This window comes from Schistocerca serialis, chromosome 11, assembly GCF_023864345.2.
Source record: "Schistocerca serialis cubense isolate TAMUIC-IGC-003099 chromosome 11, iqSchSeri2.2, whole genome shotgun sequence".
NCBI lineage: Eukaryota > Metazoa > Arthropoda > Insecta > Orthoptera > Acrididae > Schistocerca > Schistocerca serialis.
The window spans coordinates 61,007,525-61,079,613 of record NC_064648.1 but is presented as its reverse complement, the minus strand read 5'-3'; the positions used below and the strand labels follow the sequence as shown (position 1 = coordinate 61,079,613).

Here is a 72,089-nt window from a genome sequence, read left to right as displayed (position 1 = left end):
ACCATGCCGTTAACCACATCAGGGCAGTGCCAGGAATCTTTGAAAGAGTTTGACAAAACACCGTTCGGTGTTACCAAGCTTGTGTTCCGTCGGAGAGTCACCGAGCAACTGCTTTAAGTGAACAATGTCCTAGCTACAAAAAAAGGACCTTTCTAGGGCCGACACAATTTATAAAAGACAGTGTATGTGTATGTGGGGATTCGCCCCCAGGCCCCGAGAGTGGAACGCCGGCGCGCCACCACCGAGCGTGCGGGCCGCCTCGGATACATAGCGATCTCTGGCAGACAAAGAATTCGCGGTTCTGCGTTGTCCAGAGCATCCGGCAACAGGGCAATCTCGCGGCCAATCGGAGAACGTGGCGCCAAGTTTCCGTACCTTCAAAATTGTGCGTTGTTGACCTACACAACATTAGTAGTTTTGGTTCCTACTGGCATCAGCTACCCAGGATAAAAATTTTGTGACACAGTTTTTCTCCACCCTGTATAATCTAGGGAAAACGAGACCATCGACGAGCAGTTAGTAGCATTCATAGGCCGCTGATTCAGATCTCTGTTTGTTTTAGTGGCTAACATGATCAGAGAGGTATTGCTTACACTGCTTATATGCAGTTGGTCACAAACTATTTCTGAATGCAAGGACTCTTTGTATGTGAAAGTTTCCTTGTAATATCAGAATTTCTTCACTCTGATAACTTTCATGCCTTGTCCCAAGTTGGATCGTACATGTCCACGCTATATCAGGTGTTCGGCGAAGGTAGAATTACTATTTTTTTCCTTCCAGCTTTTTATACAGGGTGTTACAAAAAGGTACGGCCAAATTTTCAGGAAACATTCCTCACACACAAAGAAAGAAAATATATGGACACGTGTCCGGAAACGCTTACTTTCCATGTTAGAGCTCATTTTATTACTTCTATTCAAATCACATTAATCATGGAATGGAAACACACAGCAACAGAACGTACCAGCGTGACTTTGTTACAGGAAATGTTCAAAATGTACTCCGTTAGCGAGGATACATGCATCCACCCTCTGTCGCATGGAATCCCTGATGCGCTGATGCAGCCCTGGAGAATGGCGTATTGTATCACAGCCGTCCACAATACGAGCACGAAGAGTCTCTACATTTGGTGCTGGGGTTGCGTAGACAAGAGCTTTCAAATGGCCCCATAAATGAAAGTCCAGAGGGTTGGGGTTAGTAGAGCGTGGAGGCCATAGAACTGGTCCGCCTCTACCAATCCGTCGGTCACCGAATCTGTCGTTGAGAAGCGTACGAACACTTCGACTGAAATGTGCAGGAGCTCCATCGTGCATGAACCACATGTTGTGTCGTACTTGTAAAGGCACATGTTCTAGCAGCACAGGTAGAGCATCACGTATGAAATCATGGCGGTGAATCGAGGAAGTAAAGTACATACTGACGAAACTAAAATGAGCTGTAACATGGAAATTAAGCGTTTCCGGACACATGTCCACATAACATCTTTTCTTTATTTGTGTGTGAGAAATGTTTCCTGAAAGTTTGGCCGTACCTTTTTGTAACACCCTGTATATTCTATATGTCTTGTTTTGAAGTTCTTTCCTGTATTCCTGAGATACACTGATTCACATTCGTGACAAAGTAACTGGGTGAGCCACTAACTATTGCCACCAAGAATAACTCCGAAAGTATGATAGTAGCTGAAACGCTTGTGGGACAGATGTTGCATGCGACAACGGGGGCCATAATATGACGTTGGTTTTTTGTTCCTAGGAGGGGTCGCGTCAGAGATATGAAAGTCAACTTTTTTTTTAGTGGAATGTTATAGTTTGGCTATCGAGACAATGATTTCATCTAATGGGATGCCACAGCTATTTTCTGATAGCGGCTATCGAGACGAATCCAATGATGTGTAACAGTAAGGTCTTTGAAGGTCAACGAAGGTCAAAAAGGTAGCATGAACGTCCATTTATAGAAAGTTTTCGAAATGATGACCATTGGTATCAATGCAGTGCTGCAATCTTCTAATCATGGACTGAGTGGTATTCCTCATCACATCGGCACTTATCGAAGCACATGCTCTGGTAAATCTCTCTCGCATATCGTGCAAATAGTAAATATTCGCCGAATATGGCGTATCCATCTAACGTGCCATTGACATGTAAACAGTGTTCGACGGTTTCGAAATACAATACTAATAGGAACAGTAAGACTACTATCGTCGAATCAAGCGAATGTGAATGATGTATTCCTTCGAAAAACAAGTCGATATGCTTCTCGTTTACGTAGAATGCCAACGAAATTCAGTGAGAACCAGAGACTTTTATCCTCAGCATACTCACCTTACACGTCGTACATTTAAATATCGGTATGGTAAATTGAGAAAAATTGGATCTTTAACGCATAGGAAACATATCTGGCAAAGATTTTAAACATGGCTGCAGCAGCAACTGTTAAAATTCTTCACAATAATGGATGACAGCCAAAAACAATTGCAGGATAAAATTTTTTATTAAAATTCTTGACCAAGGTTTCGGTACATATAAATATACCTTCATCACAAGTAAAACTTCTAAAATTACATCATGCAATGGAGAATAATAAAACAATTATGCCAAAGGCGTCGTCAGTAATTAAAACATCATCTCTATGCTGTACAAATGGAGATGATGTTTTAATTACTGACGACGCCTTTGGCATAATTGTTTTATTATTCTCCATTGCATGATGTAATTTTAGAAGTTTTACTTGTGATGAAGGTATATTTATATGTACCGAAACCTTGGTCAAGAATTTTAATAAAAAATTTTATCCTGCAACTGTTTTTGGCTGTCATCCATTATTGTGAAAAATATCTGGCAAAGGTTACTAACGAGGAAACGGAAATTGGTACTCTTGCCACTGTGGTTTGACATCCTTTGAGTTACTTCGCGCCAAATCGCAAGGGAATCTGGCATGAGCCAGAGTAGTGTTGTTCGTGTTCTGCATCGCCATCAATATCATCCTTACCATAACAGTCTCCACCAAGAATTAACTGGTACAGATTGTATGCGGCGCATTTAATTTTGCCGACGGGCTCAACTTGAGATTCAGAGGGAATGACACATTTATTAATTTGATTTTATTTACTGACGAGGCTAAATTCAATAACAATGGAAATGTTAATTTGCATAACATGCATTATTGGGCAACTGAAAATACATGCTGGCTGCGACAAGTTGTACAGCAAAAACCGTAGTAGGTGAATGTACGGTGCGGGATTCTCAAGGACAGAATTATAGGCCCCTATTACATCGAAGGAAATCTGAATGGTTGGAAGTACACCACATTCCTGCAAGAAATATTAGGTCTGTTATTGGAAGAAATATCTCTAGGAACAAGGAACACAATGTCGTATCAACACGATAGGTGTCCGGCACATTTTTCGCTGATGGCTAAAATTGAGTTGCAGAGACAATTTCCAAATCGTTGGATTGGACGCGGAGGAGATATGTCGTGGCCGGCTCGTTCACCAGACTTGACGCCTCTGAATTTTTTCTTGTGAGGATTCGTAAAAGGCATTGTTTATAAAGACGCTCCAACTACACCTGAAGATATACGAGAGAGAATTGTCAGAGCACGTGCTTCGATGAGTGCCGATGTGATAAGAAGTACCACTTTTAATATATTATGTATGGGATCTAAAATTTAAAAACCTCTCTCACACCGGCCTGATTTAGCTTCACTTATCAGGATAGTAAAAACATGCGTATATTAAGGGAATTTTCATTCACAAAGCAGGCTTATCACATTCACACAGTTCAATACTGTTCTATCCTGATTAAATTAAGCTCAACTTAAATTCCATAAGGCAGTGAAGCAATTTCGAAGTCTCGGTGCGACGAAAATTGTCAGTCGATCTCCTGGAAACATTTGTAATAATTATTAACTTTCGGTGACCACATGGGGAAGACCGGAGATCTGCTGGTAAGACCGTGTTAGCCTATTTATTTGAAGTAACTGCATAATTTGAGCATACAAAACGGCAGGTTCGTCCAGTGTAAATCAGACGTTCCCCACTGATCCCGTGCAACACAGCGTAGTAAGCAGACACTGTCAATAATAATAATCCGTTAAATAATACGCGAACACACTTACTTTAGTTTAGTTAATGTATTAAATTTCTTCTCATACAGAATCTCATCAAGATGGCGACTAGCTCAACAATACATACATATACATCCTTCTTTCACGACTAATCGGCAAGAAGTCCTCTATTCTTTTTCCTAAGAGAAAACATAGATAGCAGAGAAGCTATTCCATGGAGTAAATGGACGCTCCAAGGAATAATTGGGCTTGAAACTACTTTGCCTTGATAATCGGTAAGATAAGAAGAGATATTTCGAGATAAGTACTGAGTTATATGATTTATAAAATTTCTGTAAATATCGCGGAGAGACCGCTGCAAGAGACATTACACACTCAATCCATGATAAGAAGATTGCAGCACTGCATTGATACCTATGGTCGTCACTTCGACCACCTTCTGTAGATGGACGTTCATGCCACCTTTGTTACCTTCTTTGACCTTCAAAGACCTTACTTTTACACATCACTGGATTCGTCTCGATAAATACCAAACCATAGCATCCCATTTAAAAAAAAAAAAAAACAAAGTTTACGTTCGTATCTTTGTCGTGACCGCAACTAGCAACAAGAAACAAACGTCAGATTATGGCGCCCATTGTCCCATGCAACTTTTGTCCCACAAACTTTTCAGCTCCTATCATACTTTCGTAGTTATTATAGGTGACTCACCCAGTATATCTGCATCTTGGTATTTATCTGGTTTGTCTGTTGTTTGTTAACGTGATAGGCGCGTGTTTCCTATTCTGTAGGCAATGCGTAATCCCTGCTTTTTTTATGTATTCGCTATCCTGTGTGTTGCTTTGCGTTTGTACGTCAAAGTGTAAGACTCTTTTCTTCCGTTAGTCATGTTATGGGCGTTAATGTTTTGTTTTACTGTGTGCGGTATCTGTGAGGTTCTGTGGTGTTTGTATACTCTGCTTGTTTTCATTTTTCCTTGTGTTTTTGATTTTTTGGTTGAGTGTTTTAACCATTGTTTGTGGCTGTGAGCTGTACTGTTTGTAATTCTTTTTCATGGTTTTCTTTGGTGAGTGGAATATTATTTAGTCTGTGTAACATGTATCGTAGGGCCGTTAATTTTCGATTTTTCAGGTGGTTGGACGAAGCATGTATAATTGTATCTGTAGCTGTTGGCTTTCTGAAGATGTGAAGTGTGTGCTTATTGTTGCCTCTTGAAAGGTGGCTACACTGAGCCACAGCGCCAGAGATCGCTAGAGAGCATTGTTCCGCCGCCTCCACTTGTAACGACAACTGTACATATAATAATTTTTTTCTTTATGAATTTCAATATATTAGTGTGAACAATGTTTGAATTAATTTCTTTCTCTTTTCGTGTCATGTTAAAGAAACTGTGAACAACTTTTGAAATGAATATTATTATTTATGTTAGATTTCAAATAATGTGATAATCAAAAGAAAGTGTACTTAATGTTAAAACTATTGTAAGATGTGGAAATTGTAATTTAAACACTTGGTCCATACGTAGGTAATGCATTAGGATATGTGTAGTAGAAAACCTGTGGTGAATACCCTACCTGTAGGGGAGCGGGAAAAGGCGAGCGCGGGAAAACGCACACTGGGCGCGGTTAGGCACAACGGGCTGAGTAGTCAGTCGGAGGCGAGCAGTCAGTCGGAGGCGAGTACCGGTCAGAGGAACACGTACTGTACCGAGGAGGCTACCCAGGAAAAGTGGATTCCATTGAGCCTCGGATGAAACGATTCCGAGGACTACTTGGCATGGCTATATTCTGAGGCACAAAATTGGAAAGATTACGACGCTAAGAAGATGGAAAGTGCCGACGTAGTGTGAGCCTTGGGCGCGCTTGTATGTGTGCCGTGCTGCCCGCTATCTCGCTGCCCGCCAACCGCCGCACCGACTTGCACAGGTCAAACATTTATTTCATCTTTAGAAGTGTATCTGTGTGGACCAGTGTCGAAAATGTTTCTAACTGTTCAATAATAACGTGACTTTTACCAGAATTGCCTTAGCAATTACTCTTCCTTATCACTAACCTAGACAGGATCCTTACCTCGTATTGTGCAACCCGAGTATCCTGAACTGAAAGTTTAAAAATTAGTGGTAATACGGATTATCAGTAGATCAATCTATGCTATAAAGAAATTTAAAAGTTCAGGGTGTTATTGCAAATGTTGGTAAAGAACAAAAGTATGACTAAATCGGAAGAGAGTTTTTTGCATTGAGTTAGTGATGTTATTTAATTAATTTGAGACAGAACTAATGACAGTTAAATTATTCAGAAGTAAGACAAAAGAGTAGTTATCCATAGATTGATAATTTTGAGTGTTGATTTGCCTTTTGGTACTTAACAGTTTCAGTATAACGACCATAACAGTTTTAGGCCCCCCCCCCTTTCTCTTGTACATTCTTTCAAACCTTGAAATGTGCTGATCAGATTCGACCAGTAAAGTTAAGTTCTATATTAATCCTAAGTGTATTAGTGTTGTTTCCCAATTTTAATAGTGACATTGTATGTGTGCTTTCAAAACTGCTCATTCTAGGACAATCTATGCCCGATTTCAGTCTGATCAATATACAAAATGCAGTTCGTAGTAATCGTTGCTGTGTGGTGTTGTGTGAGTTTATCGCGTCCAAATTAGTACAATAAGAGATAGATTTGGTTCAGTGGATTTTTCTGGTTCCAAACTTTGCCATATAACGCATCATTACTACGTGTTACTATGCTTGTACATGCACCCACTTGTACAAGGAAAAACTCATTCATTGCCTAAGTAGGCTGGCGACCGAAGTATTAATCGTTGTTAGCATCAACTGTGTGTACTTCTTGTCCATGTGAACGAGCAGTTATACTTTACATTTGCTAGATGCATCACTGTAGTTATTGACTAAGTACAAGTCCGATCTTGCTTATATTAGGTACACGCGGTCAACTTATGTACGAAAATCCTTGTTTATAAGGTGAAGCCCGTGAACTTATTACAGTACAGGCTTTATACAGCTAACATACGTCCGAGAGAGGGCGGTAACGTTACAAGTGGCTTCCCGGTGACAGGACTCGAATTGCAATAAAATTTAGCAAAGTAAATTGCAGTGTGCATCAAGTATAATAGTGCGGTGTAATTGGCATTTAGTATGGACAGAAATATAGACAGGGTAGATGTGCCGAGCGAAATGGAGAATGCGGCTGGCAGTAGCAGGAGTTTACGCGGCCAGATAACAGATGGCGTTAGCGAAAGACAATTGGCGTACATACAATACCATGAACACGTTAACGAACAGATTGAAATGTTGAGTTCATCTCGAACACAGCAAGGGATAAAACAGGAAGAAGAGGGTGACTTTATAGATGATAGTGGATACGTGAATGAATCCACTGACATGTTTGATTCTCCACAGATAAAGAAAAAATCGAAAGAAACTTCTGAAGTAAAATCGGACCACACCGATCACGTAGAACAAAACAGTGTGAAAATTTTAAGCATGAACGATTTATTTGAACAATTAACTAAACAAATTGTAGGACAGAACGAGCAGCTTCAAACACACGTCGGTAGTCAGGTTGATCAGCTTAAAACACACGTTGCCGATCAGCTCAAAACACAAAATGATCAGCTTAAAACACACGTTGCCGATCAGCTCAAAACACAGAATGAGCAGCTTAAAACACAAAGTGATCAGATTAAAGCACAGGTCGAAGGACAGGGAATTAAAATTAGTAAACAAATAGAACAGGTAGAACAAAAAATGGGTAATTTAAGTGCTGTGGTAAATAATATGAAATTTGAAATTGACACTATTAACAAAAATGATGTGTCGGCAGCTGGGCCAACACCTTGTAGATCGAAGTGGCTTAATGCACGCTAAACTAACGCAGACGGGCGTGAAGTACTGGAACAGGATAAGTAATTAATGCTATGAAGAAAAGTACGTAGCTGGAATAATACCTAACTTTAATATTTTCTTGTACATGTAATACAAATGAATCTCTCTCCAGATATGGATTGACTGCGCCTTGCTAGGTCGTAGCTATGGACTAAGCTGAAGGCTATTCTATCTGTCTCTTGGCAATTGAGAGGAAGGCTTCGTACGTCTAGTCGCTAGCAATGTCGTCCGTACAACTGGGGCGAGTTCTCCTCAGTCTCTCGAGACCTGCCTTGTGGTGGCGCTAGGTTTGCGATCACACAGTGGCGACACGCGGGTCCGACATGTACTACAGGACCGCGGCCGATTTAATCTACCACCTAGCAAGTGTGGTGTCTGGCTGTGACACCACAAAAAATATGGGTATTATGCAGGAGGAAATTGGTAACATTAACAGTAGATTCGATGTTGAAATTCTCAACATCCAAGAGAAAGTAGAGCCACTGGTTGAAACAAAAGTAGACGAAAAAGTTTTCGGTCTTAAAACTGAGATCGTAAACGAATGTCAACACGGAATATCACGATTGGAAAAGGTAGTTTTAGAAACTGAAAGGGATTTAAGTAAAAAAGTAACCGGATGTGTTCAAAACTGTGAACAAAATACTACGAAAATTCAAGGCAGAATTTTCGATCTGGAGAGCCAAATTAAAGATAGACCTGGTGTTGTCTATAATGGCACACCAATTACGAAGCTGTTAGAAGGTGAGGAACGCTTCGATCCCGCCAAGAAACATAACGGATGGCATCCGTTAGATTTTATCAAAAATTGCGAGAGAGTATTTCCTGAGCACTTGTCTGATCAGGAAAAGATAAACATTGTAATTAGCGCCTTAGCAGGTGATGCTAAGCGCTGGGGAATAAATTTAAATACCGAACGAATGACGTTCGAAGAATTTAGGCAGAAATTTACGGAAGAATATTGGTCTGAACAAAAGCAGGACCATTTATGGCGGGAGTTAATCATGGCCAATCAGCATGATAACTGGGGCAGAAATTCTTTGAAAGATTTCTGTGAATATTGGTACCGAAAATTGACACATTTGAGAGGGCGAAGATCAGATTCGGAAATTATCTGGGAGCTATATAAAAAGCTTCCAGAAGATTCAAAGAGGTATGTAGGAAGCAATCATCGCAGCTTCCAAGCATTTCTCGAAAGAGTCGAAGACGAAGATCATTGGCGAGAAAGTCGTGCCAATTATCAAAATTTTGGTAACCGTAATAACCGAAACCAGGACGAACGAAATGACGGCGATGGATTTCGCGTCAATGTAATACAGAGAGGTAGAGGTAGAGGTAGAGGCCGACGAAGTTGTCCAGGTCGAGGTAGAGGGTATACCGCGCAAAATAATAACGACGCAGGAAACTAATTTCCGCGAACGTTGCGGACCAAACGGAAGCGGACAGTACATACCGGCCCCGATTTAAGAAAAGATACCGGACCGACAGTAATGTAATGAGACAGGTTAGAGACAGGCGTGGAACGAAGCAACGTGCCGTTGCGAAGCAAGCGTCAGGTGCGAGCAATGAGTCATCTCCGTCGCACAGAGCGCTACATGTTAACAGGCGAGTGGAGTATCAGAGGGCAACGGCCCAGCCTAGCAGAACAGCTGTTCTGAGAGAAGCCGCTAGCAATACGGCAGCAGTAGGGACGAACATAGCCGTAAGAGCTAATGAAAATTTTACGAGTGATAATTCCGTGGCAAAGGAAACGATAAAGAAAACTGTGAATACACAGAGAGGTGCGGTTAGCAGTGTTTGCAATGAGATAAAAGGCGAGGATGAATTGGCAGAAGTAACTGATTGGCGTGTGCAGATCGACGATCTGTACAAGGGCCTAAAGCAATGTGAGTGGGAGGATTTTAAGAAGGAGTATGAAGCGAAGAAATTAGTTAGTGGAAAAAGAAATAGTAGGGACGTCGATAAGGTGACGTGGCCCGAATTTGAAGAGGAGAGAATAAATAGCGCCGCGCAACATACGCGTGCCGCCGATAGGAGGGATTTGGAGGATGAAATCCTCAGTATTGACGAAGGAATAACTTCTGCTAACAATCCGCCAATAGTACAAACTGCTACCGAGAGGCACCGTGGAGAAGGGGCAGATGATTACCTGAAAATAATTAAAGTCCACGAGGATTACACTGAATATGAAGTCACAGTGGATGTGAATAAAGCTGATGATGAGGCCGTTTTGCCAAAAGGGGAGATTGAGTTGAATTCCAAGCCTGACGAAAATGCAGAAGGAGAACTTAGTGCCTGTCTTAGAAAAGCCTTTATGTTAGAACCTGAAAGCGATCCAGAATGGTCGGATTCCGACGATAATTCAGATGATGAAAGGTACGCAAATACAGACAAAAATGAATATACTAACTTTCCCTATTGTTCAAAAGTAGCGTACTTAGGTGAAGCTGGTGCTGAGGAAGAGAGTAGTGATGACTCTAGTGAAGATGAATTTTCAGGTGTCAACGAAAGTGAATATACTTTTACTGACAGAGGGTACGAAAAAATTAGTAAAATTTTACCAATGCAAGATACAGAAAGTGAAACTGGGCCAAAACCGAATGAATTATTCAGTAATGTAACACAGGGGCATAATTTGCAGGAACCTCCAGAGGATACTATACTGGGGCAAGCCTTAATGAATGTTTTGAAGGAGTGTGAATTACAGGAACAAAAAGAACCACCTGATAAAATAATAGAAGAACAGGAAATGTTGTGCCTTGCTAAAGACTTTGAAATTCCAAAACCCAAAAAGCCACCTGATGAAACAAAACGTTGGCAAGATCTGAATGGCTTAGTGAAAGATGTAGAAAATAGGAGGCCTAAAAAGCCACCTGACTTAAGTGACTGTTTTATGAACCCTAAAAGACTGCCTTGTTAATAAAGAGACTGGGGGCAGGATGCTGTATTTGTATATATTATTAGTATTATGCATGATTTTATTATTACTATATCTCAGTGTTACCTGAAAGTGAATTATTGTTTTGTTGATTTAGAGTCTGGGGCAGATTTATCTTGATCTTTGAAGGTGTCATGAACATAGTACAGCATGAAACTACAGGATTTCCACCGGAAGAAATTTTGTTAGGCAGAAATAGTAAAAGTTTAATTGAAGAAAAACTTGAGTTTCCACCTTGTACAAGTTTGGGATTGGATCAAAAGAAAGAATTGGTGATAAAAAGGGCAAAGCAAAAAGCTGAATCTCGATCTAAAAGACACAATAAAAATTTAAAAGTTTCAAAATTTAAAATTGGAGATTATGTTCTTTTAAAAACTCACGAAAAGTCTAGTGAACTAAACCATGAAATTTCCAAATTTAAATATATTTATAATGGACCATATATAATACAGAATATTCCACACGATAATGCTTATTACCTGATCTACCCAAAATCCAAAAAGCCTTTAGGTGTAAGAAATATTGTGGGCCTGAAACTGCATGTTCCTAGAAAGGAGTGAATTTAGAACGATCAGAAAACAATTTACAGTAATAGTGCTGTATCTTATGCTGAAATAGAGTTATTCCAAATGTAACTAATCTTTGTAAATGTATGTGTACCCTTGAAAGTGTGCTAATGTAGTTATGTGAGTTTCAGATTACCAATTGTACTGTAACTGTAAAAATGTATGGAGAAAGGGACTGAAATGAAAGGATAAATGCTATCAGCCAGATAAAAGATGGGACTGTCAAAAGTGAAAATGGGCAGTGTATAAACCATGATATGAAGGACTGCCAAATACCAATGAGGGCAGATAAATAGTCGATGGAAAATTGTAAATGTGATCCAGGAGATGTGACAATAGGAAGTAAAAAGGACTGCCCAAATCCGCAAAATAGGCAGCAAATATGTGTAGTTAATTTTCTGAGTATATGTATGTGTGTTTTATTTAGTAAGTAAGGAAATGGACTGCTATTCAAAGCAAGCAGCGATAAATTATCTTATAGTGTGTACAAAATATGCAATTGTTTTTGTAGTTAAATGTTGGTATTCCAGAATTTTAAATTATTTCTTTGAGAAAATTAGACAAATCGATTAAATTGCTATTTTGGTAATATTAGTGTTGTTTCCCAATTTTAATAGTGACATTGTATGTGTGCTTTCAAAACTGCTCATTCTAGGACAATCTATGCCCGATTTCAGTCTGATCAATATACAAAATGCAGTTCGTAGTAATCGTTGCTGTGTAGTGTTGTGTGAGTTTATCGCGTACAAATTAGTACAATAAGAGATAGATTTGGTTCAGTGGATTTTTCTGGTTCCAAACTTTGCCATATAACGCATCATTACTGCGTGTTACTATGCTTGTACATGCACCCACTTGTACAAGGAAAAACTCATTCATTGCCTAAGTAGGCTGGCGACCGAAGTATTAATCGTTGTTAGCATCAACTGTGTGTACTTCTTGTCCATGTGAACGAGCAGTTATACTTTACATTTGCTAGATGCATCACTGTAGTTATTGACTAAGTACAAGTCCGATCTTGCTTATATTAGGTACACGCGGTCAACTTATGTACGAAAATCCTTGTTTATAAGGTGAAGCCCGTGAACTTATTACAGTACAGGCTTTATACAGCTAACGTACGTCCGAGAGCGGGCGGTAACGTTACACACTGGCAGTGATTATTGAGATGTCGTAGTGGGCAGTGCTTGTCGAGGACTCGTAGTAGTCAGTTCGTGTTGAGATGTGCTAGTAGGGAGTGCTTGCTGAGATGTGATACTGAAAAGTTCTTGTTGAGATGTGGTAATAGCGAGTCGGTGTGGAGATATATTGTAATGATTAGAGTGATTTTGGTCAATATATGAAGGTAACGAAACGTGATTTATTTTTCATTATTTCCATGTTTTAAATAATGCGTCATTACAGGTTCAGTCAACAACGCATCTGGCTTGTGTTCTTGGATTAGAGTGCAATTCTGGTTTTCTTGAGTAATTATGGTATTTCTATTTCCTTTAATTAATTCAGTATAAATGATATTTAAAATTTCTTGTGTTGTTGAAGAAGAAGCGTGCCAGATGCGTACGTTGAGTCATACTTCCACACACAGAACAGTTACACTTGTGCTTTGGTTTCGTAGGTTTTATAGTTGCTGGGGACTTCATTAATTAATTGTGTTAATGAAAATTTCCATTTCATTCTTTGTTGTTGTTCTATGCAGTCAGATAGCGTAATAATACTAGTCAGGGCCAACCGTTTACGAGACTTCGTAATCGGACAGACAGCTACTAAAGCAAAAATTAAAATTATTTTCATTCAATTTTAATTAAGCCCCCATGCACGTGGCGACCGCTGCTTCGGATCGTCCCTTGGAATTCTTCTGATTGTAAAAATAGTAGACAGTAGTATTGTTGTAGTAATTTGTAGTTTAGTAATTGTTGTCTATATTGCATGTGTAGATTTGGTAATTGTCATTCTTCAATTGTTCGTTAATCGTGTTTGAGGGAAGCATTTCATGTGAATGATATTGTTGGTGATAAAGTCTTATTGTGTGTAATTTTCATAAAGTGACGAGTTTTGTATGTTGTGTAAATGATTACGCGATCGATGAAGAAGGCAAAAATGATGGATAGTCAGAATGACGAAATTGTTGACATGGCGAATTCGCCAACACAGGAGAACGATATGATGAATAATGAAGTGGAAAACAATGTAATAAGTCGAGAAAATAGTCCGGAACCATTTCAAAATTTTTCTCAATCAGAAAATTCACAGAATCCGAGATTAACGACAGAAGATTCTGGAGTAGTATCGAACACAGATAGCTTTACAGCTATGACGAAGGAAACTGGTTTTGCGGGAAATGTTAGGGGCGAAAAGAATTTCGAACCGGCTATTATGGAGCAGTTGATGGGTGCAATATTAAATTTGGGATCACAGTTACGATCTGAATTAAAAACAGATAGGGAAACAATGGGATCTCGGTTAGACTCACAAGTGGAAACAATGGAAACATGGTTTGACTCACTGGGATCACAGTTACGATCTGAATTAAAAACAGATAGGGAAACAATGGAAACACGGTTAGACTCACTGGGATCACAGTTGGGATCACAAATAGGAACAATTAAAGCAGAGATGGAAACAATGGAAACACGGTTAGACTCACGAATAGGGACATGTTTCAAAAATATGAAGGATGAATTAAAGAAAGAAATCAGAGAAGTACAACCGACTTTGAATTCTCACAATAATAGATTAATTGCAGTAGAGATTAGACAAATGGAACAGGATAGAGAACAGGAAGAAAGAGATCGCGTGACAGTACAGAAATTTTCAGAGTTAAATTTACAACGTGCAAAAGATAAGGAAGAAATATTTGAGAGAATCGAGGAATCCGTACTAAATGACAGATTAAATAACCTAACACAACAGTATGAACAGTTAACTACCAAATGTGTCAACACTGAAACCCGAGTCGCGACACTTACGGAAGACATAAATAAACAGAAAGAAAAAATGGTGACCTATCGGAAAGAGTTGAGGAGATTTCAGATAAATTGACAAATCTTAGTTTACATGGGGACAGAGATTCGGATGATACAGCTCCATTGCCATTTGCGGAAACTGAAGAGTACCAGAACATAAATAAACATGTTGAAAATCAGGGAAAATTTAATGAACGTGTTAAAAGGGAAGTTGAGGCATTACGAAAGCAAGTCAAACAAATTGAAGGCGAAATCGTAGGAAAAGACAGCAGAAGAAATTTAGAATCACAGATGGCAGAGGGCTTTGAAGAAAATAATTTGTTTCATTTACGGGATGCAACAAGAGAGCGCCAGGCGCGTGAACTTGACAATAATCGACATTCGGACTGGGCCAGACGCGGTAGGTCTTTGTCGCCACGAGGCGAAAACTTTGACTATAAACACTTTTTGACTGTTCGGAAATTTAAGATCTTCCGCAATTCTAAGAATGACATACATCCATGTGCATGGTTAGATCAATTTATGTACGCACTCCCACCAAATTGGCCACTAAGTCACAAACTGGAATTTATGTGTGGATATTTAGAAAACGAACCGGCGACGCGGATGCGCGCACTCATTAGAGATTGTAATAATCTGAATGATTTTTATCATGCATTTCTATCGGCATATTGGTCCGAAAACAAAACACACAAGACAGAGTCAAACATAGTCTGATTATGCAGCGTAATTTCAAACAGTCTGAGTTCCGCACGCCGGCAGAATATTTTGAAGACATGATTCGAAAGAATCAGTTCCTTTCCAACCCTTACAGCCCGACTGAATTAATTCGCATTTGTTTAACTAAGCTGCCACAATCCATAAGACAAATTGCTTTAGCCGGAAGATGTAAAGACGACATTGAGACTTTTAAGACTTTGTTACAAGAACTTGAGTATGACAACGACGATGGGACTTCCTGTAATTTTTTCAGTAACAGTAATTACAATAGATTTTCAGAGAAAAGGGATAGTGGTCGGAACGGACGTTATAGCGGTAATTTTGAGAATGACAGACGTAACAGACAGGACAATAGATACCAGCCTTATGACAATAACAGACGTTCTATCAGAAATTACACAGACAATTATAATAACGGTAATTCCTACCGGAATGATCAACCATACGGAAACAGTAATCGGTATCATCAAGGTAGAAATTATTCATACAATAACAGAAATTCTTACTACAGAAATAACCAGGGTAGTAGATACAACAATAATTTCAGAAATGACAGTCGAAATTACACAAGAAGTAGTTATGCAGACAGACAGGAAAACAGAAATTTTAATAACAGACACAAGCAAGAATTTGCATCTAACAGACAGGAAGGACCTAATTGGCATCCTCCACGTGACAGAACTTCAGAGAGACAAGTGCAATTAGTAGAAATTGATCCGCGAAATGACGCAAATAATCAAAGACGTGACGCATACAATCGACAATGACTAGCAGCTTCGGCTTCTGGCAGCAATATAGACGGTTCAGAAAGTAATGACACTTCGACTTTACACTACGTACGCCGGGAAGACATGAGAGACATTTTGTTAGACGAAAAGGAAACTAATGTAGACGCATTTTTACATCCTGTTATTGAAGTATGTGTGGGTAAGAATAAGTTCACTGCAGTTTTAGATTCTGGGAGCCCATTGAACGTCATTAGTGAATCAGTTTTTCATATATGTGAAAGAACTATTGCCTGTCCTGTGTTACCTATTTCTAAAACAACAATTCGAGGCGCTATTTCTGGAAAAGGTGTGGAAGTTAAACAACAGACCAACCTAAATTTCATTTGTCAAGGATTCGAATTTTCTGCTAATTTTATTATTGTTCCATTACTCAGTACACAGATTATATTAGGTATGGAGTTTCTTAACACACATAAGGCAATTTTGAACTTTAAAGAAGGAAGTGTGAATTTGACTGTTGCCGGAATGCCGAAATGTTTGAAATTTTTCGAGTGTTTAGCAAGATCTGAATCAGATACGAAATGTTTAAGGTTTCTTACTTCTGATGTTTTTGTTGAGCATTATGACGACAGTGTGTTTATTCATGACAATGACAATAGATACAGAGACGGGATGGAGGATATAATTAATAGCGAAGAATTAATTAATGAAAAGGTTAAGAAAGCTGAAGTGCCAGATGACGTTGCAAGAGAAGAGCTGCACCACATTTTGACTTCACATGCTACAGTGTTTAGTCATCACACAGGAACTATACAAGGCTTACAATATTTATTTAAAGTAAAAGAACACACACCATTTCGAGGAAAAACGTACGCAATTCCTTTGGCTTACAGAGACAAGGTTAAGAATGAACTTCAATACATGTTAGATCAGGGCATTATTGAGCCAGCAGTCAGTCCTTATACCAGCCCATTACACTTTGTTCTTAAAAAGGATGGGTCAATTCGTTTGGTTCTGGATTCCAGACAGATAAATAATATCATCATTCCTGAAACTGACCATCCACAAAATTTAGATGAACTTCTTCAACATTTCCATGGAATTAAAGTTTTATCCACGATTGATATGCGCGCAAGTTTTTGGCAAATAGAACTCCACCCTGATTGTAGAAAATATACTGCCTTTTTAGCCTTTGGTAACTGTTACCAGTTTCGGAAATTACCGTTTGGACTTACTGTATCTTCTGCAGCATTTATTCGCAGTTTAAATGAAATTTTACCTGTTTATCTTCGTGACAATATTACTTCTTATGTTGACGACATTCTTATTGCTAAACGTTCTTGGAGTGAGCACAACAAAATTTTGGATTCATTATTACGTATTTTTGCACGAGTTGGCATGACAGTGAACTTGGAAAAATCAGAATTTGGTCGTTCTCAGGTGAAATTTCTCGGTCACATTATTTATACAGAAGGTATTCTCCCTGATCCAGAGAAACTAGACGCTATTGGCTCTGAGCACTATGGGACTTAACATCTATGGTCATCAGTCCCCTAGAACTTAGAACTACTTAAACCTAACTAACCTAAGGACATCACACAACACCCAGCCATCACGAGGCAGAGAAAATCCCTGACCCCGCCGGGAATCGAACCCGGGAACCCGGGCGTGGGAAGCGAGAACGCTACCGCACGACCACGAGCTGCGGGCTAGACGCTATTCGTAATTATGCTGTTCCTACCACAAAACGTGATATTCGTAGTTTCCTTGGTGTCTGTAATTTTCTTATACGCTTTGTTAGATTGGACAATTTGGCCACACCTCGTTTATGTGAACTATCTGGAAAAAATTCTAATTGGTGTTGGGATGAGGAAGCTCAATCAGAATTTGAACAACTTCGTGATGCTTTAGTTGCTGCTCCACTTCTTTCACATCCGGATTTATCTAAAGATTTTTGTTTGGCGACGGACTCATCATACAAAGGCCTAGGTGCACATTTATTTCAAGAGATAGAAGAATACGGCGTTGTAGTACAGAAGACTATTGCATTTGGAAGTCGTGTTCTCTCTAAATCCGAAAAGAATTATTCGATTACGGAACTTGAAGCTTTGGCTGTGGTTTGGGCTTTCACAAAATTTCGCACATTTTTGTTTGGTAGACATACTAAGGTTTACACCGATCATCGAGCTCTGGAATTTCTTATGTCAACAAAATTAACTCATGGCAGATTGTTACGATGGGCGCTGCACCTACAGGAATTTGATTTTAGTATTGTTTACATACAGGGATCTTCAAATATTGTTGCTGATGCTTTATCACGTGCACCTATGGGTTTGAAACAAAGTGCTGAAGAGGACTGCAAGGAAAACAATTATTGTTTGATGTATATTCAAGCTGTTGCGTTTGAGAACTTTATTTCGTCTTCGCTCCAGGACATCGCTAAGGAGCAAAATAAGGATCCAATCTGGAAGGACATTAAGGACAAGTGGAGGAGAAAGGAAAGCGTAGCGATTAGACAGCATTATTTAGTTCGCAATGATATTCTTTTTAAACGAAAATCGGTCGACAACTATGTTTGGTTAGTTTGTATTCCTGATGAGTGGGTCAATAAATTGATTTGGTACACACATTTCAGTTATGCGCACTTTGGTCCCAGAAAATGCTTTCATAAATTACGACAAAATTGCTACTTCAGTAATATGGAAAAACGTATTCGATCTGTTCTTGCCAAATGCAAATTATGTCAAAAGGCTAAGCCGCCAACTGTTTCTCACAGAGCACCGTTGTTTCCTATCATTCCAGCGAAATTAAAGGACATGGCTGCAGTCGATTTGTTCGGTCCAGTGGTTCGTTCTACTAATGGTTTTGCGTACATTTTCGTAGCAGTGGTATTGCCATCAAAATATGTGTGTTTTACACCTTTACGCAAAGCAACAGCTCGTTCAGTATCTAATGCTTTCATCAAACATTTTCTTAAAGAAGTGGGTCATGTTGATAAGGTTATATCAGATAATGGATCACAGTTTCGCTCTAAAATTTGGCTTCATACTCTACGGCGTCGTAAAATTAAACCAATTTTTATTTCACTTTTTCACCCTCAGTCTAACGCTTCAGAGAGATGGATGAAGGAAATCAATAAATTGTGCCGTCTTTATTGTCATCAGAATCACAGAACTTGGGATCAGTATCTTCATATTTTTCAAAACGTTCTGAATGAACTTCCTAATGACTCAACTTCTTTACCGCCTCTATTGATACTAAAAAATAAAGTACCAACAAATCGCATTTCTGAAATCGTTCCTTTTCCGCCTTCACGGAAACTGCGGCATTCTGAAGTTGTCAACCTGGCTCTACGAAATATTGCGTCTGCGGCTGCAAGAAGAGAGAAATCAGCTAAACGTCCTGGTCGTTTAAAAATCTTGTCAGTTGGTCAAAAGGTGTTAATTAAGTCTCATCGTTTGTCTCATAAAGGAAAAGGCTTGTGTCGCAATTTTTTTCTGCTTTATAACGGTCCATATAGAGTTCGCAAAATTATTCATGATAACACTGTTGAAGTAGAAACTCTTAAATCTCGACGCTCTAAAGGAATACATCATATATCAAACGTTGAAATTTTTGTGGAATGACATACTTGTGATAAACTAACAGCTATACGTAAACATGGAGAGAGTACAAGGATACCGCGCTGTGTTCTGGCGGCGGCACATACTCAAAGCAACAGTCAAGTCTGCGCGCCGCACAAGGCAGTCGTTGACCGCAAACAATCACTTCCTACGTCACGCGCCTACAGCTGATCGAGCGCTCAGTGCGAATGCACTGACAGACGTAAACAAATACACAGAATAATTTCTCCGACTAAATTCTGTATAAAGCTATAAGGACTTCATAAATTATGTTATTAACGTTCAGTATTTTTCAGGATACGGTTGTATAAAGTATTTAAGACCTTCAGGTAAATTCGGTGCGTGTCCGACGTTAAGACGACTTGCTATCGAGAAAATTTCAGGAAGAATGTAATTTTGAAAAAAAAAAGTAATAAACTAAAAAGGGTAACTATTAATTGAGTTTATTTTTCAGGTAACATATTTCCACTTAGGTACGTACTTTAGACGTAATTTGCTGCTTGCGATTACGTGACTCATACTTTGTGCTAAATTTTATGTTCTATGAATTTACTTGTGAAGCGACGTGCTTGTGTACATTTACTGATTTTGACAATTATTGATTAATGAACAGTGTTATTACTTGCGTATATTATGCATCGCTTGGCTGCTATGCTTTTTCACTGATGTCATATTTTTTTATTATGTGCCTGCTGTGCTTATTTATTTAAATTATAATTGCCACCTGATTAGTTGTGCTGTTATGTATGTAGGTTACACTTTGTGATTTATCTGCTTGCGCCTTCATGTTTACTTATTAAGACTACATATAAACATTTATTTGCTTATGCTGATATGATGCTAATGACTTGTTTATCACGTAAGATATATGTTTGCTGCTTTTTGTATGGATTACATATTTACACACTTCTGTTTTGTTGTCATAACTACTCTTCAATTTAGAATATGGCAATGCTGATGTACAGTGTACAAACATGGAGTTTAGGTTACACTGTGGTATTAATTACACTGTTCGACATGGGATCTATTTCTGATATTAAAGTATGTGCTTCTAGACCATTTTACCGTGGGAAATTCAAATATGTAAACAAAATATCGTCGTCAGGGATACTTTTTATGTAATACGTATATATATGTATATTTACAATTCATGGCAAACACAGAGACGTTATAGAGAAATACGGTTATGTTGCCGCATCCAGTAGTGATAGAACGTGATAATTTCTTGTGCAGCAGCAGGTGGGAAGAATCAGACATCATTAGGTTACCGCTGCCACACCTATGTCATTAAGACCACCTGAAACATCTCATTAACTCGAACGGCGACAGCCGGTCGCTGCCTCGGCAGTAAAGCTTCACGCCTCCTAGGGGCAGTTGCATCGAGTTTACAACAGTGGTGTTAGCCGCAATTTGTGTCAGTCTTAACAAGTGGGTGTTTCGGCTGACAAGTGACTGTCTGTCATATTTCTGATCACGGTTGAATTTTTTAGTTCCTGTGTGTAAACTGATTGAGCCTGGTGCTGAAGGTAAAACGACTGCTTGTTTTTACACATCAGCGTTCCTCTAGTTCCCTACTATTAATTTAATACAGGTGTATTACCAAAGTGGTATTTTTAAATTTGCAGAAATGCCACGTCATCGTGGATGTCGATATAAGCCGGACAACTTCTGCTACATCTGTGGGAAGTTCACTTTTGCCAGAAATAGGAAGAAAATTTCTTCACTCATAAAGAAAGCATACAAACATTACTTTGGAGTAGATGTAGGAGACCAAGATAAAGAATGGGCACCACATTTTTGTTGTGCTACATGTTACTGCAAACTAATTCAGTGGTGGAAAGGTAAAGAGAATGTGGCGTTGTTTGCTGTTCCCATGGTATGGAGGGAGCCTAAGGACCATGTTACTGATTGTTATTTCTGTCTAACAAAAATTCAGGGTTTTACAAGCAAAAAGTCGAAGAGGCACAGTGTTTACCCAGATCTGCCTTCAGCGAGAATGCCAGTTCAGCATTCCGACAACCTTCCAGTACCTTCAAGAGCTCGAGGTCAAATTCCGAGTGACAATGAAATAAGTAGTACTGAAGAAATCACAGATGATGATTCTTTATACCACTGCACAAGTGAGTCATCGCCACATTTGTTAACACAGGCAGATTTAAATGATTTAGTACGTGATCTAGGACTAAGTAAACAAAAGGCGCAGCTGCTTGGTTCAAGATTACAAGAGTATAATCTACTGTGCCGAAGTACTAAAATCAGTGTGTTCAGGCACAGAGAACATGCCTTTATTTCTTATTTTTCAACTGACGAAGCACTGACATTTTGCAATGACGTTGCTGGCCTGATGAAAGTGCTGAACTTCACTTATATTTCACAGGAGTGGAGACTTTTCATAGGTGCATCGAAAACAAGTCTGAAGGGTGTTTTGCTCCATAACGGAAATAAAATACCCTCTGTTCCAGTATCTTACGCTAGTTTGACAAAAGAGAATTACGAATTCGTACAAAGGATGCTAAATTCATTAAAATACAATGAACACAAATGGAAAATATGTGCAGATTTCAAGGTAACTGCTATGGAACTGGGAATGCAACAAGGCTACACAAAGTATGCCTGTTTTCTTTGCGAGTGGGATAGTCGAGACCAAAATTCTCACTACGTGAAAAAGAAATGGCCTAGGCGAAGAGGGAAAGTTGGCGAAAAGAATGTACAACGTGAAAGTCTGGTAGCTCCTGAATATATACTACTTCCACCGCTTCACATCAAACTTGGCCTGATGAAACAATTCGTGAAGGCCATGGATCCAACAGGCTGTGGGTTTGCATATCTAGCTACCAAATTACCCCGTCTTTCAGCTGCAAAAATAAAGGAAGGTGTATTTGTGGACCCACAAATCAGAGAGCTGCAGAAAGATGCAAATTTTGAAGCATGTTTAACTGATAAAGAATAAAGCGCATGGGACTGTTTCAAGATGATGTCGGAAAACTTCCTCGGAAGAAGAAGAGCTACTAACTACAAAGCAATGGTGAAATATATGATCAAAGCATATCAGGACTTGGGGTGCAATATGTCTTTGAAAGGTACATATGATGGACTCTCATCTGGACTACTTCACAGAGAGTTGTAGTGACGTATCGGATGAACATGCGGAAAGATTCCATAAAGACATTTCTACCATAGAAAGGCACTATGAAGGGAAGTGGGTACCTTCTATGTTAGCAGATTATTGCTGGAATATCATTCGCGAGAAGAAAGATTCACAATACAAGAGAAAAAAGTGATGTGCATTACAAGGCAGTGGCTCATTGTTTGTCCATTTTCTGTAATTTCTCATGTCAAATAAATGCTTCAAAGTGTATACACAAAGGTTACTGTGTTATATGTTAGATCCCACCCTCCATTAATGTGATGAACTTATAACATCATAAAGATGTGCATTTGTTTGTCGAATTTCACCTCACGTTTGCTGCACTATATCAGAAACTGAAAAGAGAAATAAAATTGCGATTACTCATAAACTATCCCTGACAGAGAAAAACCAAAAACAGTTTTCAATTCAGCACTCAAATTACAACTAGGATCACAATACTTTTTATCAGAAATAGAAAAAAAGGTTTTTTTTGTAGAACAGTGTTATAGATTGTTCGCTTGGCAGAGCCTCGTTGTAAGAATTGTGCTGCATCCACTTGTTGACATTCTGTTCTCTACTGGTATATTTACTCGCTATTGCATGTTTTGCTTACGCTTAGTGCCTTATATTTTAAGACAGGAAAAAGAACTGCTATAATCCAACGAACGACATTAGTACAAGAAACTTCATAGAAGTCACATGAGCTGGAGGTTTTATGGAAGCTGTATAAATTTATGCTAATAGGAAGGAAGCTAACGACATGACAGACCAAAACTAGGTTTAGACCATTGACAGTATTACACTGCATTTTCGTGAGCAATTGAAATAGGAAGTGACACTTGACACAAAAAATACTCCACATGTTTGCTTCTGCTATGATTCTTGAAGTGGTGTACACACTGTGAAATATTATGATCATTCACACTCCGTAATCGTACTTAATTACTGAGAGTTATTCGAACTAAAGTCTGTTAGAGGTCATGTATGCATTTCTTTTATTTAATGATGGACAAGGAACCAAAATGTATCTTATAATTTATAATGGGTAGAAAATTTGGGTCAGATGGATTACACAGAGGTTGTGTGTGGACACTGTGTCTTCGGATTGCATGGATACTGAATTGAAGTTGCACTAGGATTTTATCTGTACTTGTTCGAGGAGACTGACTAGAGGAAACAGTTGTTATGAAAGTGAAAGAGGTATTATTGAAGTATTAAGATTAAGTGATGATTATTGGAGTTTGGTGGATAAGAGGTAAAGTAAGTGAGGAGCATATTTTTTTTGTTGGTCCATATGGAACAAGGAGGATGAAGATGGCATACTAGAACACTCAAGTAGAAGGAAGATAGTCTATACACACACTTTGTTAAATCACTAAGCAGTATACACTTTTTTTTTGAAGAGAGGAAGTATTTGCATATCTTGGCTCACTGACAGTTGTTCAGCAACAGTACAATTTGATCTGGCTTGGCAAACATTGGTCTTGACATGATGACTATGACGTTGACTAACTATTATTGACTGTTATACATTGCTGCCACTACTACTTCATACACATGATGAACATAAAATTTTGACAGAATTGCATTTACACAGTTAACACTATTCAATTACACAGTAGCACTAATGTGGATGAAAGATGAGTGAGTGTGTTTTGTGTGTTTTCCTTTTATAATCCCAGAGAAGTGATCCCAACCTATCTCCTAAATATTATTTCACTTGTTTGTTGTGGCTTGCACTGACACCCATAAATATTATAGGTTAACTGTTATTGTGTAATGTAATAGTTAATGTAACAATTACCTGATATCATTTGTGTGTTTATTATGATTTGTATGTTTAGTGTAAGAGCATTGATAATAATTTGTTAAAGAAATTGTATGTGCATTCAAACTATTGTTCATGACTGAACTGTCTCAGTAGTTATGGTGAATAGTATGGACTGTTACTTGCACTTTTTCTACATGATTGGTGCCACAAGGACATGTTTAATTTCTGCTGATGAACAGTGTGATTCGTGATAGTGATAGTCCATAAAGACTGCGGTCAGCACCTGGTCAACATTACTGGGTGCCACTGATGGACTGCTTCTACCGAAATGATGTCACTTGTTGCTGTGTGCACCTGCTCAACATTGCTGGTGCCGCTAATGGAACTGCTTATACTGAAATGGTGTTACTTGTTGGTGTCTGCACCTACTCAACATTGCTGGGTGCCACTGATGGACTGCTTCTATTGCAAAATTGTTACTTGTTGGTTTTTGCACCTGTTGACCATTGCTGGGTGCTACTGCTGGAACTGTCAACTGCTTATTCTTGAGCTATGGAAAGCGTTTATGTGAATATTTGTATAAACTGATTTTTTGTGTATTACTGTTTGTGAAAAGTTATGAGAGTCTTACCTGCACATATTCGTCATTGCTGACGCTATTGATTGAACTGTTTAACCACATAATACTTGTGTAAACTGTTATGTAAAGTCACATGTATGAAAGAATTTGTATTGCTTACTGTATTTTATATATTAGGTTATTGAAAGGTCAGTGCAAAGCCAAAATTTTATCTAGTTACATGATATTTACGTATTAATATTATCTTTTATTTTTGTCTGTATTTTTTTGACGAATTTGGTGGTATTTTCACCACCAATGCTGGCAAAAATACCATCAAATTCTAGCCGTGGAGGAAGGGCATATGAAAGGTGGCTACACTGAGCCACAGCGCCAGAGATCGCTAGAGAGCATTGTTCCGCCGCCTCCACTGGCAGTGATTATTGAGATGTCGTAGTGGGCAGTGCTTGTCGAGGACTTGTAGTTGTCAGTTCGTGTTGAGATGTGCTAGTAGGGAGTACTTGCTGAGATGTGATACTGAAAAGTTCTTGTTGAGATGTGGTAATAGCGAGTCGGTGTGGAGATATATTGTAATGATTAGAGTGATTTTGGTCAATATGTGAAGGTAACGAAATTTGATTTATTTTTCATTATTTCCATGTTTTAAATAATGCGTCATTACAGGTTCAGTCAACAAAGCATCTGGCTTGTGTTCTTGGATTAGAGTGCAATTCTGGTTTTCTTGAGTAATTATGGTATTTCTATTTCCTTTAATTAATTCAGTATAAATGATATTTAAAATTTCTTGTGTTGTTGAAGAAGAAGCGTGCCAGATGCGTACGTTGAGTCATACTTCCACACACAGAACAGTTACACTTGTGCTTTGGTTTCGTAGGTTTTATAGTTGCTGGGGACTTCATTAATTAATTGTGTTAATGAAAATTTCCATTTCATTCTTTGTTGTTGTTCTATGCAGTCAGATAGCGTAATAATACTAGTCAGGGCCAACCGTTTACGAGACTTCGTAATCGGACAGACAGCTACTAAAGCAAAAATTAAAATTATTTTCATTCAATTTTAATTAAGCCCCCATGCACTCTCTTTACTGTTATATCCAAAAAATGTATTTCCTTTTGTGTTTCTTCCTCCATGGTGAACTGAACATTTTTATGTATATCGTTAATGTCTGCATTAACTGCTAGTTTGCCTACCATACAGATTATTTCATTCACATATCTGTATCAGTAAACAATTTTGTATCCTTTCTTTGTGATGACTGTATCAAAGATTGTGTTTTCTATGTGGTTGATGAACATGTTTGCCAATGTTCCCAATATTGGGTATCTCATTGGAAGTCCATCTTCTTGTAAGTAAAATTCTCTTTTCAAATTGGAAGTAATTTTGGGGTGTGATTGCTTTGAGAGCTTCAGTTATTTTATTAATATTGTCTGCAGCTAGTTTTTTGTATGTCAGTAAGTTTTCTTTAATTAGTTTTAGTGTGTATTGAGGTATACATGTTCTCTATGTTGAAAGGGTGTCATTCCGTTTGTGGAACGTGTAAGTCCTTTATTTGTGTTGAGTTCATTTGTTTTTCCCTGTTGTTGCATTATCATTTTGTTCATGTGTTTTGCCACATGGTATTATGGTGTGTTCACGAAATTAATAACAGGCCTCAACGAAATCAGGCCTTTGTGAACCTACGATTCACTTCTGAATGTTGGTGCCTTTGTCTTCTTTTGTGTGATGTGTTGATTCTCTTTTTCTGTGGATACGTGTTTGATGTCTCTGAGGTTATTTTATGTATGTCTGGAAATATGCTGTTGTACCAGATTTCAATTTTTTAGTATTGTTAGATGAAACCTTTGGTTTTCCCTATATATTGTCCTTTATTGATCAGTACTGTGTTGTTCCCTTTATCAGCTCTTGTGTCTATGATGATGTCTTTCTTTGACATGCTGATTATGTTGTTTATTTCACTAGTTCTCGTGTTAGCCCAATATTTATTGTGCTATTTTCTTGTTTCACTTCCTCTGTCAGGATGCTTTCCGTTTCTACAATCAGAGTTTCTAGGTAGCAGTTAACTATTTTTGTTCTGATCTGTTTGAGCCCTTCCTCTAATAGCTATGATTCTTTCTCTGTTAATTCTGAATCTGTGTGTTTTATTGGTTTCCGGTGACATTTGTAGTGGTACAGGTATTGTACTTTACAATGCTTTTCTTTCTGGTTGTTTTGTTAGTGAGTGTTCCGATGTTTCGTTTCTCTCTGTTCTGTGTATACTGCAGTGTTCTTGCTGTGGTGTGATAAATTTTTTGTATTATTTTGTTCATTACCCTTGAGTTATTAATACATGGTGATAAGTCAAGATAACAGCATGTAACATTCTATTAAGCATGAATTTCTTGGTATAAAGCGACTTGATTTCAATATTTAGCCAAGTGTTTTGTGCAAATGATTTCAGTCTTTGTGTTGCCAAAGAGTTTAAATGGTTCAAATAGCTCTGAGCACTATGGGACTTAACATCTGTGGTCATCAGTCCCCTAGAACTTAGAACTACTTAAACCTAACTAACCTAAGGACATCACACACATCCATGCCCGAGGCAGGATTCGAACCTGCGATCGTAGCAGTCGCGCGGTTCCGGACTGCGCGCCCAGAACCGCTAGACCACCGCAGCCGGCCGCCAAAGAGTTGTTCTGACCTTTGCATTGATATAACTCGGAATTATTTACTTTGCAAGTCTGATTGATTCCAATGTTTCAGATGGTCTTATGGAGTATTCTCGACAAAAGATAAACACACAGCAACAATTGGCAAACTACACACTGTAAACACACACGTGTTGATCACAAAATGAAAAGTGCAAGATATCTAAGTGATGTGTTGTAACAAATATGGCTGAAAAACACCGTAAATCGGCAAGCTGGAACATGGGAACTAATGAACACATCTCCAGGACCACATATATGATCTAAAAGCACTGTAAATCGTAAGTAACACCGAACGATAATTTCACTGCACGAAATTTGTGCTACGAAAGTTGATTCTAATCTGAAAAACAAGAGAAAATGTAACATAGTAACATACTGTAACTACTACATAATAGCTGCGTGTAGTAGCCGTGTGGTCTAGGGGAACTTGTCACAGTTCGCGCGACTCGGAGGTTAAGAGTCCTGCCTCTGGCATGCGTGTGTGTACTGTCCTTAGCGTAAGTTAGATTCAGTAGTGTGTAAGCTTCGGGCTCGATGACCTCAGCAGTTCGGTCCCATAGTACTTACCACAAATTTAAAAAAAAAATTACTGCATAATACACTTATTATATGTACAAAAATAGATTTAAGCGTCAGGAAATCGTTTCTCAAAATATTTGTATGGAGTGTTGCCATGTATGGAAGTGAAACGTGGACGATAAATTGCTTGGACAAGAAGAGAATAGAAGCTTTCGAAGTGTGGTACTACAAAAGAAAGCTGAAGATTAGATGGGTAGATCACATAACTAATGAGAAGGTATTGAATAGAATTAGGGAGAAGAGAAATTTGTGGCACACCTTGACTAGAAGAAGGGATCGGTTGGTAGGACATATTCTGAGGCATCAAGGGATCACAAATTTAGTATTGGAGGGCAGCGTGGAGGGTAAAAATCGTAGAGGGAGACCAAGAGTTGAATACACTAAACAGACTCAGAAGGATGTAGGTTGCAGTAGGTACTGGAAGATGAAGAAGCTTGCAAAGGGTAGAGTAGCATGGGGCATATTTTCATCTCACGGGTTATGCGAATAAACAGAACTACCGTTACTGGGCAAACACAAATCTTAATGGCGTTCATGAGCGCCCTTTGCACGCTAGTAAAGTGACAGTATTGTGTTGTGTGGTGTTTCATCACATGGGACTGTCGGACCGTATTTTTTCGCAAATGAACAGGGAAAAACAATAATTGTCAATGCCAATCGTTACGTGGAGATATTAGGAACTTTCGTTACACCTGCATTGAACAACCGGTTTCAACAAGACGGAGCAACATCACACACTGCACAGTGATCAGTGGCATACGTGCGAGAACTGTTTGGCAGCCGTGTGATCTCACGATTCGGTAACACTCCCTGGCCCCCTATATCGCCAGATTTTACCGTTTCTGATTTTTTCTTGTGGGGCTACCTCAAGAGAAAAGTCTGCACGACTCGACCAAGAACCCTGGATGAGTTAAATCACAGAATTCAAGATGCAGCATCCCAACTGATATGTAGCAGTGGACAATGTGGAATCTCAACAGCATATATCACGAATGTATACTACTGGCCAATAAAATTTCTACACCACGAAGATGAAGTGCTACAGACGCGAAATTTAACCGACAGGAAGAATATGCTGTGATATGCAAATGATTAGCTTTTCACACAAGGTTGGCGCCGGCGGCGACACCTACAACGTGCTGACATGTGGAAAATTTCCAACCCATTACTCACACACAAACAGCAGGTGCCTGATGAAACGTTGTTGTGATGCCTCGTGTAAGGAGGAGAAATGCGTACCATCACGTTTCCGACTTTGATAAAGGTCGGATTGTAGCCTATCGCGATTGCGGTTTATCGTATCGCGACATTGCTGCTCGCGCTGGTCGAGATCCAATGACTCTCAGCAGAATATGGAATCGGTAGATTCAGGAGGGTAATATGGAACGCCGTGCTGCATCCCAATGGCCTCGTATCACTAGCAATCGAGATGACAGGCATCTTATCCGCATGGCTGTAACGGATCGTGCAGCCACGTCTCGATCCCTGAGTCAACAGATGGGGACAACAACCATCTGCACGAACAGTTCGATGACGTTTGCAGCAGCATGGACTACCAGCTCGGAGACCATGGCTGGGGTTACCCTTGACGCTGCATCATAGACAGGAGCACCTGCGTTGGTAAACTTAATGACAAACCTGGGTGCACGAATGGCGAAACGTCATTTCTTTGGATGAATCCAGGTTCTGATTACAGCATCGTGATGGTCGCATCCGTGTTTGGCGACATCGCGATGAACTCACATTGGAAGCGTGTATTCATCATCGCCATACTGGCGTATCACCCGGCGTGATGGTATGGGGTGCCATTGGTTACACATCTCGGTCTCCTCTTGTTCGCATTGACGGCACTTTCAACAGTGGACGTTACATTTCAGATGTGTTATGACCTGTGGCTCTACCCTTCATTCGATCCCTGCGAAACCCTACATTTCAGCAGGATAATTTCTGGATACAGAAAATGTTCGACTGCTGCCCTGGCCAGCACATTCTCTAGATCTCTCACCAACTGAAAACGTCCAGTCAATGGTGGCCGAGCAACTGGCTCGTCACAATACTCCAGTCACTACTCTTGATGAACTGTGGTATCATGTTGAAGCTCCATGGGCAGCTGTACCTGTACACGCCAACCAAGCTATGTTTGACTCAATTCCCAGGCTTGTCAAGGCCGTTATTACGGCCAGAGGTGGTTGTTCTGGGTACTGATTTCTCAGGATCTATGCACCCAAATTGTGTGAAAATGTAATCACGTATCAGTTCTAGTATAACATATTTGTCCAATGAATATCCGTTTATCATCTGCATTTCTTCTTGGTGTAGCAATTTTAATGGCCAGTAGTGTATTTGTACAGAAGGAAGCTGTCAGAGGATCGTAGTTTTTTAAAAATGATAAATGCCATGAATGTTTTGTAAATGGCAAAGTTGTAAGGTTTCAATTACTATTAATGAAATTTCTTTCCTTCATCACGTTTAGTTTTATTGGATTGTGGAAATGATCCTGTTTTCTGTGTCGCCCTGTAGCTCGTAAATTTGGGTACAAAGAATGACTGCTGGATTAACTTTTTTGTATTATTTATTTTAAAAAAATAACAAACTTAGGTATAGAAGCAGTTTTAGTCTTGCTCCAGAGTTATCTGTTGGAATGCTTGTTTAATCTCAGCATGTCTACCAAGTGCAGGTGGTTCTTCTGCCTGGCGATGTCCAGCGCCGTTTCCCCGCAGTGAGTCCTCACCCGCCTGTTAGCCCCCGCTTCCAGCAGCACCGCCACCGCTTCGGTATTGCCACTGGATGCTGACTCGTGCATTGGCGTCCACCCCCATTTATTCTTGACGTTGGGGTCGGCAGAATTGGCCAACAGCAGACGCATCACATCCACGCAGCTATTGAACGCGGCCCGGTGCAGAGGCGTGGTCTGATACTCGTCTCTGGCATCCACCACGGCTCCAGCTGCTACCAGGCACCGCACCACCTCCAGGTGCCCATTGCACGCTGCATAGTGCAAGGGGGTCCACCACCACCCACCCCTAGCTGCCACGTCCGCCCCTGCCATGAGCAGCTCCTTCACCTCCGCCACGGCGCCCACCTTAGCTGCCTCCATCAGCCTCCTGTCCTTCTCCTCTGCAGGAAGCCTTCTGTCAAAACAAAGAAATTCTCACACTTTTCTCCAAACACACACTTCTGATAAACTAAATTATAATGGAAGCTGAACTGTGACCAGTTATAAAAACACGTATGTACAATGACAAATTAAAAATATACAGTACTCTCCTATGATACAGATCACTGGGAAAGTATTTCTGCATATTGAGGTTTGGATATATACTTGCATCATGATCTCCAAGTACTCACACTCTTCATTAAAATTTTTACATTCCACATCTCAAGAAATTCATTTGTCATTTTGAATCCTAAGAGTAAGTTCACTTGATCTCAAGATGCAATTGTTAAACAGTCATTCCCCCTGGTGAAATACATGCTGTGTATGTCTGTGTGTGTGTGTGTGAGTGTGTGTGTGTGTGAGCTGACGTTTGTGGCAGAACGGTTCTAGGCGCTTCAGTCAGGAACCGCGCTGCTGCTACTGTAGCAGGTTCGAATCCTGCCTCGGGCATGGGTGTGTGTGATGTCCTTAGGTTAGTTAGGTTTAAGTAGTTCTAAGTTCTAGGCGACTGATGACCTCAGAAGTTAAGTCGCATAGTGCTCAGAGCCATTTTGAACCACATCCATGCCCAAGGCAGGATTCGAACCTGCGACCGCAGCGGTCACGCGGTTCCAGACTGAAGCGCCTTGAACTGCTTGGCCACCGCAGCCAGCTAAAAATAAGTTTCTGTTTTTGTATACTTGTGATAAAACTAAAAAAGGAGAAATGATCTTTTACAAAATAATGTTGTGAAGTTCGCGTTTTTGAAACATACATTCTTATAATCAAACCTGGAAAACCACAAAATTTGTGCTACTGTAACAGTATCACTTTCTCCCTTTCATATCATGAACAAATTGAGATTGTATTTGTGTACAGCCAAGCAGATGGGAACAGTAGAGCAGCAGTACGGCTATACCAAAACAATAACCCTCACAGACACTAACCACACCACATAACATTTTAAGCTAGTTTTGGGTGTTTGTGTGATCATGGGTCCTTTCAGACAGACGAATGTGCAGGGAAACTGAGGACTTTGCATAGACCAGGTCTGGAGGATACTGAAACTAACCCTTGTACAAGCTATGGGCAAGTGCTCTCCAACATGGTGTAAGCCAAAGTACAATTATGTATATCCTGCATGACAGCTGTTACTATCCCAATTGCGTGCAATCCCACAGGGGCCACTTCGCACATTTGTTGGGATGTGGATGTTATGCAGCTCTGTGATAAGCTCCAGCATGACTTCTTGTCGTTGCATCCACATACTCGTATATACCTGCAGTTGGCTCCTGGGTAAGTGTAAAGCGATGCAAGAACTGTACATGTCCTAAGTTTTTACCTGTTCAGTAAAATTAAAGTTTGGCTTCTATACCTCTTTGTAAACCACTCATTTATAATGTTCCCATAATGAGAGTGATTTGGCAAACAAATTAGCTACATATTCTCTGAAGAAAGTGTTTCTGCTTATTCTGTTTTCATTTATGGAGGATACATAAATATTAAATAACAACAGATCCTGTAGCTATACCACTAAGGCCCTTCAATCATTTCAAACCGAGTGTATTACATTTTACTCCATATCTAGATAAAGTTGTGTACCCAACTGTATCGCCTACATTACACAATGTGTCATACCGAAATTTTTATTTTTTATCAGATTTTACTTTCTATAAGGAAATTATAGCTCACTCTGCTGTGTAAAACTAGTCTTTAAAAGTCTATATATTTCCACTTATGACGTGTTACTTTTTTATAAGGTCTTTTATTTGTCCTCAAAACCATCTGATGTCCACCAAAGAGAGACCCCTTCACTTTCTTTGACCCGCACGTCTTAGTTCTTATTGGTTATTGGCAAACATACCTAATAGTACTCTGTCTCGAGACACATTCTGCTTTCCAGTACGGTTTTCTTATTCTCCTTACCAACGAACTTTTGGCCACCTTTTTTTTTAAGTGCTCTTCTAGTTGACTTTATTTTCTGCTCTTTTATTTCCTCCTCGGATTGTTCCCTTGTCACTTTTTAGTAACCTACTGGGAATGCATCCTGAATGATGTCCTCTCTCTTTAAATTGGTGAAACTGTAGTGATGTCTGTATTGTGGCAGACACACATTGTGGCAGCGTGCATGGAACGTCTGCTCTTAATTACACACACTGATAATGCATCACATTCCTATGTAAGCTTATTACGCTTATACCACATCGAGTTTTAATATCCTCCTGCGCCATCAGGAACACTAACCCATGGTTCCCCACTTTGGTGGGCTGTTTGTGAAAGCTGTGACTGTCATGCTTTAGGCCGCTGACCTGTGGAGAGGTCCACCTGTTAGCTTTAAGGTGTCGTTCTGGCTGCTAATTGTGTACTGTGAGACGTGATATCGGCATAGTGATATGCATCAAGTGTAAAAACTGCAATAGGTCAGAATTTATAGTATGACAACACCACAAATGGAAAATGATAGATACATGACTGCCATCCTTGTATGGTACCACAGCATACTCCAGAGTTCCTGGTGCTGGTAAAGAATGACAGTTCCTGCTCATATTCTGTTTCTGTTTAAGCTGCATTGCTGTCTTATTGGTAGAAGCAGCGAAGCTACTTTTTGTACAGACGTTTGCCTCGTGCAACCCAAGAGCTGAGCACTCTTCTACTGGCCTGCAAAGAGCACAGGTCACTGTTATATACTGAACAGTTGGAGCTATTAAAATCTTGATTCATTCATGATCTTTGTTATCTAACTTATTTGCTAATAACCACAGAACAGTTCAATGTAGTGATCCATCGAACCAGTTATTAAAAGGCAATGAAAGCATTGAGAGCTACACTAAATGATCAAAAGTATTCGGACACCCCAAAAAAGATACGTTTTTCATATTAGGAGCATTGTGCAGCCACCTACTGACAGGTACTCGTTATCAGCGACCTCAGTAGTCATTAGACATCGTGAGAGAGCACTATGGGACGCTCCGTGGAACTTATGGACTTTGAACATGGTGAGGTGATTCGGTGTCACTTGTGTCATACGTCTGTACGCGAGATTTCCACACTCCTCAACATCCCTAGGTTCATTGTTTCTGATGTCATAGTGAAGGGGGGACGTGAAGGGACACGTACAGCACAACAGTGTACAGGCAGACCTCGTCTGTTGACAGAGAGAATGCTGACGGTTAAAGAGGGTCATAATGTGTAATAGGCAGAAATCAACCCAGACAATCACACAAGAATTCCAAACTGCGTCAGAATCCACTGCAAGTACTATGACAGATAGGCGGGAGGTGAAGAAACTTTGATTTCATGGTCGAGCAGCTGCTCATAAGCCACACATCACGCCGGTAAATGCCAAACAACACCTCGCTTGGTGTAAGAAGCGTAAACGATGGACGATTGAAAAGTGGAAAAACGTTGTGTGGAGTGACGAATCACGGTACACAATGTGGCTATCCGATGGCAGGGTGTGGGTATGGCGAATGCCCGGTGAATGTCGTCTGCCTGCGTGTGTAGTGCCAGCAGTAAAATTCGAAGGCGGTGGTGTTATGGTGTGGTCATGTTCTTCATGGAGGGGGCTTGGACCCCTTGTTGTTTTCTGTTTCAGTATGACAGCACAGTCCTACGTTGATGTTTTACGCACTTTCTAGCTTCCCACTGGGGAAGAGCAGTTCGGGAATGGCGACTGCATCTTTCGACACGATCGAGCACCTGTTCATAAAGCACGGCCTGTGGCGGAGTGGTTACACGACACTAACATCCCTGTAATGGACTGGCCTGCACAGTGTCCTGACCTGAATCGTATACAACACCTTTGGGATGTTTTGTAAAGCCGACTTCGTGCCAGGCCTCACCCACCGACATCGATGCCTCTCCTCAGTGCAGCACTCCGTGAAAAATGGGCTGTCATTCCCCAAGAAACCTTGCAGAACATGATTGAAGGTATGCCTGCAAGAGTGGAAGCTGTCATCAAGGCTAATGGTGGGCCAACAACATACTGAATTCCAGCATTACCGAAGGAGGGCGCCACGAACTTTTAAGTCATTTTCAGTCAGGTGTCCGGATACTTTTGACCACATAGTGTAGAGAATTGCCGTAGCCGTAACAGAGATACACCAAACAGAAACTCAGTAGTAAATATTGTAGCCTTGACAATAACAAACAAAAACACACACACACACAAAAAATGTTTAAATGTGTGTGAAATCTTATTGGACTTAACTGCTAAGGTCATCAGTCCCTAAGCTTACACACTGTTGTTGTTGTTGTTGTTGTTGTTGTTGTTGTCTTCAGTCGTGAGACTGGTTTGATGCAGCTCTCCATGCTACTCTATCCTGTGCAAGCTTCTTCACCTCCCAGTACATACTGCAAACTCCACCCTTCTTAATCTGCTTGGTGTATTCGTCTCTTCGTCTCCCTCTGCGATTTTTACACTCCACGCTGCCCTCGAATGCTAAATTTGTGATCCCTTGATGCCTCAGAACATGTCCTACCAACCGAGCCCTTCTTCTTGTCAAGTTGTGCCACAAAGTCCTCTTCTCCCCAATTCTATTCAATACCTCCTCATTAATTATGTGATCTACCCATCTAATCTTCAGCATTCTTCTGTAGCACCACATTTCGAAAGCTTCTATTCTCTTCTTGTCCAAAGTATTTATCGTCCATGTTTCACTTCCATACATGGCTACACTCTATACAAATACTTTCACAAATGACTTCCTGACACTTAAATCTATACTCGATGTTAACAAATTCCTCTTCTTCAGAAACGCTTTCCTTGCCATTGCCAGTCTACATTTTATATCCTCTCTACTTCGACCATCTTCAGTTATTTTGTTCCCCAAAAAGCAAAACTCCTTTACTACTTTTAGTGTCTCATTTCCTAATCTAATTCCCTCAGCATCACCCGACTTAATTCGACTATATTCCATTATCCTCGTTTTGCTTTTGTTGATGATGATCTTATATCCTCCTTTCAAGACACTGTCCATTCCGTTCAACTGCTCTTCCAAGTCCTTTGCTGTCTCTGACAGAATTACAATGTCATCGGCGAACCACAAAGTTTTTATTTCTTCTCCGTGTATTTTAATACCTACTCTGAATTTTTCTTTTGTTTCCTTTACTGCTTGCTCAATAAACAGATTGAATAACATCGGGGATACTTACACTCTACTTAACCTAAATTATCCTAAGGACAAACACACAGACCAATGCTCAAGGGAGGACTCAAACCTCCGTCGGGACCAGCCGCACAGTCCATGACTGCAGTGCCTTAGACCATTCGGCTAATACACACACACACACACACACACACACACACACACACACACACACACACACACACACACACCATCGGGAAACACAGAGGAGTGCCTTGTCTTGTCTTTACCTGATTTCTTCACGTTGCTCATTGAGTAGCCGATTCACTTCACCTGTTTCTTCAGGCTGCTCGCGTTCCGCATCAGCCCAGCCCTGCGTGGCGAACACCTGGGGGTTGGACCATATGAAGCTGATGGCAGCCGACTTGAGGGTAGGACAAGGGTGCCTTAGAGCGAACACAGCTGTGTCCGCTGCGTTCTCCACTGTCAGTCGAGCAGCCAGCTGCTGCTCGCAGTCGGCCTTCAGCCCCAGCAAGCCGTACTTGTCTGCAGCCGCCAGGAGCTGAAGGCTCATGCTGGATGGCTGTGGAGACTTGAGCGTGTAGCAGTAGCCCACCACCAGGCACAGGACTGGGCCCTCCACGTCGCTGATGGTGACCACGCCACTGCTGGCCTCCAGCGTGTCGTGGCGAAACATGGCGCCGAACACGGGGCTCCTGGCTGCCAGGACTGCCCGGTGCGCCACCAGCCGCATCTCCCCCGCCACCAGCACCACGATGGCGCCGTCCGAGGCGTCCAGCACTGCAGCCAGGTCCTCGGTTACGGTGTCCTCAGCCTTGGTCTCCATTGAGGATGATTCTGAAACACGGCACCACTGAGCAGGCCTTTGCCCTTTCACAGCACCCTCAGCACTTTTACAAGGCAGAGGAAAAGCTTTGTCAAGAAACAGATTTTAAAAGCCGGCCGGACTGGCCAAGCGGTTCTAGGCACTTCAGTCCGGAACTGTGCGACTGCTACGGTGGCAGGTTCGAATCCTGCCTCGGGCATGGATGTGTGTGATATCCTTAGGTTAGTTAGGATTAAGTAGTTCTAAGTTCTAGGGGACTGATGACCTCAGATGCTAAGTCCCATAGTGCTCAGAGCCATTTGAATCATTTATTAATCCTTGCTGACTCACACAGTTAATAGCTGCATTTCTTCTATAGCACAATAGCTGTATTTCCCTTATTGTTTAGCCGGCTGCTGTTGCCGAGCGGTTCTAGGCGCTTCAGTCCGGAACCGCGCAGCTGCTAAGGTTGCAGGTTCGAATCCTGCTTCTGGTATAGATGTCTGTGATGCAAGGGCGTACCCAGGATCTGAACTGGGGGGGGGGGGGGGGGCAGGTGATACTAGTCTCAGGAAACAAGGACTCGAGACAACATACAGCACTTCTTATTTAATAAACAGTAAACCAGTGGAAAACTGTTTTTAATAAAAATTTTAAATGCAAGAATGCACTTGTATAATCCGAGAAAACGTGCAGCATTTCTTATTAAATAAAACAGTAAACTAGTGAACAACTGCTTTTAAATATAAGAACAGTAGCACAGCGAGGTGTGCCCGGTTAGACTGCGGGCTGAGCAGAGCGATGCAGAACACTGCTGCACGGTAGCTCCGAGTTTTGTTTCGAGCGATCGTTGGATGCGATTTCTTGCGATGGACATCGAAAGTCCCATATGTACGTCAACATCCCGTATTGTGGGATCAGAAAAAAAAAACACTGCCACGACAGAGGTCTGGTATGCCAAGCTTGAAATGAACTGTATATCTACAAAAAAAAAAAAAAAAAAAATAACTACCAAAAATACTACTGACAAGAAACGCATAAACTTTGGTATATTATCATATTTGAGTTAAGTACAAATTTTATCATTTTAATAAAGAAATGATAGCCCCAGTAGTTACAGTACTCAATAAACGATTTATGAGGTAAATTTGCAATAATGACAGTTGACAGGTTTTGAACATCTCTCCTCATCCTTCTTGAAGCTCCACTCTTTGCTTCTGAAAACATGCTCCAAAGCGCTGTTTTCGATTATGTCCTGGTAAGAACTCAACTGAAGCGAGATTTTGGGTCTACCTTTATCGATTAATATGTTGTAAAAGAAGGAGATGTACTGAATAACAATGTCTTCGTGTTCTAAAGCAGTTTTTTTCTTTGGGAGAATATGCAACTTGCTCGTCAAAAATCCGAACGTGCGTTCCACTAGCACTCTAGCCGCCGATAAGTTTTTTGTAAATAATCTTTTTTCGTCACTTAGTAACAATCCAGAATATGGACCCATTAAATTATGCAAGTGAGCAAGGGCTTCAGGCAGCCCTAATGGGGCTTTTACTGAAGTGCCCGGTAGTATTTTCGGCGATGGCCAGTTTTGTGGAACGTTCTAAAAATTATTTTATAAATCGCTTGCACTAAATGTCTCGCCATCTACTGTTTGTCATAACCTGCACGTCAAATGCTATTAATCTACAGTTAGCGTCACCTGTAACTAAAAAATTAATAGTTTGGGAGCAGAAAAGCATTTTGCATTTAAATATAAGAGGCGAAACCATGTTGTTCGTTAGAAACTTCATACAGTCATGATCCCTTACTGCCTACAAGTGAATACGCTGTTCCTTGGCGACGTAACATACCTGCGAGTAGCAGAGCGGATTGCTTATCGCTCAGTTTATTATTTCTATAAACTTCCCTGCAGACAGTAACGTGCCGAAGACGAAAAAATTACTCCCGGATCTGCGTGAACGAGTTCGAATATCTTCTGGGGGGGGGGGGGGGGGTACGCCCATGCTGTGATGTCTTTAGGTTAGTTAGGTTTAAGTAGTTCTAAGTCTAGGGGACTGATGACCCCATAGCGCTTAGAGCCATTTGAACCTTATTATTTCAATATCCTCATTATGCACCTGACCAGTGACATCCTGATTATATACTGCATCACCATAGAAGTGTCAGAAACCTCATTTCTTTAACTTCTATACACATTCCAGTGTTACTTGAACATTAAGTCTTTCAAAATGTTGACGTAGGACAATACTAACAAGAGACAAGTGTTTTACTAAGCGACTTCTACTCTATCTTGACATTTAGGAAAACAACGATATTTTGCGACTGGAATCTGTTGTTAATTGCTACTCCCATATGTTGCACGCAGGAGCTGATTCACGAAGCTTACTGGTCATATGCTACCAAAGTTTGGGAGGGAGGGGCTAACTGAGAAACATTAGCTCTGGGAAACTGCTACAGTCAGACAAATTACTCCTCAACATATTCAAACATGACGACGACCGACCATGTGTACACGAAATGTTGAGTGAATCATTGTGAACATGCCATCCATTGTACTAAGACGATGCAATCGTTCCAGAAGTAGACTCAGATTATCACAGCTTTTGAGATGATACTGATAACAGGGTATTACTTATTGAGTTACTTCTCCATTGCAGCACCACAACCTTTTGCTTGCCCAACACTCACTCCCAATTCATACAGACACAATACCAGCATAGACTCTTGGGGGGGGGGGGAGGGGGGTGTCGATACACTACTAAGTAACTGGTCTTCCTATATTTTACTGGCATGACTCACTGTTCTTGGTGGTCATCAATGACTGTTGTCAATTAGCATATAACCACCGACTCCAATGTTTAAAAACCAGATACCAGAATCTTTAAACAAACTCTGTACAGTGTCAATACAAATGACACAAATTAAATTCCAATAAGAGGATTTCCCATTGGGCGTGTCAGGGAGGCATCCTGGAGATTTCTGGTGGAGGCAATGGCAATCAGAGTGCAATGTGTGACCCACTGCCATCAACACTTTCCCCAAACACAGTGGTGCGCATCTAGTCCGTCAAAAAACAGTTCTACAGTTATAAATTCATCATTTACATTTGGTCTTTCCTCGTGTGTAGCACTTCTTTACCATACCCTTCCACTGTGTTTCCTTGCTAATTATAGAGCTGTCACATATAGTCTTAAAGATGTCTAAGGTCATAAGAGGTCTCACCGATTGTATGAGCAAAGTGGAATGACCTCAGTATATCATAAACATTAAGGGTCATTTTACAACTAACTACAATATTAGATGTAAAAGTAAGTCCTATGCATACCATACATCACTATCTAGGGATGAGAGTGGCGTGTTATACTGCACAAGAAAAGTGTTCTTCTGGGACACTCTGTAGTAATCTTTCTCTATTTCTAAGTGGACATGTGATGAAGACCATTTAGATTAATGACTTTTTTGGGGTGAAAATATGTAGTTTGGTAACAGCTGCATAAAATATATTGCAGGTAGTTAGTAGACTTGAGACAGACATCGTCCAAATATACAAAACAGAGGTAAGAGTATGATGTTAGTGATTACTACTGCAGTTTATCTGCGTATATGGACTCAGCGTCGCAAGTGTCACGTGACCTTGATCTGTACTGGAGATCTTTACTTCTCCAGCGTATGGGCAGGTAATTGTATTCTGTGGGAAGTTAACATAATTGCTTTGGTTGAAGTGTTAGGTAGAAACAGTAGGTGAGTAGTACTGTAGAAGCAGCAGTAGCTTGTTACACAGTGGCGATTTTTATCCTTATATACAAATACAAACTGCCGGGAAGAAACCGCATTACCAGGATGGAGTTGTGTGACATAACGAAAATTGTTAGCCGTGTTCCTACATGGTGTCTAGTACACACATCGCACCAGTCACATAAGAGTGGCGCTAGTAGCGCAACTATGAGGATGCAAATCACTCAGACTCCGTCTGAACAGGCCTTGGGAGGCCAAACGGTACCGACCGGGCGCCGTGTCATCCTCAGCCCACACACATCACAGGATGGGGATATGGAGGGGCATGTGGTCAGCATACCGCTCTCCCGGCCGTATGTCAGTTTACGAGACCGGAGCTGCTACACCTCAATCAAGTATCGCCTCAGTTTGCCTCTCAAGGGCTGAGTGTGCGGCAGACCAGATGGTCACCCATCCAAGTGCTAGCCCAGCCCGACAGCGCTTAACTCCGGTGATCTGACTGGAACTGGTGTAGCCACTGCGACAAGGCTGTTGGCGATGCAAATCAGGTTTGCTTTAAATACACGTTGTAACGGTCGTGACGGTTAGTTACATTTTAGACTGGAAATCGTGAGCTGGTGTAAGAACGACTTTAAGGCGACAATGACGCCATTATGGACACCTCACTGAGGTTGAACGAGATCATGTAATAGGGCTACGAAAAGCTGGACGTTCCTTCTGCGATACTACAGAAAGACATGGCAGGAATGTAGCCACTCTGGCAGCAGTGGTCATGAGAATGTGTGGCCGAAAAAAGATTGGGCTCTGGATGGCCACATGACACTATCGAAGGGGAGACCATCGTGTTCATCAAATGGCTCTAGCGCATCTGGAGCAACAGTTGAAGTTGTTGGCACCACAGTGACACAACCAACCATTACAAATCGGCTACTTCAAGGACAGCTCTGAGCTAGACGCACTGTAGCGTGCATTCTGCTGACACCAAACCGTCGCCATTTGCGGCTTCAATGGTGTCAGTGAGAGCTCATTGTAGAGATTGGTGGAGGTCAGTTGTGCTTTCTGATGAAAGCTGGTTGTGCCTTGGCTGTGTGCTCATCAGAACAAGGACACTTGAGGACCTGCTATCAACCTGTCTTTATGCTAGGCACACTGGACCTACACCTGAGTTATAGCCTGGAGTGCCATTTTGTGTGACAGTAGGATCACTATTGTGGTTGTCTCACGCACCCTGACTGCAAAACTATACCTCACTCCGGTAATTGGACCTATTGTGCTGCCATTCACGAATAGCACTCCAACAGGACAACGCTGACTCACATACCGCTGTTGTAAGCCAACAGTCTCGCAGAATCGGCATATTGACTTGGCCTGCTACATCACCAGATCTCTCTCCGACTGAGCACATACGGGACACGATCAGACGACGGCAGCAGCAGCATCCACAAAGAACATTACCCATCCATGTACTGACTGACCAAGTGCAACAGGCACACAGTTCTATCCAGCAGCTGTGCAACACAATGCATGAAAAATATGCATGCTCACATCCAACATTCTGGCGGTCACACCGCTTATTGAGGTTACAGCATTTTACATTTTCAATGGGTTATCTCGGTCTTGCACTAACCTGTGATCCTGCAATGTTAGTCAAATACAAACATTAAAAAAAATGTCTTGCATCACCACGGTTCCGAGAGTTCCGGAACCGGTACAGAAAATTGGAACAGAGATCAACTTGAACATCATTTCCACCCTTTTTATTGCTCATGAAAATCACACACTGCGTGTTGTACCACCATACAGAGAGACCTTCAGAGGTGGAGGTCCAGATTACTGTGTGCACCGGTACCTCTAATACCCAGTAGCATCTCCTCTTGCATTGATGCATGCCTGTATTCGTCGTGGTATACTATCCACAAGCTCAGTATTTCTGTGTGGGATTTCCAACAATTGGTTGACTCTAGTTGTTGCACTCCGCCGGGAAAAAGGAAATCTGACACTTTATTTGGAGGCATCAGATGACGTTCCCCATCTCAGTGTATGAGGTGGACAGAGTATTCTCATTTTCGACTTTTCCGCACAGCAGCGTGCCTCGCTTCACGCGGGGTGGGATCGGCAAACAACTTTTTAGCGAAACTTCCTGGCAGATTGAAACTGTGTGCCGGACCGAGACTCGAACTCGGGACCTTTGCCTTTCGCGGGCAAGTGCTCTCCCAACTGAGCTACCCAAGCACGACTCACGCCTCATCCTCACAGCTTTACTTCTGCCAGTATCTCGTCTCCTACCTTCCAAACTTACCTTCCAACAGCACACAGTTTTAATCTGCCAGGAAGTTTCATATCAGCGCACACTCCGCTGCAGAGTGAAAATCTCATTCTGGAACTTTTTAGCGAACTAGCGGTGGCAGAAAATAGCTTAACTGGATTAAATAACAGGTTACTGAGTACTCACTTTTGGCGAAATAACCTGTTTCACCAGTGCCAGGTAGTTATTCCGACAACAAAAAATGGTTCAAATGGCTCTGAGCACTATGGGACTTAACATCTGTGGTCACCAGTCCCCTAGAACTTAGAACTACTTAAACCTAACTAACCTAAGGACACCACACACATCCACGCCCGAGGCAGGATTCGAACCCGCGACCGTAGCGGTCACGCGGTTCCAGACTGAAGCACCTAGAACCGCTTGGCCACACGGGCCGGCATTTCGACAACAGCCAATTGCGCGCACGTCATCTGTTATGTCAACTTGAGCACACGCCATTACCTCCCCTCTGGTCTCGCTCTGTCTTACCACGAATAGTGAATGCCCTGACCACGTTACCTTCGCAGTACCACGGAAACAGCTGGTGAGTAACTGCAAATACTGGGTGCTGTCTATTTACCGACGAATGTACTTCTAGTTAGGTCTAACTCTGATCATGAATAAATGACAATGATCTACATCTACGTTATTACTCTGCAATTCACAATAAAGTGCCTGGCAGAGCGTTCAATACACCACGTCTGTCCCTCTACCGTTCCACTCTCGAACGGTGCGCGGGAAAAACGAGCACTTACATTTGTCTGTGCGAGCCCAGATTTCTCTTATATCATCGTGATGATCATTTCTCCCTATGTAGGTGGCTGCCAACAGAATTTTTCGCAAACTGGTGATTGAAATTTCATGAGAAGATCCCGTCGCAAAGAAAAACGCCTTTGTTTTAATGGTTACCACTCCAATTCACGTATCATGTCTGTGGCACTATCTCCCATACGTCGCCGTAATACAAAACGAGCTGCCCTTCATTGTACTTTTTCGATGTCATCCGTTAGTCACATCTGATGCGGATCCCACACCGCACAGCAATACCCCAGAAAAGGGAGGACAAGCGTGATGTAAGCAGTCTCTTTAGTAGACCTGTTCCACCTTCCAAATGTTCTGCCAATGTATCTCAGTCTTTGGTTGGCTCTACCCACAATATTACCTATGTGATAGTTCCAATTAAGGTTATTTGTAATTGAAATCGCTAAGTATTTAGTTGATTTTACAGCATTCAGATTTGTGTGACTTATCGCGTAATCGAAATTTAGCGGATTTCTTTTAGTGCTCATGGCTACATTGTATATCGTGCAAAGAACTGTGACAACACACTGGGAACGCCTTCTGGTGATATTTCAAGTCCTCCAACAAATGAAAATTATGGTTGGAATGAAGCCCTATCTCGCGGTGGGCTTACAGTTCCAACAGATGAGTGGCTACAAAATATGTCACAGTTTTAACTAATTTTTAATGAATTTAATGGATTGGATAGTATTTCCAAGGAAAAAAATATAGTGGAAACAATATGCACTGCTGTCCAAACTAAATACCCGGAGTTTTCTTCACTACATGTCAGAACATGACTTTTCATTCGTATGCGGTTCCTCAATGTTGTTGTTACTGTTGTGGTCTTCAGTCCTGAGACGGGTTTGATGCAGGTCTCCATGCTACTCTATCCTGTGCAAGCTTCTTCATCTCCCAATACCTACCGCAACCTACATCCTTCTGAATCTGCTTAGTCTATTCATCTCTTGGTCTCCCTCTACGATTTTTACCCTCCACGCTGCCCTCCAATACTAAATTGGTGATCCCTTGATGCCACAGAACATGTCCTACCAACCGATCCCTCCTCCTAGTCAAGGTGTGCCACAAATTTCTCTTCTCCTTAATTCTGTTAAATACCTCCTCATTAGTTATGTGATCTACCCACCTAATCTCCAGCATTATTCTGTCGCACCACATTTCGAAAGCTTCTATTCTCTTCTTTTCCAAACTGTTTATCGTCCACGTTTCACTTCCATACATGGCTACACTCCATACAAATACTTTCAGAAACGATTCCCTGACACTTAAATCTATACTCGATGTTAAAAAATTTCTCTTCTCCAGAAACGCTTTCTTTGCCTTTCGCAGTCTACATTTTATATCCTCTCTACTTCGACCATCATCAGTTATTTTGCTCACGAAATAGTAAAACTCCTTTACTACTTTAAGTGTCTCATTTCCTAATCTAATTCCGTCAGCATCACCAGACTTAATTCGACTACATTCCATTACCCCGTTTTGCCTTTTTTTGATGTTCATCTCATACCCTCCTTTCAAGACACTCTCCATTCTGCTCAACCGTTCTTCCAGGTCCTTAGCTGTCTCTGACAGAATTACAATGCATAGGCAAACCTCAAAGTTTTTATTTATTCTCCACGGATTTTAATTCCTACTCCGAATTTTTCTTTTGTTTCCTTAACTGCTTGCTCAATATACAGATTGAATAACATCAGGGAAAGGACACAACCCTGTCTCACTCCCTTCCCAACCACTGCTTCCCTTTCATGTCCCTCGACTCTTACAACTGCCATCTGATTTCTGTACAAATTGTAAATAGCCTTTCACTCCCTGTATTTTACCCCTGCCACCTTCAGAATTTGAAAGAGAGTATTCCAGTTAACATTGTCAAAAGCTTTCTCTAAGTCTACAAATGCTAGAAACGTAGGTTTGTCTTTTCTTAATCTTTCTTCTAAGATAAGTCGTAAGGTTAGTATTGCCTCACGTGTTCCAACATTTCTACGGAATCCAAACTGATCTTCCCCGAGGTCCGCTTCTACCAGTTTTTCCATTCGTCTGTAAAGAATTCGCGTTAGTATTTTGCAGCTGTGACTTATTAAACTGATAGTTCGGTAATTTTCACATCTGTCAACACCTGCTTTCTTTGGGATTGGAATTATTATATTCTTCTTGAAGTCTGAGGGTATTGCGCCTGTCTCATACATCTTGCTCACCAGATGGTAGAGTTTTGTCAGGACTGTCTCTCCCAAGGTTGTCAGTGGTTCTAATGGAACGTTGGATTCATACAGACAGACATTATACACGCCGCAACACGGTGCACGTGTGCTATTGCTGCTGACCAATCATCGCATTTGTATTTTGTTTCCATACGCTTTATTCTTATGACAAACGAAGTATACACTTCCGCTCCTGAGACCACTTTACGGTGTGTCATGGCCACAGGAGCGTGTTGTTTACGCGCGTCTGTTACGTAATTCACTCCGCCATTCTAGAGCACTACTGCCTGTTGAATGGGGCTGGTCAGAGGACGCCATCTGCACGCTGCTGCTGCCTGCAGACTTCTGCGGTCACGCGGCGCGCATGTGCTGGGTTGCATTTTGTCGGCGTGTTTTTCACGCTGGACACTGGACACACGAATGAGAAAGGCGCTGAGTTTTTATGATCCGTCAGCCTTCCAGCAAGAACATAGAGTAAATATCTCTGGAGTTAGCATTCACATGCGCTGAACAGATTTTGTGTTGTCAAAATAATTGCCGGTCTGGTCACGTGTTCTCGGGACGTCCTGTGTTTGTCCGTATAGCGCCCTATATATTTAGAATGTCACTACATCCCTAGTACAGACGGATTCTTTTCGTACGTGTCGTGGATTATTTATATATGTTGCGCAGACATTTTAACATTATCCATTTGATACCGGGAATAAACCAGCTATCTTTGCGATAGGTGTCAAAATTCAGATGCACTCGATTTTTGATAGTTTTCGGTATGATACGGCTTTTTATACAGGGTGTTACAAAAAGGTATGGCCAAACTTTCAGGAAACATTCCTCACACACAAAGAAAGAAAATATGTTATGTGGACATGTGTCCGGAAACGCTTACTTTCCATGTTAGAGCTCATTTTATTACTTCTCTTCAAATCACATTAATCATGGAATGGAAACAGACAGCAACAGAACGTACCAGCGTGACTTCAAACACTTTGTTACAGCAAATGTTCAAAATGTCCTCCGTTAGCGAGGATACGTGCATCAACCCTCCGTCGCATGGAATCCCTGATGCGCTGATGCAGCCCTGGAGAATGGCGTATTGTATCACAGCCGTCCACAATACGAGCACGAAGAGTGTCTACATTTGGTACTGGGGTTGCGTAGACAAGAGCTTCCAAATGCCCCCATAAATGAAAGTCAAGAGGGTTGAGGTCAGGAGAGCGTGGAGGCCACAGAATTTGGTCCACCTCTACCAATCCGTCGGTCACCGAATCTGTTGTTGAGAAGCGTACGAACACTTCGACTGAAATGTGCAGGAGCTCCATCGTGCACGAACCACATGTTGTGTCGTACTTGTAAAGGCACATGTTCTAGCAGCGCAGGTAGAGTATCCCGTATCAAATCATGATAACGTGCTCCAATGAGCGTAGGTGGAAGAACATGGGGCTCGATCAAGACATCACCAACAATGCCTGCCCAAACGTTCACAGAAAATCTATGTTGATGACGTGATTGCACAACTGCGTGCGGATTCTCGTCAGCCCACACATGTTGATTGTGAAAATTTACAATTTGATCACGTTGTAATGAAGCCTCATCCGTAAAGAGAACATTTGCACTGAAATGAGGGTTGACACATTGTCGGATGAACCATTCGCAGAAGTGTACCCGTGGAGGCCAACCAGCTGTCGATAGTGCCTGCCCACGCTGTACACGGTACGGAAACAACTGGTTCTCCCGTAGCACTCTCCATACAGTGACGTGGTCAACGTTACCTTGTACAGCAGCAACTTCTCTGAGCACGAAGAATTGCCTCGTCCATTGCAGGTGTCCTCGTCGTTCTAGGTCTTCCCCAGTCGCGAGTCATAGGCTGGAATGTTCCGTGCTCCCTAAGACGCCGATCAATTGCTTCGAACGTCTTCCTGTCGGGACACCTTCGTTCTGAAAATCTGTCTCGATACAAACGTATCGCGCCACCGCTATTGCCCCGTGCTAATCCATACATCAAATGGGCATTTGTAAACATTGCACTGACTGCAAAACCACGTTTGTGATGAACACTAACCTGTTGATGCTACGTACTGATGTGCTTGATGCTAGTACTGTAGAGCAATGAGTCGCATGTCAACACAAATTGGGCGAACTGGCGGTGAATTGAGGAAGTACAGTACATACTGACAAAACTAAAATGAGCTCTAACATGGAAATTAAGCGTTTCCGGACACATGTCCACATAACATCTTTTCTTTATTTGTGTGTGAGGAATGTTTCCTGAAAGCTTGGCCGTACCTTTTTGTAACACCCTGTATTATTACAAAGCCTGACATACACTTTTGAAGTGATAGTCTTGCAAAACGACTTGCCAGACGCTAGTACTTTTGCAAGTGTCCGAAAAACACCGAATTTGCCACACATTAGCGATTCTATGCCTGCTAATTCGTCCTTTGTTTCTGCTATTTCTGCGTATTTATTTTCTCATTTTTGCGACCTAAAGCACAATGTTTCTTACTGGTGACACTTTGGAGTGTTTATTTAACGCATTTTACGTACTTGCTCCCAGTTTATTAAATAAATAGTAGACTGAGTCAGAAGCGGGAAAAAGGGCGATCGGAGAATAAATGTACTGTAAAGCAAATACAGTTGGTCTTGTAACAATCAACGTATACAACACCATTAAGGGAAGTGGAAAGTGACACAAATGAAACAGTTTGGGGACATGTTTACTAATATTTTACGCTTCTTAGTCAAATGGCGAAGAAAATAAATTGAAGGCAAAATACAGCAAAGAAGATGAATGTGTACTTTGATTAGCTACACTATTGTGTTTTTTATTTGTTTTGTGCAGAAAATGTATTTAAGCTGAATGCAGAAATTGGTAGTAGGTGCTGTGGAAAACTAAAAATAGTTGGTATAGCATCTACCTTCAGCCACACACGTCCAAATTTTTGTCTTTCTAAACATTCCTCTTCAAAGTGTTTTGAACATACTTTGGAATATTTTGTGGGGACAAAATTACTCCTCTTCATTTTCTGGAGCCACGTCTTTACTCATTGTTCATCCTTCGAGAAACTAAAATATAAATCACACATAATCATTCTCCTTGTCCTAGACACACTTAACATGGTCTCCTACTGTAACTTTATAGTAAACAAAAGGTTTGGACACACATGTTATAGGAAGACAATTACAGACTCCCACTCTATTGAATTTAACTGTCTCCCGTCTTTCAAATCTATATACATAATCGACAAGTCACTGATAAATGCAGGGAGGATAGTATTTGCTGAAACAACTAACCATTCCCTTTCCTGTTCCACTAGCAAATTTACGAAGGGAAGCGACTGTTTAAATGCTTTTGTACGAGCCGTTAAATCTCTTATATAGTCATAAAATCGTAGAAAATAGTAGAATCAAAGCCTTAATTATAATGCGTCTCGAATTTTTTAAACATAGTACTCATGAGAAGTTACTATCCCTCCTTTCGCATATTTTTCTTTGTATCCGTAGCAATCCGTAGTAACTCACCATCGTTTTTACATTGTCAACAAACGGTGAGAACACAACAAAAACTCTTGATAATATAAACTTCAAACGCTGAGGAAAGCACACACGCACAGCGAAGTCCCGAAAACACGTGACAATCCTGGTTTAATGGTGACAACATGCGCAGAACGCAATGCTCGCCCCAGAGATATTTACTCTGAGCTAGAGCGGCGGGTTTGATGACGAAGAATCTGTTGCCTGCATAGGAAGTACAGCAAGCAATCGGTGATTTACTTACATTCCGTTCGCGTGCGTTTTTTCATTATTTCCATTAATAATTACTGTATTTCGTATAATTAAACGTGTTTAGTACAAAATTAAGACGGTGCAGACGTGTCTGCGCAATGTATCGCCACTGATATGACAAGCGGAGTAGTCGGTATAACTTCGTGGAACACCCTGTACGCAAGTGTTGCTTGTGGCAGGTGGGTAACTATGCAGTTCGACGTTCAGTTTGCTGACTTCACTGCAGCCTTCTCGTTGTGCTTTATATGACGTAACGAAATGGATCGTCTGGACTGCGAACTAATGATCATGGAAGCGCAGAAACACGCATGTATGCACGACGCACGGGACGAAGAGTATACAAACAGAGAGAGAGAGAGAGAGAGAGAGAGAGAGAGAGAGAGAGAGAGAGAGAGAGTTGTTGTGAGCAGTTACAGCAGTCGTTTTGGCAGAAAGGTGGGATAGTCTGACAGAAACAGAAGTCAGATCTTTGCTAGCACTGCCGGCCGGTGTGGCCGTGCGGTTCTAGGCGCTTCAGTCTGGAACCGCGTGACCGCTACGGTCGCAGGTTCGAATCCTGCCTCGGGCATGGATGTGTATGATGTCCTTAGGTTAGTTAGGTTTAAGTACTTCTAAGTTCTAGGGGACTGATGACCACAGATGTTAAGTCCCATAGTCCTCAGAGCCATTTGCGAGCACTGACAGTAAATATTTTAGTAGTATCTATAAACAGTGTACACTGAAATGTACTCAAGAATAAAATGTCAACAATTCCATTTTTAGACTAAGAAAACTAGTCTTCATTCGAGGAATTTAGCGCAACGATATTGTCGTGGTACACGTCCTTGAAGGGAGCAAAAGTAATCAACTCAACAATCTCTGATACTTTTGCCGCTATTATTCCCTTTTGTTCTATATGCACGTCAGCGTGTCATCAAAATTGAAGCCGTCTTCCAGTAGTTGCTTTGTGACTACTTTGTGAGTAAAGTAGAACCACGTGTTTATCAGTAACTCTGAGATCATCAATCTTAAATGGGAATGTGTGTGAGATTATAACGTCTCGTCTTGACGATATTTTTCAATATAGCAACTTTTCTTTATGTTCAACCCACGTGGGGTGCATTTTGTGAGACCAGTACTATGTGCTTATACAATTGTTTGACCCATAAGGTTAATAGTAAGACAATAGTAACCAGCTCGAGGTTTTTCTTTTGTAAATTGCGTTTCGGTGTAATTTATTTTAATTATCAAAATTATTGTGGAGTTACACTCTTTGTGTAAATCAAGTTGACCACGTGAAGCATGTGGTGTAATCATCAAAGTAGCCCTCAGCTATTCTTTTTGGGGAAGATTTCACAGAGAGTTAGTATGAATTTAGCACACCAGTGTGTGGTAATTTCATGACGGACAGGATTGCGCTACGAACGTAACTTCTTTGGGTGAAAATTGAATCGGTTGGTTGTGATTAATTTCCTCTTGCATATGTTTCAACATTCGTCGTGTGTTATTTTATGAATGCAGTGTTGTATGCAGTCTCCCAATCTTGGCTCCATATTTGATGTGTTCTGTAAGATTACAAACTCACATTTTCACAATACTAAGTAAGGCACCAGTTTAGTTATGAATCAAGTTAATATGGTGAAATTTTAACGGAATAATGATCAATGTTAAAATAAATGGCCAAATATAAACTGATTTATTTCTTTTTATTTAAATTCTCTTTATATATCACCGGTTGTCGTAAGATGACTATTAAAAAATTATAATTAATGTTAGTCTGGTTGGGAATTTGGTAAACTAGACTGGATACCTGGTGGAACAGTTGGTCAGTAATGGAAGGTTAACTTCCCCAGATAGCTCACAGCTTTTAACCCGCTTTTACTGTCTTGAATATCAGCACCGCTTTCAAAACAACTTAATGCATCAACATTACAATGGAGGGGACGAAGAGGGGGGCTTGCCTCCACCCAGGAGTACAGAGTTTTTATTCGTAACAGAATTCTCACACAATTGTAATTTTCGTGATTCTGCAAAACCTCTCGTTTAGCCAACTGTAGCGTTAAGTGGCTGATAGCAGAGAAATAATATAAAGTGGCGCACGAAAAACCGGCCCGCCAATTACGCAGGATTTGTTGACGGCTACGAGCAGAATAGATAAACATGTAATAATTAGGCAGTGAGGAAATAACAAATAAGCTAATGGAAACAACAACTTCGAAACAATAGATGACGATTGGTAAGCGGCAATGAGAGCAGTCTAGTACTCGGGGCCGATTTTTCGTGCGCCTCCTTGTAGCACTGAAATATTATTGTAGAAGTTATTGTATTCTCTTTACAAAATGTGACACCAGACATTTGATTGTAGAATGCGGACTTCATTCGGTTGTTAAGTCGGTCTGCCTTCCATAACATTGACCATGCTCTTTTACCTTGGATCAAATAAAGACAGAAACTGGCCACCTCCTTTGCATGTGTAATAAAAAAATCTTGCCTTTTTAGAAGAATGTCTTCTGCGGTTTATCGACATAGGAAGTAAGCTGATATGCTGTTTTGTTACCTGAAAAGATGTATGTATTACATACCACGTCATTTTATGTAATTTACGAAACTATGAAATACAGTTTAATTACCGGTCACGGACGCTGAATAGAATACGAAAAGAAACAGAAGTTCAGAGTTCAAAAAAGGTATGAAACAGATCTAGAATGGGCGTGCGCAGCGAACGAAACTAACAACTGTATACTGAACTAGCTATGACGAGATGTTGCCACAACTTTCACAGACGCACCGCTGACGGGATTTCCCTACGCTCCACGCTGCGCCAGTAACGCATCCGCGTGGCCAGCACCGACCAGTACCTTGACTTCTGCGTAAATTACGTCACACACGCGCGTGGAAAAACCCGCTCAGGCCTAGTGGGGCACCAAGGAAATTGCGAGCTCCACATGTGCGTCAGCCATGCTGTTCCATATTTCCCTCCCTTGCGACGAAATAGAGAAAATGGAGAGAGGGAAAGTATGAAATGATGTATAGACTGGATAGTTAGATAGTTTTTGAACGTAAAAGAAAGAGGAATAACATGGAAATAGAAAGAGCGGATGGTATTCTAGCAGAAGAACCACAGGAGGTTTTGAACAGATGGCAAGAATATATTGAATGTCTGTATAAGGGGGATGAAATGCAGAGCGAAATTAAGGTTGAAGCGGAGCAATATGTGATGGAAAGGGATTTACCATCTTGGAAGCAGAAGTAGAAAAGGCGCTGGAAGGAGATGAAGAATAGGAAGGCATGTGGAATACATGATTTGCCAGCAGAACTGTTGAAGAGTCTGGGAAACAAGGCAAGAAAAGAAATAGTCTAGCTCTGTAACGAGATATATGACAAAGGGGAATGGCCTGAGGACTTCGCTGCAACAGTTATGATACCAATAGAGAAAAAGAGAAACACTAAAAAATGTGAAGAGCACCAGACCATCAGTCTAATTTCTCATGCAGCTAAAGTCTTGCTGAGAGTGTTGAATAGAAGGTTGATTGGCAAGCTGGATAGAGGGATTGCAGAGGAGCAGTTCGGATTTTGAAGAGGAAAAGGAACAAGAGATGCTACTGGCCTGCTAAGAACTATAGGGGAAAGATATATGGAAAAGGGTAGAGAAATCTTTGCTGTTTTCATAGATTTGGAAAAGGCGTTTGACAGAGTTCAGTGGAACAAGCTGATGGATATCTTGAAGAGGAAGGAGTAGATTGGAAAGAGAGACGACTGATACAGAATCTATATTTACACCAGAAAGTAAGGATAAGGATTGGAAATGAAATGTCGGAAGGAAGCAGCATTGGACGAGGTGTTAGGGTTGTTGCCTTTCCCCACTGTTGTTTAACGTATACCTTGAAGAGATTATTGCGAAAAGTTTAGATGGGAGAAGAGGAATATGTATTGGCGGAAAGAGAATGTATAAGATTTGCTGATGACATGGTATTAGTGGCAGAAAGTGAGCGGACAGTGAATACCATGCTCAAAGATGTGAATGAAGCTTGTGAGGAATATGGGATGCAAATAAACACAGCAAAAACAAAGAGTATGGTCATCAGTACAAGACGCAGACTGTCCAGTATTAAAATAGGATAATCTGCCATTAGCCAAGTAAGTGTATTTAAATACCTCGGAAGCACAATAACTGAAGACTTGAGATGTCACCAGGAGGTAAAAGCTCGAATTGCCATAGAGAAGGAGGCATTCAACAGAAAGAGGAGACTTTTATGTGGCAAATTAGATAAAGGACTAAGGAAGAGACCTGGCAAATGTTTTGTCTGGAGTGTGGCACTACATGGGGCAGAAACATGGACACTGAGACGAGAGGATGAAAAAAGGTTAGAAGCATTTGAGATGTGGATGAGGAGGAGAATGGAGAGAATAAGCTGGATGGAAAGAGTGAGTAATGAAAGAGTATTGGAGAGGGTTGGTGAGAGAACATGTCTGCTGAAGGTTGTATGAGAAAGGAAAAAGAACTGGTTGGGACATTCATTGAGAAGGGAGTGCTTGATAGCAGATGCTTTGGAAGGATTGGTTTGTGGGAGAAGACTGAGAGGAAGAAGGAGATACAAGATGATAGACGACATAAAGGGAAGAGGAAATTATGCGGACCTGAAGACGATGGCAGAAGACCGGACAGGCTGGAAAACTACCATGTGAAAACCTGCCTTTAGGCAGAACACTGATGATGATGATGATGATGATCCTCCCCCCCCCCCCCCCCCCCCCTCCTCCGCCCTGAAACCCTACATCCAGTACGATTCCACCTGTTTGGCCGCATTGCGTCATCTCCAGGGTCAATGCCCTACGTCTTCCGGCCTTGAGCTGGTGACATCCGTCAATGCCACGTGCCTCCTTTGACTATTTTTCTTTCATTTCACAATTTAATATCATGACACTTAACGGTCTTAGTGTATAACAGCCTACTTCATGAAAAAGAATGACAACTCAAAATGGTTATGTTTTGAATGCAACAAAACCTCAACATCGTAATGGTAGAAAGTTTTTCAGTGTCGCCTAACATAAGAGAAAATGCACTGAAGTGAACTCTCTGAAAACGAAAAATCATGCACTGATAAGCCAAGGAAACTGATACACCTGCCTAATACAGCGTCGGAATCCCCGCGAGCACGCAGACGTGCTGTAACATGGCATGGAATGGACTAAACTAGTGACTGGAGTAGAGTCTGCTGGTCCACTGACACCATGAATCCTGCGGGGCTGTCCGTAAATTCGTAAGAGTACGAGAGGCTGGAGATCTCTTCTGAACAGCACGTTGCAAGGCATCCGAGATATGCTCAGTAATGTACATGTCTGGGGAGTTTGGTGGCCAGCGGAAGTGTTAAAAAAATGGTTCAAATGGCTCTGAGCACTATGCGACAACTTCTGAGGTCATCAGTCGCCTAGAACTTAGAACTAATGAAACCGAACTAACCTAAGGACATCACACACATCCATGCCCGAGGCAGGATTCGAACCTGCGACCGTAGCGGTCGCTCGGTTACAGACTGTAGCGCCTAGAACCGCGGAAGTGTTTCATCTCAGAAGAGTGTTCCTGGAGCCACTCTGTAGCAGTTCTGGACGTGTGGGGTGTCGCATTGTCCTGCTGGAAGTGCCCAAGTCCGTCGGAATGCACAATGGGGCTGAATGGATGCAGGTGATCAGACAGGATGCTTACATACGTGTCACCAGTCAGAGTCGTATCTGGATGTGTCAGGGGTTCCCTGTCACTCCAACTGCACACGCCCCACACCATTACAGAGCCTCCACCAGCTTGAACAATCCCCTGCTGACATGCAGGGTCCATGGATTCATGAGATTCTAGTACTAGGCTCGTCCGACCAGGCAACATGTTTCCAGTCAACAACAGTACAATGTTGGTGTTGACGGGCAGAGTACCATCATCATCTTTGTTGAGTGTCTCATTTCCCCTGGTGTGTAGACAGCACCTGTGCCAAACTGTTTACCAGACTATCATTACAGCTTCGCAGTGAAATCAGTTAGTGCTTACCACGGAAATCAGTGTTTACATGTTTAAATATGCCCTCTCTTTCACCGTGACTGTCTCTCCTCTCTCATTATCTTTTACTTTCGCTCAGCACTTTTATCAAATTTGTTTTACGTTTACTCTGTCCACTGCCTCCGAATGTGTTGTTCCTCATACTGTCGATCTAAGTGTTTTGTTTCATGACCTAATATAATGTGTTTCTTGCTTCCCCGTGCTTAGACCTAATATGTAAATAGTGTGGTGTCACCGCCAGACACTACACTTGCTACGTGGTAGCCTTTAAATCGGCCGCGGTCCGTTAGTATACGCCGGACCCGCTTGTCGCCACTATCAGTGATTGCAGACCGAGCGCCGCCACACGGCAGGTCTAGTCTAGAGAGACCCCCTAGCACTCGCCCCAGTTGTACAGCCGACATTGCTAGCGGTGATTCACTGACAAATTACGCTCTCATTTGCCGAGACGATAGTTAGCATAGCCTTCAGCTACGTCATTTGCTACGACCTAGCAAGGCGCCATTATCATTTGCTATTTATCTTGTGATTCATGTACCGTCAGACCGATGTTCATCAATTATGGACTAAAGTTAAGTATTCCAGAAGCTACCTACTTTTCTTGCTACTATAACGTCCTAGTCCTATTCCAGACCTCACGCCAGCCTGCGTGAGCTTAAACGCGTGCCTTTCGGCTTCCTCCTAGTGGCTTGGCTGTCTTGCCACGCCACAACAAATAGTTGAAATACCACATCATTTTAAAGCTGAAAGTTTTTTTTTAATATATAGTGAAAACCAGGAAATATCCTGCATCCATGTGCTAGTAAACCTGTAAAAACAATACACAGAACCATAACTGCCCATACCATACGAAAAAAAGAAAAATAATTATTTGCTCTCCATCCCATTTATGTAGGCCTCAAAATAGAAAACATAGACGACACAAAATATCACTATAGCCAAACTAGTATTCTGAGTGAAAAGATATTACTATTGTTATTGTTTTTCTTTTCTTTTGTGTAATTTAGCTCCTTATTGCGTTCAATCTTTTCTGATTTCGTTCTAGTTACACGTATAAACGGTTGCTCTCCTTTTCACAAAAAGCTATGTTATTGTGCTAAACTGAATAAGCAAGCACTAACGAACGTTGTTCGAGGGACACTCACAAATTAAAGAGACCCACGAAAACAAAGACCTGGACACTAGCAAGAGAGATCAATTTATCGTACTGAAAAACGTAACACGTATGGTGTTTTGTAAAACGTAATTTGTTATTCTGTAACAAAAAGTATACACACGTTAAAAAAGAAAAAAGATCGAAGTCCTCATTTTTTTTCCTAAAGGTAATTTTTTTTCAACATAGGTCCTATTATTTCAGATATATGGCATTTCAAAGATAACATAATAAAAAAGGCACGTGCACTTGCGCGAACTTTACTTAAATGTCCAATCGTATTTGGCTGTTTGCTAGTTTTGATTATTACAACAAATATTATATTAATAACCATCGATAAGTAAATGATCAAACGTATCATGTTTTCCTTAAAATGTATACCTATTGTGATTTGCGAAATCCCTTACAACTTCAAGGCACACAGAGCTGTTTTGCGCCATGATGCTTTGACCGGCAGACACTGTGATCGGCGCTATTGGCCAGTTAACTAGCGTAGCTAATGTAACAAGAACGAATAGTGACACGTGCGATTTTTTTTAAGTCTCAAAATTTATGTTAAAAAATATATCGGCTCAACCACTCGTTTATAATGTAAAACACTAAGATTGACGCGTTTCGGAAGTCAAGCTTCCATCATCAGAATAATAAAAAGTAAAAGAACCTGTTAAAACTCGCTAAAATGGAACATGCACCAGGCACAATAAAACTGATAATAAAATTAAAACATCGTGGCTACTTCCCTTGTTGCAGCCGTGTCTTTCAAGGTGCATCTCCACATTGTCGTCAAAATATAAAAAACTCTAAAATGGTGTCGCCTATGGTGTTCAACATCTAACCACATGGCTCTCTCCTCTGTCGTCGTAAACCGCCCGTTCGTCTTCGTTGATACCACACACCACGTAGCCAAACACGACACTGAAACGCGAGTGAGCTCACGCGCAAGTAAACAAGGAAGTCACAGAGATGATACAAACAGATAACGTATACATTTTCCAAGGACCTCAGGAAATGATGGTATCGTGCCAATTGTTAAAAATGTAGTTACTAAAAGAAACCAGTGAAATGTTTGAAAAAGTTATTTGTATCACCAGTTAGCTGTTCATTCAGTGTGTTCTGATCATCCACGCTATGTATCGTAATTTCCAGCTGTTCTAGTAGATCCAGCTTTTTCCTTTGTCCTGTCTATGTAAAATAACGAGATCCTGATCTGTTCCCAACATGGGGTGTCCCGTTTCCCAAATATGCGTGGCTACAGCTGACTTTTCGAAATTATTAAGCCGGAAAGCACCGCTATGTTCTTTGTAACGTACTTTAAAGGACCTACCAGTTTGGCCTAGATAGCTTGCCTTGCACGTGTTACACTGAATTTTATAGACCCCAGCTTTCTCATATTTATCGCTTTCCTGCTGTAAATTATTTCTTAGTTTAAATCGCTGCGTATTATTTGTCTGAAAAGCGGTATCAACTTTAAAAGGTTTGAAAATGTTAGCCACTTTTTGTGAAATATCACCGAAGTAATATTTTTTGCGGTATTTTTCCTTGCATTCGCGCGCTGTTTCTGTCGTATTAATTTATTGACAACGTTTTGGTGATATCCGTTAGCTCTGGCTAGTTGTTTCACGATGCTCAGCTCAGTCATTCTGTCTTCTTCATTCATAGCGACTCTAAAGGCTCTCTCTATCAAAGATCTAAAAGCAGAAAGTTTCTGGCTATTAGGATGGCGGGAATTATTTTGAATCAACACATCAGTTGTGGTTAGTTTCCTAAATATTTTAAAAACATGCCTACCATTTCGTTTCCCAATACTTAGGTCGAGAAATTGCAGTTCACCATTTTTCCTCTTCTTCCACAGTGAATTTAATTTTTCCGTGTAACTCGTTAAATTTATTTACTGTTTCTGCGACTTCTTTTTTCTTTTCCATTAATAAGAAGCAGCGTATCATCTACATAGCGTTTGTAATATACAATTTTATCCACGGGATGTTGCGGGTTAACGAGGAGTCTTTTTTCCAAATGATTTATAAAGATGTCTGCTGTGGTTCCAGATATACTGGAACCCATAGCCAGTCCATCTTTTTGCATATAACATTTATTGTTAAAAGAAAAATAATTATATTTCAGAACGAATTCTAACAGTTCGATGAATTCGACTATTTCTTGCTGAGACAGTGTTTTGTACTTAAGTAAATTTTCTGTGACGACCTTAACGGGCTCATTTACCAGCACATTCGCATAAATTTTCTCTGCCTCGTGATGACTGGGTGTTGCGTGATGTCCTTAGGTTAGTTAGGTTTAAGTAGTTCTAGGGGCTGATGACCATAGATGTTAAGTCCCATAGTGCTCAGAGCCATTTGAACCACATTCGCATAAAGGTTTTTAATGTCTAGAGATACTAGGCGGGCCGTGTCAGCGAGTTTTAACAGGTTCTTTTACTTTTTACTATTCTGATGGTGGACGCTTGACTCTCGAAATGCGTCAATCTTAGTGTTTTACACTATAAATAAGTGGTTGAGCCGATATATTTTTTTAACATTGACATTCACAACCACGACCTCTGATCCAGAATGGATAAAAGAAAAGCATAAAATTTATATTTTTACTGCGAAAATGGAGGTGATAAACCGATTCTTCGACTACTGTAGACGATGAATGTCATGAAAATTCAATGCATAATGCATTTGCTAAACGTCATTTAAAAATTTCCTTCGTGGGACCTTACTGATATAGAAGCATCAGCTACGATTTTCTGTGGATGCAATGCCGATTCCAGAAAAACTTCATTGGTGTACCGGCGAGGTGCTGGGACTAAAGATACTTATTACTGCATGAACTTTTATTGACGACCTCATTCATTCCGCCGAAGCATATGAAAGTCTATTCTGTGGAGCCGAAAAATTTCCGATGGTGAGGATAATGACCCAGTCGAAAAGAAGGCCAAAGACAAGTATATTTCGTTGGAGACAGGAGTAGCGAGACTGGCAAAAGAACACGTCACGTGTTACCTACAAACTCTACAAAGCTCATGCAAAAACACCTATTAATGTTTTCATTCTCTGCCCTTTCAAATATCGTATGTGAAGTAATATGACCAGTGTTGCAAAATATATGCAATAAAAAAAAATGTTGGCCGCTACTTGATCCAGAGATTCACGGATTTCGGAGACTGGGCGCTAAATAAACGCTTGACCGCCGCCACCTTCCTGGCCAGAATGGCAATGCACTGGCACTTGTGTGACGCGCTAAAACTTCACTTGCGACATTCTCGAATTTTTTAACGAGGAGAGGTCCCCAGCGGTGCGATAGACTCCTTGAAATATACGGTGATTTAGGTTAAGATCCCACTTGCCATACCGCAGCCATTCACCCTGGTGGGCCCTCGGTTGCGAGTAAATGACGAAAAAATAAAAACAATGAAATTTTGTGTGACACTCAGTAACAATAGTAACGCAGCTTTACGTAATGTGGTCGCGTGTTATAATGGACAGGATAACATTTACCCAGGCAAGAGGTCGTGGGTTCGAGTCATGTCAGCTGCACTAATTTTTTTTATTTCTAAATCTTTATCGAAATTACTTCGATCATTATTGTTATTCGATTAACTGGTTTAAATGAAGTTTTCATTTCTATTCCTTTGTCACATCATTTTAATCACTGCAAAAACTTTTTCATTTGTTTCATTTTTTCTTTATATCATTATTGTTCCAATCGTAATTTTTGTGAATATGATTTCAATTATATTTAACTCTTATGATATTCAATTATTTGAAAACTCGAATCTATTGGTTGAAAAACAGTAAACGAAATAATCTATTTACATTTGTACAATGATGTGAAATACCTATATTCGTTAAAAGATGTGCGTTTTTCTGCACAGTAATTGTCATACACAGATTTAATGCCTAAATACCTATTGCTCTATGGACAAAATAAAGCATATGAAAATTGAAATGAAGGACAGGTTTATAAGCGAAACGGAATTCAAGCAAAATGATAAATAGACATAATGAACGCAATAATGTGGACAAAAAAGCAGGGTGATAAAAGCAATTTCAACAAAATTAATACATAAAATTGTTGAAAAACACATGAACAAAGATTTCAAGCGGGCAAAGAGCGACAGGAAGAAAAATGACAGCAAGTGACAGCAAGCGAGTGGATATTATGATTAAATTTATGTGACAAAGGAATGGAATTCAAAAATTGCATTTAAACCAAATAACTGAATAAAAGTAATGATCATAATCATTTCGATAAAGATTTTAAAAAAAAATGAATTTGGAACACCTGACGAGATTCAAATCCACAACCTCTTGTATGTGAAGCTGCCATCCTATCCATTATACCACACAACCAAGCTATGTAAAGCACGTATTTTAGCGCTATTCAGTGTCACACAAAACTCTGATTTTTTTTTCTTTCGTTAATTACTCGCAAGCGAGGGCTCACCGGAGTGAATGTCTGCGTGTGTGATACATGGAATCTTAAGCTATATCAGCGTATAGGTAGTTTCGAAAAGTCGATCGACCGTTAGGGACCTCTCCTTGTAAGCAGTACGCCTTATTAATTACGAATTACGTTGTCCTCCTAGCGAACTACTAAAAGTATACAACGTTTGGAGTGATAATGATGATGTTTTGTTTCTGGTACGTTCAACTGCGCGGTCATCGGCGCCCGTACAAATTCCCATTCTTTCCGATCTCGCCACTGTCATAAATCATGATGAAACAACACAAACACCCGGGCGGAGAAATCCCCCAACCCGCGCAGGAATCGAACCCGGGACGACGTGATACAGAGGCAGCAACGGTACCCACTAGACCGCGAGCTGTGGACTTAAACTAAATCCGTGATCCGAACGTCGTGGCCGCGCTTTGTGGCATGTAAACAGGACGTTCTATCATTTCGCGGCTAGCCACTACCAGCAACGTATCGTGCAACAGTCGAGAGTACGCATAAGTTTCATTTCTCGTAAATATGCTCCCGGAATCAATGAAGGTGGTGAGTAACGTGATGGATCGGCGCTCCTACCTGGCGTGTACGCACACACATACACACACAAAAATCTGTTATCCTGTAGAGACGGAACCCAGCGCTGCCTGTTCTGCGACGTCCTCCCGCTGCCACGCCACGCAAGTGACTGTTCCAGAACTGTAGCGGCAGCACCTCTGCGGTCACATGACTCGCCCCGCCCTCCCCCCCACGAGTCTTGGACTGCTGGAGGGAGAGAGGTGGCGGCCGAACGGACACGGCCTGACCGCTTCTTGCAACATTTCCTGTAATAGGAGGTTTGTCCGGAAAATACGTATATTAGTTGAATAATAACTTTATTTTACAATTATTCAGGTATTGCAATATCGTCTCCTTCAACGTACTCGCCCTGAGACGCGATACACTTCTGCCAACGCCGTTTCCACTGTTGAGAACATTGCTGAAAGTCTTCAGTTGTGATGTTGTTCAGTTGCCGTGTCGTTTCCGCCTTGATGGCTTCCACATCTCCCAAGTGCCGACCCCGAAGCACCATTTTGCATTTCGGGAACGTGAAGAAGTCACACGGGGCCGAATCGGGTGAATAAGGCGGGTGGTCTGTCACGGTGATTGAGCTTCGGGCCAAAATCTCGCGCACGACGAGCGGGCGCATTGTCGTGATGAAGGATCCACCTGCCCCCTTTTGACAACTCCGGTCGAACTCGGGCCACACGAGCTCTGAGACGTGTCAGAACTTCAACGTAAAAATTTCCGTTCACTCTCTTGCCGGGAGGCACAAATTCCTTGTGAACAATGCCCCTAGAATTGAAATGTCCCCTTAAAAAAGTTAGTGAATGATTGTGCTGGTAAACCTCTTACGTTATTTGATTTTCAAGCAGCTGAGCAGAACTGAACGTACTCAGACATTTCGCTCTTGACCAATTCTGATCAACACTAAACTGACACACAATATTTTTAGCGCAACGCAATCTAACTTTCAATAATCCCTACAAAAGAATGGCCCTGACTAACATTAACCCATAAATTCACAAATCACTTACCTCACAAAAATCTTCATTACTCACACTACTGCAATACAGCGAGCGCCACTACTGTCAGCTAAATAAAAGATTCAAACTACTGAAGGCACTAACTACTGATAGGCATAGTTAGCGAATGAAAGATTTTGATAGAGAACAAGCAATGTAATTACCTTAATAGTGTTCAAAAGTCATACTATATAAATCAGTCCATGATACCCGATATTAGAAATTTACTCTTTCTGATGGACACACGTGCAGATCGTCCGCTCTCAAAACTCCGCCATCTCTCTCCCCACATCCACCACTGCTAGCGGCTCACCTCCAACTGCGCAACGCTACGCGCTGGTAACAGCCAACTGCCCAACACTACAATAGCATATACTCCGACAATGCATACCAGCCACAGACTGCACACAGCACAGTCAGTGATTTTCATATAGAGCGCTACGAGACGTTACCAACATAAAAACCTAAACAGCCTCCTTACAGAATCAAAGAAAACAATCAACATTGTCTTCACATTGGACCTTGATTTTCGCGGTTTTTTTGTTCTCGGTTCTCCTGCTAGTTTCCATTCCTTGCTTTGAGATTTGAGCTCCACATCGAATTCGTAAAACCAGGACTCGTCTCCAGTGATGACTGGGTTGAGAAAGTCCCCTCGTTCCTCTGCTTCCAACCAATCCTCACACCACTCGACCCTCTTTGCTTTCTGTTCTGGCGTCAAGAGCTTCGGTACGATTTTCGCGCACAATGTCTTCATTTCAAGTTTTTGTGTCAGGATTTCGTGAACGATTGTTTTGAGGATTCACAGCTCGTCAGCAATCATTCTGACTGCCAATCTACGGTCTTTAAGAATACAAGCCCGAATTCGTTCAAGATTTGCATCGGAACTCGATGTCGACGGGCGTCCTGGGCGAGGGCCACCGTTCACTTCTTCTCGGCCATCCCGGAACTTTTTTAACCACTTGTTCACGGTTGGTTCCTTCAGAGAATTGTCCCCGTAAACCCGTTTCAAACACTCGAAAATCTCACGACCATTCTTGCCTAGCTTTGCAAGAAACTTGATGTTGACGCGCTCTTCCTCAATCAGAGAGAGCTCCATGCCGACGGCAGGTGAAAAAGGGTAACTGTCAACAAGCTGCCGCACACTCCCACCTTCACGCAGAGTGCTCTGACTGGAACTGAGCGTTGATGAGATTGATTACAGCAGTAGTCCCACCTGGCGGTGACTGCAACTTGTAACATAAAAATGGTTCAAATGGCTCTGAGCACCATGGGACTTAACATCTGTGGTCATCAGTCCCCTAGAACCTAGAACTACTTAAACCTAACTAACCTAAGGACATCACACACATCCATGCCCGAGGCAGGATTCGAACCTGCGACCGTAGCGGTCACGCAGTTCCAGACTGAAGCGCCTAGAACCGCTCGGCCACAACGGCCGGCTGTAACATAAAGACATTATTCAACTTTTATACGTATTTTCCGGACAAACCTCGTACATCGACTGATAACTTCCTGCGAAAGCACTTACACACAAGCCCAACGAAGGCAAACGAACAACAGTGATTGGATTTGGCCGGGCGTTTGTCAACAACGCATTGGCGTTCGGTCCGTCATCCTCACCAAAGCAAAGGCTCGGGACTAGGCTGTTGCAAAAATACCGATGTATCGACACTCTTCCGAAATGTAATGTAAAATAGTGGCGTCGTATCTACTCCAGACGTATCGATATGTTGTTGTTGTGGTCTTCAGTCTCGAGACTGGTTTGATGCAGCTCTCCATGCTACTCTATCCTGTGCAAGCTTCTTCATCTCCCAGTACCTACTGCAACCTACGTCCTTCTGAATCTGCTTAGTGTATTTATCTCTTGGTCTTCCTCTACATTTTTACCCTCCACTCTGCCCTCCAATACTAAATTGGTGATCCCTTGATGCCTCAGAACATGTCCTACCAACCGATCCCTTCTTCTGGTCAAGTTGTGCCACAAACTTCTCTTCTCCCCAATCCTATTCAATACCTCCTCATTAGTTACGTGATCTACCCACCTTATCTTCAGCATTCTTCTGTAGCACCACATTTTGAAAGCTTCTATTCTCTTCTTGTCCAAACTATTTATCGTCCATGTTTCACTTCCATACATGGCTACACTCCATACAAATACTTTCAGAAACGACTTCCTGACACTTAAATCTATACTCGATGTTAACAAATTTCTCTTCTTAACAAACGCTTTCCTTGCCATTGCCAGTCTACATTTTACATCCTCTCTACTTCTACCATCATCAGTTATATTGCTCCCCAAATAGCAAAATTCCTTTACTACTTCATTTCCTAATCTAATTCCCTCAGCATCACCCGACTTAATTCGACTACATTCCATTATCCTCGTTTTGCTTTTGTTGATGTTCATCTTATATCCTCCATTCAAGACACTGTCCATTCCATTCAACTGCTCTTCCAAGTCCTTTGCAGTCTCTGGCAGAATTACAATGTCATCGGCGAACCTTAAAGTTTTTATTTCTTCTCCATGGATATTAATACCTACTCCGAATTTTTCTTTTGGTCCTTTTACTGCTTGCCCAATATACAGATATATCGTTACCGAAATGGCCATACCGAGTGCTGATATTTTTATTTTATATTATATTTTTTCGCAATTTTCTTTAAACAGTTGAAGCTGTTCATTTGAAATTCTAGTAGGAAATAAGTTTCCTTTCACTGTGTGAAGGAGTCTTACTACTTCTTGAGTTCCCAGAATGAGATCTTCACTCTGTAAAGCTGTGTGCGCTTTATATGAAACTTCCTGGCAGATTAAAACTGTGTGCCGGACCGAGACTCGAACACGGGACCTTTGCCTTTCGCGGGCAAGTGCTCTACCGTCTGAGCAACCCAAGCACGACTCACGCCCCGTCCTCACAGCTTTACTTCTGCCAGTACCTCGTCTCCTACCTTCCAAACTTTACAGAAGCTCTCCTCCGAACCTAGCAGAACTAGCACTCCTGAAAGAAAGGATATTGCGGAGATATGGCTTAGCCACAGCCAGGGGGATGTTTCCAGAATGAGATTTTCACTTTGCAGCGGAGTGTGCGCTGATGTGAAACTTCCTGGCAGATTAAATTCCATGTCTCCGCAATATCCTTTCTTTCAGGAGTACTAGTTCTGCAAGGTTCGCAGGAGAGCTTCTGTAAAGTTTGGAAGGCAGGAGACGAGGTACTGGCAGAAGTAAAGCTGTGAGGACCGGGCGTGAGTCGTTCTTGGGTAGCTCAGTTGGTAGAGCTCTTGCCCGCGAAAGGCAAAGGTCCCGAGTTCGAGTCTCCGTCCAGCACACAGTTTTAATCTGCCAGGAAGTTTACTTCTTGAGTTTTCGTCACGTCCAATATTCCTCTTTGAGTGTGTGAATGCAAGAAGAGAGAGAAAAGATTAACACGATTTTAGTAAACTGTAGGAGCATCTAAGAAAAGGTCCCAGATTTAGCATCGCTTACTGAACGTTATAATGCACAGATAGTATTGGGGACAGAAAGCTGGTTGAAACCACACGTCAATGACAACGAAATCCAAAGTTGAGATTGGGATATTTACCGTGAGGATAGGTTATTCGCCAATGGTGTCGGCGTGTTTATTGCAGTAAATAATGCGATGAAATCTAGCGATGTTATCACGGATTGCGAATGTGCATTAATCTGGGCGAAGTTGAGTATCAAAGAACTATTAAAAATGGTGATCAGATGCTCTTATAGACCACCTGGGTCAGGATCTGTAGCTGTAGAGCGCTTCAGACAGAACTTGCAGAATATCATTTGTAATTTTCCTGATCATGCCGTTGTAATAGGGGGTGACTTCAACTTGCCACGTAGAGATTGGGAGTGTTATGCCATCAAAACTGGTGATAGAGACAGGGATTCGTGTGGTATTGTTCTGGATGTCTTGTTCGAAATTTACGTTGAGCAGGTAGTTAGAGAACCAAATTGAGAGGGTACCGTCTTAGACCACCTGGCAACAAACAGGAATGAAATTATAGAATCAGTTAACGAAGAGGAAGATATCAGTGACCATAAGGCTGTGACAGCATCTATGACGACTGGTCGTACAAGGAATGTTAAGAAAGGAAGGAAGATATATTTGCTCAGCAACGGTGACAGGATACAAATTTCAGGTTCGGTGATGAGGACGAAGATGTGGAGAAGAAACGGAAAAAATTCAAAGGAATCGTTCAATATTGTTCAAATGGTTCAAATGGCTCTGAGCACTATGGGACTCAACATCTTAGGTCATAAGTCCCCTAGAACTTAGAACTACTTAAACGGCCGGCCGCGGTGGTCTCGCGGTTCTAGGCGCGCAGTTCGGAACCGCGCGACTGCTATGGTCGCAGGTTCGAATCCTGCCTTGGGCATGGATGTGTGTGATGTCCTTAGGTTAATTAGGTTTAAGTAGTTCTAAGTTCTAGGGGACTGATGATCACAGCTGTTAAGTCCCATAGTGCTCAGAGCCATTTGAACCATTTGAACTACTTAAACCTAACTAACCTAAGGACATCACACACACCCATGCCCGAGGCAGGATTCGAAGCTGCGACCGTAGCGGTCACGCGGTTCCGGACTGCAGCGCCAGAACCACTAGACCACCGCGGCCGGCCGTTCAATATGCCCTAGACAATTATGTTCCGAGTAAGGTTTTAAGGGACGGGAAAGATCCACTATGGTTTAATGGCCGTGTTAGAAAAGCGCTACATAAGCAAAGAGCACTTCTTCTCAGATTGAAGAGAAGTAAAAACCTAGCTGACAAACAAAAGCTGAACGAAGCGCAAATGAGCGTAAGGAGAGCATTGAGAGTAGCGTTCAATGACTGAAAGTAAGACGTTGTCAACCTATCTGACTAAAAACGCTAAGAGATTTTGGACGTATGTAGAATCAGTAAGTGGGTCAATATCATCTATTCATTCTCTCAGCGACCACATCGGCACCGAAACGGATGATAACAGAGAGAAGGCCGAAATACCGAATTCGGTCTTCCGAAGTTGTTTCACCGCAGAAGATGGTAACATTGTCCCTCTGAAATGGCAGACATTGAGGTAACCGATCGCGGAATTGAAAAGCAGCTACAATCGCTTAATAGTGGAATGGCTTCCGGACCACATGAGATACCTATAAGATTGCATAAAGATAATGAAAAAGAAATTGCTGCCCTTCTAGCAGTAATTCAGCGTAGATCGCTTGAGCAACGAAAGGTGCCTAACGACTGTAAAAAAGCGCAGGTCATTCCCGTTTTTAAGAGAGGCCGTACGACGGATCCACACAATTATAGGCCTATATAGTTGACGTCAATCTGTTGTAGGATTACGCATCATGTTTTATGCTCAAGAATTATGACATTTTTGGAAAATGAACATCTCCCCTATAAAAGTCAACATGAATTCCGCAAACAGAGATCCTGGGAAACTCAACTCGCTCTGTTCCTCCATCAGATCCACAGCGCAGTGGACAACGGCACTCAGGTTGATGCCGTGTTCCTTGATTTCAGTGAGGCATTTGACACCGTCCCGCACTGCCGTTTAATGAAAAAAGTACGGGCTTACGCAGTATCTGAGCAGATCTGCGATTGGATTCAAGATTTCCTTGCAGATAGAACTCAATACGTCGCTTTTAACGGAACAAAATCGACAGATGTAAAGGCAATATGCGGAGTACCACAGGGCAATCTCCGACGTCGCTGCGGCCGGAAAAAGATCCTGCAAAGAACGGGACCAATGACCACTGAGGAGAATCGTTCAACGTCACAGAAGTGCACCGCTTCCGCAAATTGCTGCAAATTTCAATGCTGGGCAATCGACTACTGTCAGCGTGCGAGCCACTCAACGAAACATCATCGATATGGGCTTTCGGAGCCGAAGGCCCATTCATTTACCCTTGACGACCGCAAAACACAAAGTTTTACGCGTCGCCTGGGCCTGTCAACTCCGACATTCGACAGTTGATGACTGGAAACATGTTGCCTGGTCGGACGAGTCTCGTTTCAAATTGTTTCGAGTGGATGGACGTGTGCGAGTACGGAGACAACCTCAAGGATCCAAGGACCCTGCACCTCAGAGGGGGCTGTTCAAGCTGTTGGAGGCTCTGTAACGGTGTGGGGGGAGTGCGGTGAGAGTGATATGGAACCCCTGATACGTCTAGATACGACTCTAACTAGTGACACGTACTTAAGGATCCTGTCTGATCACCTGCATCCATTTATGTCCATTGTGCACTCCGACGGACTTGGGCAATTCCAGCAGGACAATGCGACAGCCCACACGTCCAGAACTGCTAGAGAGTGGCTCCAGAACACTCTCTAAGATAACACTTCCGCTGGCTACTAAACCCCTCAGGCATGAACATTGTTGAGCATATCTGGGATGCCTTGCAACCTGCTGTTTAGAGGAGATCTCCAACCCCTCGAACTCTTACGGATTTGTTCGCAGCCCTGCAGGACTCATGGTGTCAGTTACGTCCAGCACTACTCAGACAATAGTCGAGTCCCAGCCACGTTTTGTTTCGGCACTTCTGCGTGCTCGCAGGTGCCCTACACGGTATTATGCGGGTGTGCCTATTTCTTTGCCTTTTCAGTGTGTATCCCTCCAAGCGCCTAACCTTTTCAATTTGTTTTTACAATTGCAGTTTGTAGGCTCCTATAAACATCCCCTCTCGCAATAAAACCATCAGCCTTAATGCTGTCTCAGTTCCGCTCAGTACTGCAATATTTTTAGACACAGTAAACACATACCCGTTCAACGGGCACAGCAGATCGCCACGGAGCTGACGAACACTGGACAAGGCGTCCACCCTAGAGGATGCGTCCCCAAGCCCAACTCACCGGCACCCCTTCGTTGTCACTGCTCCCAATCCGAACTGCAACCAAGGCCAAGCACTCCGTTGGCTCTGATCTGCCAACGCAAATCCGATTTTGGCTAACGAAGCGGTCATTGCGTTCGTTGAGGTTCGTTGGTCAAGTGTGCACCCGCCATGACCGAACACTGCATTACAAGTGAGTCGCTCGGTCCTCCATATCGCTGCTCGTCCTCTTAGTCTTCGTCAGTGACGACACGAGCCACGTATTGTAAACACCAGATAGTGGTGAACCAGTAGCTTCCGTCCTCCCACGGTTCTGAAAGGCGTTCCACACTGCATCGCATCGTCGACTGCCTTGCGGTGTGGTCTTCGCTAATGTTTGACTGGATCGATGAATATTTGACTAAAACAAGAGAGTACTTCATACTGTGCATGTTTTGTGTTGTTTTTGTTGTGTCCTTAAATCCTAAGACAGGTTTGATGCAGCTCTGTATGCTACTCAATCCTAAGCAAATCTCTTCATCTCCGAGTAACTACTGCACACTGCATCCTTCGGAATCTGCTTGGTGTATTCATCTCTTGCTATCCCTCTACGATTTTTACCCTCCACGCTTCCCTCCAGTACTAAATTGGTGATCCCTCGATGTATCAGCACATTTCAAAAGCTTCTATTCTCTTCTTGTCTAAACTATTTATCGTTCATGTTTCACTTCCATACATGGCCTCATTCCATACAAATACTTTCATAAAAGATTTCCTGACACTTAAATCTAAATGTTAACAAATTTCTCTTCTTCAGAAACGCTTTCCTTGCCATCGCCAGTCTACATTTTATATCCTCTCTATTTCGATCATTTACTGCGCAAATAGCAAAACTCGTCTACTACATGTTTTACAGAAACGAAAATAATATTGGGCACGCTTCAAGGAACGCTAATACGACCGTTGATATTCTCAGCATTCGTAGACGACTTAAGAGGTAGAGTCAGATAAACTATAAGATTGCTCCGCGACTATGTTGTTGTCCCCAGGGAAGCATCGTTATTGGACGATCCAGAGGGAAAGTTTGGAAACAATTTTCACTTTGTGTAATAAATGACAGCTCTCTTTAAATGCCACTAACAAAGAGAAAGTGTCCGATAGGATGTGATTGCAGGATCATCTTTAGTAGGTATCCATGTGTGAACATAGAGAGTCACTTCTAAGTGACGATGTGAAACGGACTAGTCGCGTAAAATTAGTGTTAGTGAAAGCGAATGGGAGACTTGGATTGGTTGTAAGGGCTGTGAGGAAGCATGGTGCATCTGTAAAGCGTCTTACTAGTGCGACTGCCCCAGCCAGCGTTTGGAGTTCGTATCAAGCAGATGACGACAGACATCGAACGAATTCAAAGACGCGCTAATATCATCGCAACAGGTTGGTACATCGGAAGTCTAATACATAAGGTCAAGAGACTTTTATAGGAAACTCTGGAAGAAAGACGAACCTCTTGATAAATTGAAATAACCTGAGTTCCATAGGAACTGCGCGACTGTTCTGCTGCGGCCAATATACTGGGTGATCAAAAAGTCAGTATAAATTTGAAAACTGAATAAATAACAGAATAATGTAGATAGAGAGGTACAAATTGACACACATGCTTGGAATGACATGGGGTTTTATTAGAACCAAAAAATACAAAAGTTCAAAAAATGTCCGACAGATCGCGCTTCATCTGATCAGAACAGCAATAATTACCATAACAAAGTAAGACAAAGCAAAGATGATGTTCTTTACAGGAAATGCTCAATATGTCCACCATAGCTGTAGTCGAGGAATAATGTTGTGAACGGCACTGTAAAGAATGTCCGGAGTTATGGCGAGGGGTTGGCGTCGGATGTTGTCTTTCAGCGTCCCTAGAAATGTCGGTCGATCACGATACACTTGCGACTTCAGGTAACCCCCAAAGCCAATAATCGCACGGA

At 41.5% G+C, this 72,089-nt stretch overlaps 1 protein-coding gene across 1 annotated transcript; it reads right to left on the bottom strand.

Moving 5' to 3' along the window:
- Window positions 1-30,802: 30,802 nt before the first annotated feature.
- On the bottom strand, window positions 30,803-62,432 carry LOC126427274 (poly [ADP-ribose] polymerase tankyrase-1-like). The gene is made up of 3 exons (XM_050089543.1): window positions 62,320-62,432; window positions 36,762-37,329; window positions 30,803-31,379 (listed from the first exon to the last, which is right to left on the bottom strand). Exons 2-3 carry the CDS (start codon window positions 37,316-37,318, stop codon window positions 30,878-30,880), a joined length of 1,059 nt encoding a protein of 352 aa, XP_049945500.1. The 5' UTR covers window positions 37,319-37,329; window positions 62,320-62,432; the 3' UTR covers window positions 30,803-30,877.
- Window positions 62,433-72,089: the final 9,657 nt, after the last annotated feature.

What these genes read in the sequence shown, in the direction of transcription:
- LOC126427274 (XM_050089543.1), bottom strand. Translation starts at nt 37,318, where the DNA reads ATGGAGACCAAGGCTGAGGACACCGTAACCGAGGACCTGGCTGCAGTG. An exon ending in GAGCAACGTGAAGAAATCAG is followed by an intron (nt 31,380 to 36,761) that starts GTAAAGACAAGA and finishes TTGTTTTGACAG; the next exon opens with AAGGCTTCCTGCAGAGGAGA.